General features: G+C 41.7%; 2 protein-coding genes across 6 annotated transcripts; one reads left to right on the top strand and one right to left on the bottom strand.

Annotated features, from left to right (window-relative positions):
* The first annotated feature begins 19,709 nt into the window (after positions 1-19,709).
* tmem201 (transmembrane protein 201) lies at positions 19,710-31,371 on the top strand. Its single transcript, XM_085922831.1, has 11 exons — positions 19,710-19,962; positions 20,945-21,065; positions 21,145-21,339; positions 21,418-21,597; positions 22,024-22,364; positions 22,434-22,631; positions 26,211-26,428; positions 26,782-26,844; positions 27,656-27,946; positions 28,132-28,251; positions 29,043-31,371. Exons 1-11 carry the CDS (start codon positions 19,862-19,864, stop codon positions 29,213-29,215), a joined length of 2,001 nt encoding a protein of 666 aa, XP_085778957.1. The 5' UTR covers positions 19,710-19,861; the 3' UTR covers positions 29,216-31,371.
* A 673-nt stretch (positions 31,372-32,044) lies between these two features.
* On the bottom strand, positions 32,045-51,092 carry LOC147061930 (carbohydrate sulfotransferase 11-like). Of its 5 annotated transcripts, none has more exons than XM_085915520.1 (5): positions 50,523-50,664; positions 49,687-49,777; positions 36,102-36,178; positions 35,359-35,523; positions 32,045-34,815 (listed from the first exon to the last, which is right to left on the bottom strand). In XM_085915520.1, exons 2-5 carry the CDS (start codon positions 49,769-49,771, stop codon positions 34,135-34,137), a joined length of 1,008 nt encoding a protein of 335 aa, XP_085771646.1. In that variant the 5' UTR covers positions 49,772-49,777; positions 50,523-50,664; the 3' UTR covers positions 32,045-34,134. The 5 variants fall into 5 exon arrangements, with proteins under 5 accessions (XP_085771646.1, XP_085771648.1, XP_085771644.1 ...); XM_085915522.1 differs by having other exon boundaries at positions 35,359-35,520; XM_085915518.1 differs by lacking the exon at positions 49,687-49,777 and having other exon boundaries at positions 50,523-51,092.
* Positions 51,093-72,089: the final 20,997 nt, after the last annotated feature.

Raw genomic sequence — 72,089 nt, 5'->3', positions numbered from 1 at the left:
CAATACATGGGAAAAGCCTTTAAAGTTGTGCAGTGACGCATTTGGACATTTCCACTGGTTGTCTGTGTGAATGCCGGAGATTAGGTCAACACAAAGCGCTGGAACTCACAAAATCAAATTCGGCAAATTGCTGGAACCCTTAACTCGATTCTCAGATAGACGTCGGCGATTTGTTTAATAAAGCTCAAAGCTAATGCAATCTGCATCGTTGTTAGTGCGCTTGTTTGGGAGCCAGGGCAACTTGTTAAGTTGTTTTTAATTGCTGTTAGCATACGCATTTGCATGTCGGTTTGATCTTTAAACACCCATTCAAGTTGTCATTTCAATTTAGGCGACTTTTTGTCACACTGACCAAAGCAGTCTTTGCTCTCAGATCTTAATTGTAAAGTAATTGTCACCTATTCTATTATTATATTTCTATTAAATTAATAATGATAGTAATAATAATAATAATAAAGTGCTATTTACATGCACTCCATATCTCGATATATATAGATTTTTTTACCAGTAGGTGTGTTTTACATTCGTACATTCTATGATAAAAATAAAATGTGATTAGTAAGTTTGCTCAGGCTGTGCAGCATACTATGCTCATCAATTAAAAGTAACTCAATCTCTATTTTTTACCTCTATTTTAATTGATTGTACAACTCAAAGAATACAACATCAAATGGGTAACACTGTTTTGCAACTTTCAGGAGAGAGAGAGAGACAGAGAAAGAGAGAGAGAGTTATATGTACACGGTGTTTGCATGTTCTCCCTGTTAATTGGGCACTCTAAATTGTCCTAAGGTGTGATTGTTGAGTGGGAATGGTTGTTGGCCTGTGTGCCCTTTGAATGGCTTGCGACTTAGTTCAGTGTGTAAGACCTCAGGATAGACTTTAGAATACCCGCGACCCTCGAGAAGATGAATGAATGAATGAATGAAGAAATACATATATTGAAATGAGTTGTGAAGTTTAGTGAAAGTAATGAACTTAATAGGATGTTTTGGAAAGTAAAAGTTATGACTTCCGCCTCAAAATTAAGCTAATTCATACGCACAGATGTCTGGTGGAGAATGCCATATCAACCAAATGTCCATGCCACATGTAACCGTAAAGTCTGTGAGGTTAGTGTGCCGTAACGTGATGCCCCCTCTAATAACAGGCTTACAAAGACAATGAGCACAATGAGTAGAAGGCCTTTTCAGATGACTTCAGAGCCCCCCCTGAGAAAAGACACGGCAGTCCCACTGGCTGAATGGGGGCTGCAGGACCAATTGAAGCAAATGGACATGAGAGAATGTCCACATAATTACATTAGAGCATTTCAGCAACCCTTTGAGCTCCACGCTTGCAGCTTGGGCTCACCACTTTGCTTAATTCATTCATATTCTAGCTGCACAGTGCAATGTGCTGTGACAGATATGGCCCTCTTGGCCACTTTGGAACAAGGTTGCTCTCCATGGGACGGGGCAACCCCACTGCCCTTGCCCCACCCTCAGACCTTTGCTCATAAGCGCCTGGATTTAAGCCACAGGGTGGGCACTCACGAGACAAAGGATCAAACGTGCTAGACTAAAACAATAGATCTGAAAATTGTCTTGAGGCCAGTATACTATATGCATGTGCTTCTATGCTGTTTTGTTCAGTTTGCAATACTTATGTGGATGTAAAAAGTCTACACACCCTTATTTAAATGCCTGGTCTTCATCATAATAATAAAACAAAAATCAAGAGAAATCATAATAGAACTTTCCCACCATTACGCTGACCTGTGCAACTCAATTGATTTTTAAAAAATCTACAAATCTGAAAATATAGTCGTGCTCACCTTGTTATAACTGGCTTTATGGTTTGTGTTCAGAATTGACCAATCACTTTCAAATTCATGTTACATGAGAGTCAACACATACCTGCACCATTTAAAGTTTTGATTAAACCCAAGTAATGCTCTTGTATGCCTACTGACTTTTCCCCCCGTTGCTCTCTGGAAGACGTCTGAAGGTTTTGTGGTAACGTTGACTCCTGTTTGAAACTGATCACAAGTCCTTCCACCTTGAGTAAGGCCAAAGTTCCAGATGAAGAAAATCAGACCCAAACCATGATTCATGGATTTTTTATATCAACAGTACATTACTGTGGCCTCCAAAAATAAATAAAGCAATTTCCATTTTGGCAAGCATGAGGATAAGGGGTTAGGAAGATGGATGGATTCACAGGATAAATTATTCACATTTACGATCATGATTAGTTTTGTCATACGGGCAAAAAAAAAATCACAAAAAATAGCATTGACCCTAACGCTGAGGGAGAAATCCTCTAACTTGATTTACGAAAGCCGCAAAGTTCATAATTTCCCTCTTAGATGGCCCTTTTAAATGGTACCATTGTTGGTTTTATTCTTTTTTTTGGAGGGAGGGGATGATATGCCTTTATTTTTTTGGGACATAAAAGATAGTCTTTGTTGTTGATCTAAAAAATCAATGCAAATTAATCCTTTATTCCTTTTTCTGAACAATTCAAAGCTTTGCACTTTTGTTTGCGGGAGCTAAACAAAATCATAAGAGGAGACATTCATTGGCCAGTGGAGAAGAGAAATGACCTCACTCACGGGTGACAAAAAGGTCTTAATGGCATTGCCTTGAACCCACGAGGCAGGGCAATCCACTCCGAGTGACCAGCACCACAGGAGACCCAGCACATGCAGAGCTCGCCAGCATATAAATAACAAACCAAAAGCTTCAAATATCTTAAGATCTTTCTTAAACGTTAAAAATTGTATTCCATGCTTTTATTCTTTCGTGCCATGATTATTTTGGTTTTACCACGTCAAATCATTGATCATATAATTTAAAATTCGACAAAACGTGAATGGGACTCTTCTGGAGATGCATGTAAGGAGTGTTGAACTTTTTCTTTGAATCCAATTTAAATTTGAATCAATGACTTTATAAACCAAGCAAGATTGACGAATTAAAATTGTGGAGCAGCATGGACAATAGTTGAAACGAGGACTGTGTTTACGGTCCCAGCAAACACCATCCCATCATCAAAGTTCCTCCTTTTACCCAAAACGGGCCAGCTTTCCACTCCCCTCTAAAGGGGAGATTCATTGCATTCCCTTCCTCTAACTCGTATTTTGGGCCAAACATTACAGAGGAGAAGATTTGTGCATGTGCATCAATCCCTTCAAAAGCCCAGGAAATAACACTGGCAGCATCAGACAAACAATCCCATTAGTCACTGGCGTTCTCTTTCACGTGGATCTATTTACTTTCGAATATGTGCCACTGTAAAAGCAGAGCAGGAAAAGGAGGACCTACCGCCTGGCTCATTCAACAAGCAAGGAAACAAGTACAAGCTATAGTACTATAAGCTTACTTCCAAACAAGACAACAGAAAGGACAGAAAACAGACTTGTGTCTTAGAATGTGCCATGTGGCAACCTTTTTTTAATCACATTCGCTCTTCCCACACTCGTTCAGCAACTCACCATTAATAAGGTCTGAACAGTGCATGTGTCCCAACTACCCTTCCCCGCTCTTGTCCCATCCATAGCCCCCTGCCTGGTACTGACCCAGCCTTAGACTCCCCCCCCCCCAACACCCCTTCTGTGGCCCCCTCCGATCCTGGGAAGAAGAGGCCCACGCCAAAGCGACGATCAGAGCTCATTAGTAGTGCCCACCTGGAGGTAGGCTGGGGGCTAACAGGGATTCGCTGGGCCTTGATTTGTTGAGGGGTAGACTGCAACGGCAGTTGATAAAGTTCTGTCGGAGGGCTCGGGCTTCATGCCCAGCGTAAATCCTAGGCTTGAGGTGTTATCTGTTGGGAGGCAGTTTAGAGCTGATGCAGACAAGCACCGGGTGATGGATCAACAAGAGGGAGGGCTGCGCCGCCGTGCGAGTGATCACAGCTGACTTTAATCATGTGACACCTTTTAAATTCATTTACATGTGATGTGCTAGTTGCACACTAAAGTCTTGAAATGGCGGAAGCACATCTGTGCTGTAAAGTAAACGATTGAAGCCTGAACCAGGGTAGGGGAGGATGCAATTCATGAGTCAGAGTGCGCCTCTGTGAGAGTCTCTGTCACGCCAAAGATGGTCTGGAGCCCCAGGTGGTCAAAAAACGAAACATGCCAACCAAGCATGATGGATGGATGGACTGCACTTACTATATAGCGCTTGATCTACACCATATGGTGCCCAAAGCGCTTTACAATGATAATTGCAATACATCCATAATGATCATAAACTATGAAAAATATTGTAAGTCTAATGGGACCCAACATAAATCTGTTCAAGAATTTGTTCACAAACCAAGATGAAGAATGTCATCATGTGATGGAACATTTTTGCTAATCGATGACTTCATTTGAAGAGCAGCCTTTCAATTTTCAGATTCTTTTTGCAGATATCACAATAAAAAGGTGACAACAAGACGAATGTTGCTCCACTTTAAAGTGCATGTATCCAGCCCAGCAACTCTAAAACATTTTTAAGTAAACTGCGATACACAACCTCTTCTTTTGAGTCTTGAGGTAAAAATAAAAGCTGAAGGCAAAAATAAATAAATGCAGCTTTGTTGCGTTGAATGAGGACAATGGATAGGTCATGATGACTGGTAAAACTCGGTCACAGAGCAGAACATCACATCAAGGACAATTAGCATGAGCTTGGCTCTCCAGGCTCATCCTTTTAAGCATGTGCGTAAAAGTGACCTGCTGACTCAGCACATTCCACCTGCATCCCACGGTTCAAAGAGGATTTCTCACCGCACCTCACTGCCCCACGGCTTACCAGGCACCACATGCCCTGAGGCAAAGCTTAGCCGTCACCTCCCTGATCTGTCTGCACACCGCGGGATGTTGGTGCTCCATCACCAACATCGCAGCCATTTTGCAACGCATGGAACTGCTAGCTGAGGCGCTACCTGCCGGCAAAGTGCCTCAAGTGATGTTTGAATAGACTTCACATGAGTCACCCCCAGCCCCCCTAAGAGCGGGAGGCAGCATATGGCTGCCTCAGATGAATCCCCCTACTGTTCGAGGAGGCTGCCAGGAGCCTTCAGGGTGATTGGAACGCTACGCTACTTGACTAGATTAAGTCTAATAATTTGCCAGTAACGAGACTTTAAATCCGGAGCGGTAAAACGCCAGAACCCGGGGGCTAAGAGGCCGCAATACATGCCGTTATCCTTTTTTTACACTTTATTTTAGGACCGCAAGTGAAAGTTAAATTCTCCCATTAACTTTCTCCTCATCTCAGAGCATAGAGAAACTGAAGGAGACCTCAATGGATTGAATCGCAGCAACTCGCATGTGAGGGGAATCGCCCGGAAATGTGCTTTATCTGTTCAGAATATGCAAAGACCAAATCATATAAGGCACATCTGGATAAAACAATAGAGAAGATGCATCCAATGGCAAATAGAAATATGGTGAATTATTCACCATGCTAATCCTACTATTTTTGTCTCTCTAACCATAGATAAATTGCATAACCACATTTTTAAAATGCCTCTCATCATGATTGAACTCCACCTTTGTGCCCTATGAAATCCCAAATGTCAGTCTGTTGTTTAGAAACTGTTTAGTTATTTAGATGTCGGTTGCTCCTCCTCTCAAGACAATAGCATTCCAGCGTGGAGACAAGCTCGCCATGGAACGAAATCACAACAAGGTGTCTCTGTGTTTGATGCCGTCTCTTGCGACCTTACGGCAGACAGCCGACTGGAAATGTCAGGAATGCTAGACTGCTGCTCGATAGGAGATCATGTCCCACTTATTGGCAACTGGTGGGCAGAGTTACGGGGACAATGTCCAAGATGAGTTCCCACACAATAGGAACAAGACATTTATGACTCTTCTGGCCTTGGAAAAAAAAAATAGAGAGGGTTCACGCTGAGGATGCTCATGGGCCTCATAGCCCCGGCGACATGCTGGGAGAGAGAGATGCCGCCCCGGGATCTTACATTTTCGGGCAGTGCCTGAAAGGCAAAAGAAAAGGTCTCCCCTACGTCCAAGCATGTGTCCCATTTGGGGTGATTTAAATGGGGCGTTATTACCTTTCCCACCCATTGTCCCTTGACTGGTTTTCCAGTCTCGTGATGCTTTTAATTAAGAGCAGGACCAGTGCTCATCAGACATGAGCCACTGGAAGTAAAGCGTAGTGTTTCGATGGCATGTTAAACATTTACGGCCATAACCCGGGTAACCAGTATGAGAACTTTGTGCTTTCATTGTTTCTTATCAGAAAAAAATTAAATTCTAAATTCATTTACATATGATGATTGTATGTAACAAAAATATTTTTGAATTTCAGTCCTTGTGTTCTATCAAATGACTCGTTCGACTATGTGAGAGTGAGAGCACGACTTTGTTTTGTTTCCCTTGTTAATACAATTAAAATGCTTGTGGGGATGAAGTGGATGGATGGATGGATGGGTTTCAAATCTGTTAATTATGCTTCAATCAATTTGACACTTTCAACGATGCAATAGCTTGAAAAACCCAAATAATATTGAATACAAGTTTCTTTTTAATGTGCTTTCTGCATCCTAATTTCATGTACTGGCAATCATTGTAAGTTTTCTCTGGTTTCCTCTTGATGTTCTAGAAACTCGATAGTGTGTTAATTGACTCTGATGCTCAGCTTTAGCTTTGCATCAAAGTGACATTCAGACAACAAAACAGTAACATATCTCGTGCCAACAATGAGCCCGCTTACAAGATAAATTTGATTTTAGATAGTGGGTCAACATGCGCTCATAAGTGTATCAATGGTTCATACATTATTCGCAAACAAAGAAATCGTTTTACTCCGACATGTGTTTTCCTCTAGATAGTTGTGTCTGATTTTATTTGATATTTAATTCATTTTGGTGAAAGACAGAACTAATGATCAATATCATCAGATATGAAGTGCAGCACTAACTCCATGATTCAATTAAAAAAAGCAAATATCGTGTTTGGTGGAACTAAGTATCCCTCAATCAGTGTCCCTCAATGAATGACTCAAATGTTTTTTGGATTGAGTGAGTTGAGTTATGTGTGTATGCCATTCCCACACTGCCTTCAGGCCTGGACTGCCACCTACTGGTGCTACACGGACTTCGTCAGCATTGAACATTTTAACCACAAGGAAACCCGACCCCGGATAAGCGGAAGAAGATGGATGGACGGATGGATAGATGGAAATGCCTGCTTTGTATTCTGTTTGGCTGTGTACAAAAGCGTGGACGAGCATGCAGCAATTAGCGACACAAGCCGAATGCAGCATCCCAATTAGACCCACCTTCATCCACTTTGAGCTTCATTTTCACCCACATGAAGGAGAAAACAGAGTACTTTGACAAGAGGGCCTCATTCTGTTGTTCATGGGGGAAGTTGAGCCACATCTGTTTCTCCACCTAACCCCTGGAAGAAAGTGGGGTCAGTACCACGGCTCAAAGGTCACCACGTGTTTCATTGTGAGCTAGAACCAACATGAACCCCAATCTAAGGCTGCGGTCAGCAGGAAAGAGTTTGTTTTAAAGGCCACCAACTCGTGAATTGAGCCCGAGAAAAGAAGAACAAATAGTTGTTCAGTGTTTTGTGAATCATCAATAGCGCAGACATTACCAAGTGAGCACTGTAGGTTTAAGACTTTGCAGGTGCGTGAAGAGGGATGAAAAAAGTTCCCGACGGAGCTTTGCACCAGATAGTGGCAATAACCTTTCAACTGAAATGAAAGGAGTCAGTAATTCTCTCCTGATTGGTATGTAGTTATCAACTAATACTTCTTTTTGGACAATCATCAAGTAAATAATCAGACAAAGTTTTTTTTACAAGTGCTTTGAAGCAATTATTGTCATCCCAAGAACAGGGGATGCTTTGAGAATAATTGTCAATTGATTGTCTATGTGAAGCATAGCCTTTGAGACTGCTTGTGATTTAGGGCTATACAAATAAACCCGACTTGAAATAAACTTGACTATTGTGCACAATTCTTGATGTTGATGAGCCTCTTTCGGAAAGCTCATCAAATTTCACAATGCAAGAATGACATTTACTATGGTATTTTTTTTTTATTGCTGTCAAGCAAACAGTGCGAACAACAGAGTGACAGGCAGGTGTGTTTCCAATAACCTACTGTAAATATGCTCCTAGTCTGTAGGCATGGGGTGTCGGCATTTGGTTGTGAGGGGCTTTCATAATGGCGTAGCTGTATGCTGGGGTTGTGGGAAGTTGGTCTGGAAGAACAGCGAGGACCATAGATGCGTGGATGCATGGCTAGCAGAGTTCTGTAATAACAGCACCTTTGCTCCCCTTTCCCTTATCAGCATGCCGTCATCCTTAATTGACCCGATTCCCAGATATCCGTCCCTCTGGGCACGAAAATGGGCAGCACAGGAGGTAGAAGATTGTCCGGCTGAGAAGAAAGGAGCGTTGAAGAAAGTATTCTTTCAGTGTCTTGTGGCGAGAGAGAAAAAAGGAAATCAACATAATGACTTAGCACACATTCAATTTCTCATATGTGCACCCCCGCACCCCCGTCCACATCCAGATCTTGATTAACCTCCGCTTTCCCACCCACTTACATTCACACGTCCACGAAGGACACAAAAAGTGCCTCGGAGGCCTCCTGACAGATGGGGAGAGAAGGGGGTTTCCATGTGGGGTGGGTTAGGGGTGGTGGTCCCTAACAAATGGCACCCCGGTTCAGTGTGGTGTTGTCAGGCCCTCAATTGATCGCGACACTACAGAGGCTTCACTCTGCCGGCGTGTCACAATGACAACAAGTGTATGGAGCTGGGAGCAAGCTTGTACGGGCATGGGAGCCTTAGCGCAATGAATGATAGCTTAGCAAATGGCCGTCCTTTCACCAGCTTCCATTGAAGGACCATCTCTCCTTTTTCTTTCATAAATGCGCTCAGCTTTGTTGCGTTTATTGGCTTTGATTGGTTTGAGATTCCGCAACGTGTCGCGTTTTGTGCGCGGGAGCATAGAGAGGCGGTTATTTTTGCGTGTTTGTGCTCATTGTCTTGATTGGCTCTCACGGTACGTTTTTTGGAATGCTGTAATGCTAGCCGGCTTTGGCTAAAAGGAGGGAATGTGATTCACTTTTGTAGACAATCTGGGGGGTGAGTGTGCTTTCACTGAGTGACATCAACACCTTGTGTCACAAACATCTTCTGTATTTCATAAGGCTTGTTCAAACTGGATCGTCACGCTGCTTCAAACTATATGTAGGCCCGAAGCCATAAAGTTTGCTAGAGTAACACGTGCTTGTATATCAGCATAATGAGCTTCTGTCTCATCAAAACTGGCTGAAAAGCCAACGTGACCCCTCAGCTGACCCCTCGGTAACAGTTTACAGGCCCAAGAACAATCGTGCTATTGGTAGATAAAAACAGCATCATCCCCGCAGGCCCTTTTCATCCCTGTCACCTCACCTTTTTCTGGTTAATGTTTCGCCAAGCAGCAATCCTCGCTTTTATGCCCGCAGGAGTTAGGCAAGAAAGAGTAAGACGCACGAGGAGGCTTGGTTAATGACAAAAAGCAAACATAGGGTGATCAATTGATTGCTAAACAAACAGGCAGTCGTAGAACAGAACAACAGCCAGGGAGCCGCGCAGCCTTATCTCCAACTTGTGACTTGTCCAACATCATTATTATAGCTGCATCGCACGCTAGCGACCTGATAAAAAAAAAAAAAAAAAAAAAAAAAAGGGAACTTGTATTTTACCCTTGAGAGACACGGATGAGAAATCGCCCACCACCACCACCACCTATATATATTGTTAGTCATGAGATTATTAAGGAAATTCCAACTAACAGTTGGACTGGAATTGTGTAGCTCAAGAATCCCTGAGGATAATGATATGCAGATAAGACATCAAGATAATGTCGAAAACAAGAAGAAGAAGAAGCATAGACAGTGGAAGTGTCAGGGTAAAAGCTTGTTGAATTCAGCAACAAGTATGGAGGCTACAATTCTTCAACCTCTGAAGTTGTCTTTAGAAGACATTTAGTAGAACATGCCTCTGGCTTTGGCCAGTGTTAGTGAGCAAAGATACACGTTTCATAAATAGCTACGTTGCAGGACGCTTTCTCCTGTGCTCGCTTTTGAGTCATCCACTCTGCATAGCAATGGTCACCACATTGCATTAGTTTTGAGAAGTTAAGGTTCAGTGAGAGCATGTATTGTTGTGGGGACACGGTCTGCATATTAAGAAAACACAGAGGGAGAACAGGCAAATGAAAAGACCTTTGAATGAGAATCAATTAATTTTCATTTACCTCTATTAGCACAGGGCTGGCATTTGCATCTGTGAACCTACTGGCAAACTGGCAGTGGCCTTTTTAGTAGCGGGAGAGGGCCACATTAGACTAATGATGGGGGGGGGGGGGGCAGCACCAGAGACAAAGGGCTGTGTGTGCGAGAGGAGGAGGCTCGTCCGTCCTCTTCTCTCATTAACACCACAGAGCTTGCCTCTGCTGTCACACAGCCAGGCCGCACAGGCAGATCATTAACCACAAGCTGAGATGTGGAAAACTGGGTGTTCTCGGCTGGATCGCACACACCATGCTCAATGTGTGTGTGTGTGTGTGTGTGTGTGTGTGTGTGTGTGTGTGTGTGTGTGTGTGTGTGTGTGTGCGTGCGTGTGTGTGTGTGTGTGTGTGTGTGCGTGTGTGTGTGTGTGTGTGTGTGTGTGTGTGTGTGTGTGTGTGTGTGCGTGCGTGCGTGCGTGTGTGTGTGTGTGTGTGTGTGTGTGTGTGTGTGTGTGTGCGAGCGCGATAACTTTTGAGATGACTTGGAAATCAACGGTACCAAAGTAGTCAAGAAGGGTAAAAGCCAAAAATAAAACATGAACGCATCCTGAGCCCCACACAACGGAATTGTGCGAGACTTTCGATGACATTCCGTGTCATTCATTTGTGGGAAGCAGCCTCGCGTGTCCAGCGAGGAGTGTCAAATTAAAACAGGATTAGACACAAGGAGGATAGCGGCTTATTTCAACACTAAGACGCTGGGCTTTCACTCTCACGCGCAGTGAGGGAGCCAGACAGGATGTAATGTAGCGGAAGGTATGAGCGGAGAAGAGGATGAACAACTTTAATGACAGCGGGAACAGACAGGGTCACAGATGTGACATTATGCTAACAATGGGGGCGGCAGGGGGAAAAATGTGCAGACATCTTGGGAAAAGCAGTCTTCCAGCTGTTTAGGTCACCTGTCTATTAAGAGGGGACATATTTCTTGAGGCCTAAATGGGCACAGACACATTTATTGGGCTGACAAGGGGGAGGCCTTTAAGAAGTTTCATTATTTAACTAGGCCTAATAAATCACTTTTCCTTTTGTTTTGGCTAACTATTAACTGGAAAATGCTTGCTAGCCATGAGTTGAGGTGATTTCCCAGAAAGTTTGATTAAGGACGTTTGGGTACAGATTCCCATTTATTTCAATGGACTCTTATCAAATCATGCATATTCCTGTTGATTCCCACACAGTACTGCACTTTTTTTACCGTTTGTATATTGAAATCTATTTTAGTTTTTTTCACTAAAGACTCCCAGAATTGTTTAAAGTTGCCATTTCTATAAATGAATTTCTGGGAATTAATTCCAATTTTGACCTTAGCAGCCCTACTTCTTTTTGTTTCATATGGAGATTAACATAGATTAAAAAAACAAAAACAGTACTGTCCATAAAACCAAAACCAAAAAAACAAAACAAATCACAACCACTACTAAACAATCAATCTTAACTAAAGAAACCCATGCAGGAACACACATACACAAAATAGAAACATGTCATTGCAACAAAAATTGTTTACAAATGTCTCATTAAGAAAAATCCAAGTGCAGGCTATCCATAGTCATCTTAATCCAGACCTAAACATTTATTTAAAAACTCCCATCCTCTTATATGATTTTTCATTTCATCATGTGTTTCAGCCATGTTCTCCTCCAGTGTTTTATGTCGCCTCATATAGCTTTTAAAATGTATGTTGGGTGCACCATTGAAAATGCTGCGTTAAAAACAACCCAATTAGGCTTAAAAAATTGGACTGTTAAATTGACCCATTTTCCTGGGTTGTTTTGCAAAACAACCCATTTTTTTGTAGCTAACACATCTTCCTGGGTTTGTCCAATTTTGAACCTGGCAGTTTTAAGGGTTTAAAAATGTATTGTTTTCTTAATAGTAAAATGAAGTTTACAATATCAATGCAGCTCTACTTATGTGAACACATTTGAAAGTGACACATCAGACTTAGCCCTCAACCAATTTTTAGGGTCTGCATGCTGAGAGCTTCACAGATCCAGATACCAAAATGACCTCCAGGCCTTCTCCTGCATTTTGACAGCCCCGTTTTAAAACAAAGCACACATGACAACAGAGTATTGGAGAAATCAGATGGCTTAATTGTTCTCAGACAATGATCACTCAGGAGAACAAGTGAGCAAAAGTAGCAAAGGGAGAAGGTGGCTTGAGAAAGAGATGAAAGAAGAGGACACTAAAACACCCACTGGGAATGAGAGGCAAGAAGGGAGCGGGCCACTATTGAGTGGCTGACGGCACCACAGAAGCAGAGCGCAGTTGACAATACTGTACACTGCTGTTGTGCAACATTAAGTGGTATGGAGGATAGGCTCGGGACAAAAGCCTTCTGTCCCTGAGGAAAAAGGCAGGCAGCTCTAGGGGAGCTGTCCTTTCTCCGCCCATATGTTTGTGGCCACCTCACAGGATGCTCCACGTACTGCGGGTGCATGCTCAGCATCTGGCCGGCCGCACCACGTGGATGGGCAGTCGCCGTGACAACAGCGCAATGATACACAAAGATTCAGGGCAGCACTTGAGAGATTAAGGAAAGGAAGTCGTTTTAAATGTAGTGGGCTCCCAATTAGATGGGATTTAGAGTCACAGAAATGCCACAACAACCGGATTGTGAAAACAGATGCTTAACATACCAGACTGGAATGAGACAATGATAAGATCAAATCACTCGGAATGTCCTGCCAAAATAAGAATGTGTAAGTACATTATAAATACGAACCATGGTGGTGCATCTGTTTAATTTTCCTACCTCACTGTCAGTGTTGGTCTTTTTGAATCTTGACTTGCAGTTTTTGTTTTTGTTTACAGTCCCAATCCAAAAACATGCAAGTCCGTTTAACTGAAGACCAAAATTGTACTTCACAGGGCAAAGTTTGCGTAGACAAGGAGCTCCCTTGTCTACAAAAACAAGGCGCCCCCTTGTCGACAAAAACTATGCCCTGTGATAATCTCTGGACCAAACTGCATTTTGGTTAAAAATATCGAGTAAGAAACATCTTATGGCATAGTGAGCTTCTCCTGGAACACGTGATGTTTGCAACATCTTCCAAACAAAGCATGTGCATGTTCAATACATTGATGACTTTAGCCGACCTGTTTGAGCAACTGGGCTCCCCATTGGAGCATTGACAAAGAGACGTCAGAGTGATGGATGATAAAGCTGCCGCTGGAAGTACTCAAACAGACCCCCGAACAAGAGACAAATCTCGAAGTGGTGCGCCCGTGAGAGACAAGTTGTGGGGGAGTCTAAAGTGAAGTAAAGAAGTGTTTACACTGACTCCGTTGCCAAGCTGCGCAGCAATAACCCAGCGTGGCGAAAGGCAGCCCCTGATCCAGGAAGAAAGGCCCGGGACGGTCAGGTCAGGGGTCACTAACTCTACCATTGTGTCCAACAGGGCAAGCACACTTCAGCTTTTCTCTGACTTTCAAAGGCTTGCGATGGGGGTGGAAAAACAGGCCTGAAAACACTCGGTCGGGACCGCGGGCTTTATGGTAGCATCGGAAGAAAGCTCTGGAACCCCAAAGGTTAAATGAAGAGCGAAAGGGCCCTTCTGTCCAATTATCGAGGGACAAATGCTCTCTGTGACCCGTGCGGGTCAAAGTTCAGCGGAGCCATTGCAAGCGGCACACTCTGGCTTTTTGTGTGCCCGATGAGATGAACTTCTGCGCTGTTTATCTAAGTGACACCGTTGCCTATAGTAAAAATATAAATACTATGGAGGCTTGGGTGTCCACTTAGCAGAATTGCTAAAGTCGGACAGCGTTTCTCAATACAAGGAGATTTTATGATGCCCCTCACTTGAAAATGAATTAAATGGTGAGAAACTTAGAGTTCATTTTTGATTAATTCAAGAAAAAAAACTATTTAATGGCATAGTTCTATTTCTGCATGCCAGGCAATGCGGAACTTTTGCCAGTGCCCTAATTTCTGGCCAATGATTTTCAAAAGTGTAAACAAATCTTGAAATCATATTCCCACAATTCTTCACTTTAGTTAATTTGCCTGATGGCGAATAAACATTTTGGATGAAATATATTCTTGAACCCAAATTCAGACAAAACATGACATGTTTTTAAATTTCTTTTAAACATTTGTTTTTGATTAACAGACTCCAATTAACTAAATTTGTATCGTGTCACATAAAAAAAAAACCATGAATATATAAATTTTTTAAAGAAATACTCGACAGAAATTATACAAAGTGTTTGGAGCGGTTACAGCCAATTGTGAACAGCTAAAAGAAAACCTAATCACGAGTCAGTCTGAGGCTCAGACGACACTTGTGGCGTTAATACCAAATAGCACAAAGGCCCGGCAGAGCAACATGGTGAGAGTGCTCCATATCCGGGGATGTTTGGATTAGACTGTTCCTGGACTTCGTCCTCCTGAGCCGGTGGTTCGCCAGGGATTAAATCAGAGAAAGCGTTCGTCTGAATTTGAATCAAATTATGTTTATGTGAGGTTTGAAACTGATATATTTATGTTAGTATTTATTTATACAGTACTGTTTAAAAAATGAAAGAAAGCCTGTGAGCATCCATCAAAGACCCGAGATGCACTCGAGTGAAACAAAGTGAAGCCAATGAAAAGCTTTAAATCTCTTCCTCTGCAAAATCCATTTAGCATGGCTTTGCCACACTCCACCTAGGGGGTCCCATGCTGGATAGCGGGTGTGCTAGGGCCTGGATAAATCATGCATCCACCATTTGTGTGCGTACATTCACTTGTGAGTGTTGGATGCGGAAGATTTGCCTCTCTGTGGGCTCTCTGGCAGGCACATAAGCCTGTTGGACACAGTTTGGGGCATTAAAGGCGAGTCAGTAGGACTGAGTCAGACTCCCCGGGTCTTACAGGCCCTTAGAAAACACAGGATGACCTTTAATCTCAGGATCAGGAGCGCAGGTTCCAGCTGGAGGCCTGCAGCATCACTTGAGCACATACAGTACTGTATTTAAGTCCACTTATTATTATTATTATTATGAATCAATTAGTATTATCATGTCTCCTTGGTCTACTGACAGATGTTAACAAAGTCACATACTAACTCTTAGGGTTAGGATTCAAATATTTACTGCTGCTATTAATAATGCCAGAAGACTCTTGACAGGTAGCTCTTGAATATGAATAAAAATAATGAAACATGTCCTGATGTTCCTTTTCTTGTAGCCAGCTGTCCTTGTAGACATCTCATGTGTCCCAAAATGTGACCACCCTGAACTCTGCACAGCACACGCATGTATAAAATGCCCAATGAAGAAAATGCTCTCATTTGATTTCTCTCAGCTTCGGTGCTTTTGAGTAACTCTCGGTCATTAAACAAATTCACACAGCAACCACCCCGCCACTTCCTTAGACTCCCCCTGACATGCAAGCCCACACGCTCCTGCCATCTAGGGGAAATGCAGCATCGCCCTGAGAATTAGCCCCCTGCCCCAAGATCTGTACGCACTACCATCCCCTATTGCCCCCATTATCATATTTCATCCCCCCCTCACACACACGCACAACACCACCTCCATCTCCTTCATCACTCTCCCACAAGCACCACCAGCAAGGCATGCCCCCATTTTCTTTGGGCCACTCTCAGGGAGAAGAAGAGGGGGATGAAGAGGCGAGGGCATTCACGGGGGAACAATCTACCAGGGAGACCAAGAATGAGCGGGCACTCAATTAAGGGCTACCCATTGAGCCTGCAGAGTGAGCCTGAATGCCGACCCCTCCAAAGGAATGGAGTCCCATGAATAGATTGTGAGCCTTCATGAAATATTAAAGAGCAGACGGATTCCCACAATATTTGTACACCTCCCTTTGTGAGGATTTCTCCCTCCATTGAGCCTGAAACTGTTAACACATCCGCTCTGAAGCGCGGCCTGCAGTCTCAACTGAAAGAGCGCCGCCGTCCCAGCATCCAAAAACGGAGCCCACGGGAGGGAGCTCTATCTGCCCCCTTTTTGTCTTTCCTTTTCCATCCCTCCCTCATTCCACTTTTTCTTTGACCGTCCTCCTGGCCATGAGCTATTCATTGAGAGCGGGGAGCAGGGGATTACGGCCCTTTTAATGACCACCTGTCCTCGGACCGGCACTGTATTGTGGCATACCAGGCCAAGCAGTAAGGCTGCTACCTTTCAGGTATTAAAAGGTCATAATGATAACTGGTGACCCCTGTCTCCGACGGGACAACTCTGGCTGCCAAAACCACCCAGACAGGTGGCTTTGGCACCTCCCAACTCCAACCCCCACCTCAACCCTGCAAGCACCTTGAACAATGCAATATGATCCAAAACATATTCTGCTGTGATTGATCATGTGTTACTCCGCCAGACTTTCCATTGTTGCTTTCATTGTTTTTTGGGGTTTTCTTTTCAGCATTTTCCTTATTTTCTAAGTGAATAATGCTCATATCTCTCCACATTCAGGGCATACGTAAAGACCACACTTTTGTGCTTATCCAAAATTGTCTTGGTCTACCTTGGTCGTGGTGCATGTTCTGGTTGTCATTAGCAAACAAAAGACTTTTGAGTTTTATTTTGAACTGCAAGACAGAAAAAGTTTTTCAAAAGAGGTTCCTTGCTTCTCACCTTCTCTTTGTTTCTTTCTTCCACTCTCACAAATGATGTGGTTGAGTGAATATGTATAGAGATGAAAGCCGATGTGGTTAAGTAGATGGTTAAATCTCTCATTAGCATCAGAATGGCAAAATATTCTGGTCGTGAGTCAACATTGGTTCAGTAGTCAGTAGTGAAGGGTGGATTGACCCAACACTGAGCTCACTTAATTAATTACACTATGGAAGTAATTTATACCCAACAAGATTTGACTGTGAAGTGCATAAAATGTGTCTTGATTAGTTTGACGTGAAGACTGTAAGATGTCGGTAGATTCCCTGCCCAATTGCCATTTTGAAGCCGTCCCATGTGCTCGAAGCGTGCTTCCAGCAGGCAGCATGTGTTGGTGTGAAGGCCGTGTGCCCTTTCCAGCAGGGTCCCAGCTGTGGAGCACATTGGAGAGTAGCCCTCCATATGCTGAGGTTCGGGCCGCAGCCTGTCAGCGCAAAGCTCCAGCATGTGGAGGGCAGTTGGGGGGCGCATTTGGGGAAGGGTGCGTAGCATTGTGGCAGGAGGACAAGAGCCGAGTAAGGCCCAGCAGGAGAGTTGAGGGGCCTTTGACAAAGAGCGACCAACTGGAGCTCTCTTTTCTCACAGCCTGTTCATGTTGTGTATTTCGCCTTCTCACACGCCTTCTCTCCACAAAACCTCGCTTTCCTTTTCCTCAGCAGATTGATACGCCAGTCTAAATGTTCTTGTGTCTTACCAATACATACTCCACACACATGCACGTGCGCACACACACACTCATCCCTCCAGTCCATTTATGCTGGAATCAACGCTGCTTTGTTTTTCAGTCATTTTGTGCACATCCAAGTCACTCAGGAGAGGCCAGCAAAAAGATGGAAAGGGGCCGTGGATAAAACAAAGTTCTTTGGTTTGCCCCTCACACAATACTTCTCATTTGAATATATTGCAGATCACCATTCTTGAATGGCGTCTCTGATGAAGTGTTGTTTTTATAGCTCCTCACACAAATTCTATAGACCCCCAGGATACATTTTGCTCTTTTTGTTTTGGACTTCAAAGTTAGTAATGGGATGTGTCAGAATGAACAGTGGAGTCACAGGGGCCAGTGTTTAGAAGTTGTTTACCAACCTTAACTATAAAGCCACCACAGGGAATATGTTATTTTTCCCATGACTCAAAGGGAATGACTCCAAAAAAAAAAAAAAAAAAAAACACCTGAGAATGAATCAGTGAAAGATTAACTGGAATACAGTGGAGCCTCGATTTTCTAACGTCCCGGTTCTCGAACAAATCGGTATTCGAACAAAAGATTCGAGATTTTTTTGCTTTGGATGTCGGACAAAATTCGGTTGTCGAACCTCACGAGATGAGCCGAGAGGACCCGCATGCCAACTGACTCCGTTCGTTATTACCTTCTCGTTACTCTGAGGATTGCATCAATTCCAATCATGCCTCCAAAGGAAGCAAGTGGGAGCAGTAAAGCCATCCTAAAACACAAAGGCGCTCCTCAAGCAATGTGACAGTGAGCGCCCGGCCGGCGCGCTGCGGTTGCGCGATCGGACCAAATTAAGCTCCCTGCGCACTGAGGTCCACTTCAATTTTGGAAAGTACATAAGGACTTTAAGAATATTTTATAAATTTCAGCGACGGCTCTGTCACAATAATGCGGCCAGCGCGGTGCAGTTGCGCGGTCGGTGACGCGCTACGGTTGCGCGTTCGGCAGTGCGCTGCAGTTGCGCGATCGGACAAAAATGCGCAAATGAAAAAATGCTTAAAAAATATGTTTTTTGTTTTTTTTTGCTTGGAACGGATTCATTTTCTTTCCATCATTAGTAATGGGAAAACATGATTCGGAATTCTAACGATTCACTTCTCGAACAGCCTTCTGGAACGGATTGTGGTAGAAAACCGAGGCTCCACTGTAGTTTCCTATAACGCATGCCTTGAATTAATCAGGGAACTGCCCAAAACATTGCACTAACCTACTACATTTGTGTTTTATAAATAAACTAAAGAGAGCTTTGCGTCTAAAACGAGCTAACTTCATCTCTGTTGATTTTTAGTTCTAAAGATCAATGTGGCCCTGCACTTTTATGTATTGAGACCAGTGAAAGCCTGATCATTGTCAGTCTGCTGCCCTCTGCTGGTCAGTAATAAATAATAATAACAACAACTACAATAATAATAATAATAATAATAATAATAATAATAATAATAATAATAAATGTCCTCAAGTCCTCGATAGCTGGACAGAAAGGGCGAACGGACAGACGAACAGACAGACAGACAGACAGAATGAATGATTGAATTTTATTTGTCTTAAACATGTAAACAATACATCAATAAATAAATAAACCAAAGTGAAAGTCAGGAAAATTATGACTGTATGAGTGCTACATACAAAAAGAATACAATATACAGCAAATAATGAGCAGAGTTTACATGTCTGAAAAGGAGTGGTAATAAGTAGGTTTTATTTAATCCCACCCCCTGTTCAATTTAAAACTAAACATTTTTAGTTTAGAGAGAGAGAGAGAGAGAGAAAGAGAGAGAGAGAGAGAGAGAGAGAGAGAGAGAGAGAGAGAGAGAGAGAGAGAGAGAGAGAGAGAGAGAGAGAGAGAGAGAGAGAGAGAGAGATTTGCTCATCTATCTTTTTATGGATATAAAACTTTCTTAGCAAAAGATAGACATTTTGCTGTCTTTGAATTAAAAATGAATGACTTTTTTTCTCCAATTCAATGTAATCCTGTAATTTGTTTTCCACAATATACTGTATAATTCTCCAAATCTTTCCAAAAATGCAGCACTAACGGGGCAGCCGGTGTTGACGTAGTTTCCGTTTCCGACGCATGGGCCTGGAAAAAGGACAGGCTCCTTTGCTAGTTCCAACTCGGCGTGCAACATGGACAAGCAGAAGCTTTAAAAAAAAAAGACGCATTTCCAATTTATTCTACCATTGGCTTTTCGGTTCATGCAATGGAGACGTTCAATGACCTTCTGCGACTCTATCCTCAGTTGTTGTACAGCACTACAGCGTTTGTGGCAGGCGGTGCGCTCATCTACAAGCTTGCTAACAGGTAACAAAATGGCATGGATGTGGCTCTCCATTCGTACTAAGAACCGGCAAATCAAAGATTTAAGGGTGCAGGAAGTATCATTATTGGGACTCAATAATGAGTCTTAAACTGCTGTCTATATTGCGCGGCAACCCCAAACATCCAGAAGGATTCTCGCTCCCAAAACGCACACCCACAATAAAACAAAAACCTCCACGAATCGGCGCGGTTCGTCAGGGTAGTCACAGACAACGGTGCGAGCTGATGGACTGGAAGTGTCGAGCCTCACTTAAACAGGCGTAGGGGTCGACAGCGTCCAGGGTACTCAGGCGGGGTAGAAGCAGATGGTGCGCGGCATAGGTCGGTCACAACCAGGGTCAGACGAGAAAGAGGGCATGGGCGCGGAGCTCTGACCGAGGGCGCAGCTTTTAGGAAGAGGGTGCAGCACACCGGTGGTCGGCCCGGTGGTCGCTTAAGTCCAACACAGGTAGCAAAGCTGGCTGGATAACCCGATGAAGCACTGCATACATCGGCTACCTGCATCTAATATAGGTAGCTGGCCGGAAGCACACATTCAGGGACAGGCAATAGGATCTAGACCGGCTGGGTAGGCAGGACAGCTGGGTCGAGTCGGTCCTGACTAAGGCGTGCAGCTTATCCTGGCAGCAGGCAGTAGGTCGCGGATGGTGCTGAGTGGATGAGCAGGATGGCTGGTCCTTACCGGTCCTGACTGAGGTGTGCAGCTAGGGCCAGGCTCAGGAAGCCCACACTAAGCTGCAGGTGGTAGGTTCTGGTCGCACTTTCTTTTCATTGTTATCTGTCCCTGTATAAAATAACAATTGCATTAGCACTATGCCAAGTGGGTCAATTCTACATCTATTGAAAATTCCCCACATTATTAGGATAGCGTTAGCTGTTTAATTATTGACAATGAAATATTGCCGCTAAATGTGCAGTCATGATGCAAGTATAGTGATTTAAAACCACTTTGATCAATTGACAGGAAAAAGCCCCTGAATGCGACTGTAAACTGCTGGTTCTGCAATCAGGACACAGTCGTTCCGTATGGCAACAGGAACTGTTGGGACTGTCCCAGCTGTGACCAGTACAATGGATTTCAGGATGTAAGTTTCCCCTCACTCTTCATAACTCATGGTGCAAGACTTTGTCGTGTGATAAAGCATTTGTTTGTCCTGATATCAGAACGGGGACTACAACAAGCCAATTCCGGCCCAGTACACAGAAGACCTGAACCATGGCGTGTTTGGCAGCATTCCCACTCAAGTCACTCTTGGTACCATGCAGTGGGTGAACTCGAAGATGCTGCTTTGCAGGAAGTGCAATCACAACCAGTCAACTAAGATCAAGCTGCTGGCCTCTTTTATACCAAAGGATGATGTGTGTATTAATTAAAATGCTTGCTTTGGCATTGTCAAGCCTGAAGAGGGAAATAATCGTTTCTTTTTCATTCTCTAGGGGAACTACGATGATGAGATTGACGCTTACAAGTGTCACTTGGAGGAGCACTACAAACTGTGCAGACCGTGTCAGGCAGCTGTCGACTATTACATCAAGTATCAGAACCGCCAGCTTCGGACTGTGCTGCTCAGCAATAACCTCAGACGCACAAAAGAGTCGCTGAGGGGCTTCATAAAGGTACACTGTGTGCAGAATCGCCATTAAATGTCATTTGAAAAAATTAATGCTGGATTAACACGCCATATCCAAGTGTCCACTGCCTATGCGGTACACAATTCCTTTGGCTCTATTTCAACACATTTCAAGTGATCCAAGTCATAACACCGGTGTTCATAGAGGCCACTTATTAGTGTAGAGCCCCTTTTAGGACGTGTCAAATTAAAGATCTGTCAGTCATATTCGGCCCATGTGGCCTACAAAAGCTTGGTATGCTCTTGTCATTTTAAAATTGTCTTTAAATTTTAGTTCAAAGTAATTAAAATTTTCACTTATCGTGGAAAATAGGGGCAAGTTCCAAATGCTTTTGTCACTTTCGTCCCTTTATGTTTGACTACTTTCCTAAAGCCTTAAATGCTTCTAATCCATTGTTCTATTTCTCCACAGGGCTCCCTCTCTGCATCGCTTCCTGTGGCGGTCGTACTGCTCAGATGCCTCTCCTTCGTCATTTGCGCTGTCCTGCTCCCCATGTCTTTCTCGGTCGATCTGCAAGCGTCAAACGAAGAGCTGAATCGTCTCCAATCTGACGCCCGCAATGTGTCGACCACCAACAATGGCAGCAGCGATGGCGGCGCACAGTCATGGCAGAGCCTGCTGGAGCTCCTCCCAGTTACACTTGTAGACTACGCCAAGTTCTTGTGGCTCTTTGGACAAGCTAATCAAATAACGGTCGTTTGTGTCGGCCTGTCATCGTGTCTCGTTGGTCTCTTATTAGCAGGAGCTGCTAGGTAAGTCACGCTTCTCTGGATGTCTGGTTGAAGAGGTGTAGGCAATAAGTCATCTGGTCTGATTATCAGGTTGAGGAGAATCGACGTAGTGTCTTCAGTGCTGTGGTTCGTGGTTTTGTGTTGGCACCTGCTGGCAGTCTATGTTGAGGATGACACGTCCAGCTGGACCGCCGCACACGTCACCACGGTGCTCTGTTGCATCGTCAGCTTTGCCGCCGCCGTAGCGACGCACAACCCTCTGAGCCAACGAAGAGGCAGATATCGAAGGTCAGAATCTCAGCACTGATGTACTTGAGCTGTTGTTGCTGCTTCCCATTCATTGTTCATTTTTAAGAAAACCAGAATCATGCAAAATATGTGTAGTTTTCAGACACTTTTGGTGTCTTGTATTGCCGCTCAAACAAGACATTTCAACAGCAGCATCGGTTTGATAATATTACAACAATAAATCACTAGTCAAGATAACATAGAGAAGTTACGCAATTTCGGTTCATCAAAATTGTGTGAAACACTCTAAATGTGCTCCCACACGTCATTAACCGTCCTCAATATTTGTAAAGTGATCAAAATGATTGTCGTTATAGTAAAAGCTTTTTTTTCTTCTTCAAACCCTTAACTTTCCAGTGTCCCAGTCAGTCGCCCCAAAATCTGGGCGATTTTATTGTTAGTATAATGAAAAAAAAAAAGATTGTCGTTATAAGAGCTTTTTTTTTTTTTTTTTTTTTTTTTTTTTTTTTTTTTTTTTTCTTTCTTCTTCTCCTTCAACCCCTTAACGTTCCAGCATCCCAGTCAGTTGCTATCTGGGAGATTTGCGTCACCGCCTGGCCACTTGCCCGCTCGTGATACACTGTTAAAAAACTGAATTCCTGCAGATTTGAATAATGCCTACGTTTTTAAAGATGTCCAAAACTATTTCATACTCTGTCAAAAATGGTCTTACGACTATTATGGCATTCATGGACTAGCCACGCAAAATACCAAAGGTTCTCTGTGTTGGATTGACACACCTCACTTGATCCAACAATCAAAGGTTTACCCTGTAACTGGGTCCACAACAGCCAATGCACAACTTGAGCATAAAAACACACACTTTCCTTTTGTGATTTTAGCCAGCAGGCTAAACTGTCGTGACGGGAAAATTAAGCTTAAAAGCAGACTGACTTCCCATTTCTTAAACCCCTTTATTCAACCCAACAGTGCCATCTAGAGGAGCCAAAAAAAAACTACAACTGGTTCATGAAGCAAATTTGAAGCTTTATTTTGCCATCTCTAACGGCAGTTTCTTTTTCTTTTCTTTGTTCCTCCTCTCTGTACTGTATAATGTTTTAATGTAACCATTACTGTCTTGTTCATTTTGTCCTCCACATACCAGCCAATGTGTTGTCGCCACGTTTCTTTCCATATCTGTTCATACAGTAGATGTAAAAATGAATACACTTAAGGTACATCTGCTCAACTCATCATACACGTGTAGTAGCTCGCCACATTCAGGTTTGCCGCCAAGGTTGGAATTGGGTGCTAGCTGTACTGACAGCTGTACTGCTGCCCCATTGCGCAACAACGTAGCGAATCAGGATGAACCAGCATCTCTTGAATGTTCCATCAATGTGGCTGAGAAAATGGAACAGAAAGTGCTGTAACCCCAAACCAATATTGCGAGCGTTCCTAATCAAGTGTTCTGTAGAAGTGTCAATTTCAACCAACTCTTACAACTTGCAGTGTACACAATTTCATTTTACAACAGTGGCTCACTTGGCTGGTATGTGTGCCTTTACTTCAGCCCTTTGTCACTGTCCTCTTGCTTGATTTGATCCTGTCAAGTGTCCAACTCTTCCCGGATCATACAATGAGGCAATGATTCCCAACCAGGGCTGTCGCAGAAAATGACAAAATGAATTACACTATATGTTAGCTGTGCCAGTGACATGGTGAAAGACAGAACAATGTAATGCCATTCCATTGAATGGCACGAGGTACAATAAGCCTGTGTATCCTCCTAGTCATTTCTATCTCAGCTTTGTGTTCAGTTAAACTGACCCAGATTTTACCGAGTCGATCAGTTTGGGAGTAGGGAGATGAGATCATCATTTTAGTGGTTTTCTAGGGGGTGTTGTGAGGTTTTTCTTTTTTTAATGGGTGCCTTGAAGGTTGTGAACCAGTGATCCGAGGTATAACGCCGCTTTTAGTTGTGATGCTGTATGTGATAAGCAAAGCGCTACTTTTTTAATGTTTCAACTTATTTCGAATGTAGCCACAGTTTCATATGCTAAACGTATGTATTTAACTTATGTAGTGAAAGTTTTTTTAATAGCACTAATAATCCTGAACATTATGTGAAGTCTTTTAGACATGCTGAAAATGAAGTCATCATTATGTGTCAAGCTCCCACATAGAAAAGGAAGTACGATAATACTGCGGCTGCCGTCTCCCGTGGCCTACATTATATTCATTGATAATTTTGACTTTATTTGCTGAACATATAAGATATTCTTCACTTTATAAACCTTATTCTGGTTTTATCCTTTGTAATATTACAATTGAATCCACAAATAGTAATATTTATTTGTGCACATTTACAACTTTTGCAGAATATTTATTTTTTTCTGTGTTGCCTTTATACTAGTATTAAAGTAGCAATGACGTAGGATTGTTGATTGACAAGCTCAAACGGGAGTCAAATAGACAGCATAGCAGTGGAAGGTGTCCACAAAGTCTAAACCAGGAGTCATCAATATAGTGCCTGCATCAGATGCCATCAAGGATCACATGAGTAAATTGTTATGAATTCAAGTTCACATTGATGAATATCATTCATTATTAAAAATAACATAATGAAAGGTAGCTAATCCAGAAACTAGCCCTTTGCAGAAGTCACTCTTGGTTGGTGATCCCTGGTCTCAACATCTTGCTTGAATGTGGTGCAACCTTTTGCCATGGCTTTTATTTTTCATCTGTTTGAAAGCTGTCTGCATGCTGAACTCTAACTTTTACTACCCACCAATCTGCTGTTATTTAAGACTGTCATAGTTTTGCTCTGTATATATATATAATAAACAGCTTAAATAAGCATTTGTCCTTTTTTATGTACGGTAAATGCAAAGTTGCTCTGTTCACCGAAAACGCCAATTGGCATTTTTTACTTGACCTCGAGCTTAACTGCCACTGTATAACCGTCAAACGTGGTTTAAAAGGCCTCAATGTCTCCCAGCTGTTTTGAAGTGCATGCACGGCAGCTGTCGCATGCTGGATGACAGCTGTCACGGCATCTCTGGCACCGTTCGCAAAGCGCTGACACTCGGCCCAAACATTTGTGCTACTATGCAGTGCACCATGTGTCGACTATTAGTTTTACATTGGTCACTACGCCGCTGTCGTCCCACTAATAGTCGCACATTATGAACTAATCTCATACTTGTAGAGTACGAAAAGCCTTTATTTAAGTTCATTTATTCAGTATATTTGATATCCAACTTAATGTTCATATCCTGGTACAGTCTGATCCTCGGGAGTATGCCAAAGTTGTCTTAGAACCTGGTGTGCAGCAATTACACAACAAAAAACATGACTACTAAGACGTACGGTTCTACTAATAATTTTTTGGTAGTGAAGACTGAGTGTATGAGTACATGGACTTTATGTGGACTATTACGGGTAGTGAATAAATACTTAAACGGCTTTCCACGCAAGGGTTATGCATGCTGCACATTCAAAATAAAACCAATGACGTTCCAACACTATTCTTTCTACGTTATTTACTCGGCTCGATTCTTGCAGTTGCTGTCCTCTCCTTTTTCGTTTACCCTTTCAGTTGCAGGTTAGTAGACTGTCACTGCTCTTGTTTTGCAGAAACCTCACGGACTCCTCCATGCGCCCCCTAAGCAACCAGCCCGCTTTGCTTACTCCCGAAATGATCCGCTCCTTCATCCCCACACCTCCTCCCAACATCTTCAAGCTTATAAACCACCATAAGACTGCCCCAAAACCCAAGGGCTCGCTCTCTTCTCTGCCGTGCCGACTCAAGAACGTCCTCTGCCTTGGCACCATCTCCACCTTCACAACGACAGGTAGCACTCATGACTCCTTTTGGTTTGATTCCCACAGCAGATTTGTATCAGGTGGGATGCAAAAACTGAAACTGGTTCACCGCCTCGTCATTCTGTACCAGGAAATCAGAGTCTTGAATATTAACATGCATCAGAATCATAACTCACTGAAATTTGCTTTGTTCAGAGGGTTTATGGCTCCTAAAGCTGTATTCATATTTTTATGCCACTAGGGGGCGTAAACGATTACATTTTGCTTGACCAACATGTCTTGTCAATGGAAAAAAATTGTTATAGTAACAGAAAGGGAAAATCACCAAGAACCGCTGAAAGTGAATGGTGGGATTACAAATGTATCACTCTTGTTTTTCCAGATTCAGGCTACTTATTCAGTGGAAGCAGACCGGCCTCAGTCTACAAAGACTCCCCTCCTTCAGGTATTTAAATGCAAAAACCTTAAAGGTCGACTACAGTTTGCTTTTAAAACAAATATTCTCCTAGAAATAATGCAAAATTTAGTTATGCCAATCAAACAAGCCTTGATTACTTTTTTAAAGCAATGTAGACTGTCTGATGATAATAATACAGGCCTGTCTTGAATTTGATTTGCCATGCAACTCCTTCAAAGCAGTCTGTAATCCTTAAATCTGTCATTTTATAAATGCCAGTGACAAACACCTTATCTTTATTTTCTTGAGGGCTGTGCTTCATCTTTTTTTTTTCAGAGCACTTTAAAAAGATCACTTTGAAAACACAGAATAAAGATAATACACGAAAGCACATTTAAAGCAATGAATGAATAACATAAAAACACTGAAACCATGCCAAGAACCAAATCAATCAATCAATCAATCAACAACAATCAAGACTTCAAATGCTGCTCACTTTCCCACATAGATGTGTTTATATATATATATATATATATATATATAGAGTTATCAACTTGTTTTTATATATTTTTTTCTGTAGTATTTTACAGCCCAAAAACATTATTTTCCAATTTGAACAGCAGGGGGCATTCTATTTCAGTGAAGCGATAGGTGTGTGTCTTAATCGCCAGGTGTGCGAGTTAGGTTACCAACCTTTTGGCGATTATCCAGTTCAGTCGCGTTGGGCCACGTCACTTGTTGTGCAATTGGCTTCACACTACATTAACTCCACTTATTAGTCAATTTGACAGAAAGAAACATTAAGTAGGTGTTAGCATAAGCATTCATTTGGGCTATTTGTCACCTCTGTTTTCCATAGACTACTTTTCAATGAAGTCATGGAGTCGCCCATCATCGCCTGAGCTCTCGCCGACTCCCTCGGTGGACGGCTCCGCGACGTCCAGCTCGGGTTCGGACCGACAGAGTCGTCCTCTCATCAGTCCGGCGCGTCTCAACCTGGGCAGCCCCAAACTCAAGATGTACTCCAACAAGACTCAGTCCACTTGCAGGTCTCCGCCAGTGTCCTCGACAAATATGCTCCACTCCGACCAGGCCTCCTTTTACAGCGGTCGCAACTCACCAGACATGCCACTTTTCTCGAGCCAGAGTGGTGAGTCGTGAGTGCAGTAGCAACGCAGCTAAATGTCTTCATTGTGTGTGCCTTCACTGGCACAATGGCAATGAGGGTATGTTCATTGCACTTTTCCGCAATTTCTTCTTCTGGGATTTACCTCATGACAATGACTTTGCCTGTTAACAAATTCACATTTAAAGACAAGTGATTTTCTGTGACAGATTTGACTTCAATACACGAAGACGACAGTGTGAAGGAGAAAGCGAGCAGCTCGTCTGAGTCTTTAACTTCACTGGTTGGCATGACGACAGGGTTAGCAGAAAACAGCCCCTCCTCACAAAGTAAGTTTTTAAGCATCTTTATTTTACTGTATAGGGATATTGATTCATTTGAATTGATCACCTTTTCCACCTTTTGGTTTTATCAAAGTTTGAAATTGAGGCTTTTACTTGAGCCCTCAATTAACTTTTTATTTCATAGTGGAACCTTCTAAAGGTCAAACAGGGTCTCTTCAGGTAAACCAGGTTTCCAAGTAGAAATAAACCATTTTAGGATGAAATAAAAACAAGTGAGTTAAGTGAATCTTGTTTAAAATTGAAAAGCACACAAACCTTTATCTTAACTATACATAGAGAAAAATAATAAATACATTTTTGTAAGCTATTTTCATTTGTCGAAAAAGAAAAAAAATCTTTCATGCTCTTCAATTGTGATGTTTTTTATTGAGTAATTCTAATGTGTAAGTAGTGCACAGGATGCAGTCATTCTGCATTTTCAGTTGTCATAAATCATGGTAAAGCTGTTGGCAAGATCTCCTGGAGTACCGTCCAACTTAATCACAATGTCATCTATTCTGTAAGCCTCTTTTATGTACAGAATAAATTGGGCCCTTTGAATGTTGATTTGTCCCCCCCCCAACCCCCCGGAGGTCGATCAGTGTTTTTGAGATTTATTCAGATTCCAACCACTGGTCATTTTCCCCTTAGCTAAAAATGTCAATTGAGATGGATGCATTTGCAGGAAACAAATTTAAATGGCTCCTGTTCTTGTTAAAGAGTTTGAATGTCTTGCGACCTGATAAAAGTGTCAATGCTTGACAATGGCAAAGATTGATTTTCTTGGTTTTGCACAGATAAGACACGACGCCTCTGGATGGTGCTTTTATTCTTCAGCCTGAGCACCAACCTGCTGTTTGCTGCTCTCTGGATGTCCTACAACTGGACGCGAATGATGGATGATGGCTCTCCCATTCCCCTGTTCCATGAGGTTGTCTCTACTTTGTTCGAAAGACTCAAGAATATCTAATACCATAGACGACTCCTGTTTTAGGAATTGGGATGTAAATCGTCTATTGCGTCTGAGTGTTTGCTTGAAATGTATGGTCGCCGGTGTTAAGATGTGCAATAATATGCTGTTCACTGGACCTTCTCATGTGTGACAGTCATGATTATTTTTCTTTGACACCATTGCTCCCTTATGGACCGTCACCTTTGTATTAGAGTTTACAGTGTCAGGTTGCAATGTCGAGGTCGCCTCTTGTGCAGGCCTCCACTACTCTGGTTTATTTTTAATGTAGACAAGCAAAGAAAGGGGTTGGGCACAAGAAATGGAAATGGAATATTGTGCTTTAGTTCAAATCTGTCTGTGTTCTTTTGCACACTATAAGAATAGGTCAGAACAGCCTCAATTTTGCAGTCAAGTCCGACGCCAGCCATTTCGGTTATTTTTCCGAGGGCCAACTTCAAATCTGGGTAAGGCATTGATATTCACATGCAGCATTACTTGGTTCGATTTTCTCGCGGTGCGTTACAAAGTGGCCTATGAATGTCCGCTGTGGCAGCTGGCTTGACTCGGCCGGCCGGTCACCCGCTAATGACTACGTTCACCGTGAGACTGACTATGGCTGAACACATGCAGGAGAGTTTTTGGAACGGGCCGGGCAACTCAATTGTGTTCAAGTCAAGTTTATTTGTATAGCCCTAAATCACAAGCAGTCTCAAAGGGCTTCACATAGACAATCAATTGACAATTATTCTCAAAGCAACCCCTGATTTTGGGCTCCCAAAAGGGCAAGGAAAAACTCAAAAACCCCTACCAGGGGAAAAATGAGAAACCTTGAGAAGGGACCACAGATGGAAGGATCCCCCTTCCATCATTCATTTCATCGTTCATTATTAATTCAATGCCCTTTTATAAAACGGTAAGCCCTGGTATATTTGTTTTCAGTAATTAGTCATTAATAAGTAATGTAATTAGGAATTTGGGGTGGGGGTGATTCAGTTATATTAAAATGACATACCTACACCAATCATCCCATATGTGCTGTAAGTCTAAGTTCATGAGCAAGGTCATTGGGTTTGACCCCTGGTTGTAGTGCATACTTCATGTACAAATTGCAGCTCAAAGGTGTTTTCCTGCCTTTCTGCAATACAATTCTCACAGATTCACCTATTTGCTGATATTTTTATGGACTCTGTAATCCATAATTCACTTTAAAAATGTAACTTCACTGTTTTTATGCCCACGACAAAGCCCTGTCTAATACAAATGAAGTGTACAGGATTTTTTTTTTGTGCGTTCTTGTAGTATTTTGGTGCTATGAAACTTGAAGTGAGAGGTGTTTCATATAGACAGCAATGCTTTGCCACTGTTTTATATTATTTTTAAATGTAGAAACACTATCAGTATGTCTTTGCTCTGTGTTTTCCCTGTAGTGTCTGTCAAGTATTGCCAAGCTCTAACATAAATTGAGTGCAAGGAACTCTTTTTGTATTCTCTCAGCACCCATTTTGTCACGAGTTGTCTCCCTTTGAAGCGATTAAAACACAAAAGCTGAGATACCTTAAAATCATCATGATTGGAATTTCCTGTTGTGAATGTTGTTGCACTTAATTATTGTGTTTTATGTGTTTCATTGAACAAGAATGATGGCCCGAACAGAAATTATAGAAATGCAATACTGCACACAAAAAAATGATGATTCAACTCTGTGTCAACCTTGTCCCTGTGTGCGTTTATTCCCATGAGGTTATTAGTTTTTTATTTTTTTTTTTATATTTGGTGCAATTTACATACTGTTCAAATGTAGTGGCAACCATGTCTTGGAAGGAGTCTAATCATGTTACAATGATTAATGATGATCTTAATTTATTTGGACATTTTTGCTGTAAAAAAAAAAAAGACTTTTTAAACTTTTGAAGGCTCTGGGATATTTGTATGTACTGAGTGCTGTGTGAATATCTTTGATCACAGAGTAAAGTGAACTGTACATTTAGCAGGTGAATAAAATCTATTTTTCTAACTGTACCAGTAATAATTCTGTATCTGCTTAATACAGAAATTTATAAGGAAAACATTCTTTTATTTGATTTCATCACTCCCCTCTGGAAATAATTAAACCTGGACGCTGGCGCCAAACAGTCAAGCTTAAAGTGTGGTTATTGTGTGTCAATGCGAGGCCAACGGTGGACCTTCTTGATGGAGCCTGTAACTCTGCAAAGTTTTTGTAAAAAAAAGTGCTTTGATACAGTAGTAGGGCACCCAGAAGAGGGTTGTTGCTGCAAAACTCATGTCAGGGCTCCTTTAAATTCTTTCAATCCAGACACCTAGCTTGTTTTGATTTGATTCATTAAATAAGATATATTCAACCATATTTACCATTTTTTTGGTTTACTTACTGCTGGCCTAGTACTGCCAATCAGAGAGAACACAAGAGGAAAAGTTTGGAATACTGGCTGGTGCCAACTTTATCGATACTTGTATCAATCTGCATATATGAATACGAATTGGTAATCTTATCCTGAAAAGCTGTACCCAAGCACTACCCCTTTTATAAAACATCATTTTTTTGCTGTTCATGACTGCAAGCCTATGCAATGTTGATGTTGGTGGATTCCACCACTTCATGTCCCTGGTGGGCCCTAACAAGGGAAGCTCTGACCCGAGCTGGGCTTCACTCAAGTTTCGACCACAGTCATGCCGTTGTTTATACAGTATTGCTGCCCAGTGCGAAACAGGCGGCAATAGTGGAGGGATGGCAAGCTTACTGGAATTGGGCAGTGACTGTAAGCTGAAAAGAAAACCATTCAGATTGGTAAAACACTGTGAACTGAAAGAGACAAGTAAGTCGGTTCGTAACAAATAAAGTTTGGATTTTTATTTGGCATCGCTTTATGTGCAAAAAAACAAGTAACAGACTCTTTGTATCTAATCCCTAGTCACTCAAACTCAGCATACAAAGTCTATTAATAGTAGGGGTGGGAGCAAATATAGACATTGTTAACCCTTGCAGTACACTAGAATTGCGTAATACACAAACATGGACGTTGCAACGATTTTATCTCTAATAGATGATAATAATAGATGAAATGTAAATGTAATTTCTTTATTTACAATTTTTCTTTGATGCAAAAGGACAGCTTTTGCCTCTTTCAGTTACATAGATATTGTCATAGTTGGTTTTCATCCATTGATATTGCATAATCCATGTAATGTTACTCTTGGTGGCAAAATATCTCAACGATATCAACTTGCATATTTCTCCCCCCTAGCTACTAAGACGACATACATCACTGTACAACAATAAATACCTAATGCATCGATAGTTATAATTTAACATTTTTCCAGATACCAGAGGAGCTTTGGACTGAATTTTCATGTTCACAGTCAGTACCTGCAAAAGGAGAACCAGCTCCACAACAATAAGGCTTCACTCATTGGTCCCAGGCTCAAAGAGCCATGATCGTTTCATGTAAGATACGGCTCCTTGCTGTTCGTTTAATCGATTATATCGATGCGTCATTCTTTTCAGGGGTTACACCCACCCCAAACTCCATGTGGCATTTTTCAGAAACACAGTGGAGGCTAGTTTACTCATGAGACATTGTTTCGTCAGTACTTTGGAAATGCGGAGTCAGACAACGAGCAACAAACATTCTGCTGCAAAGTATATTTAAAGGCTAAAAGAAAGTTAGAATGACTGCTAAGAAACAGACAACATTAGCACAATTATTTCACATGGAGCCTGGCCAGTAGTCACTCATCACACTGAACATTGTCAAAGACATAGTGCACCTTTATATGTTGCAGAAGAAGCAGTCATGTAGCCACACACTGATCCACTTCAACGGTGAAGTGGCTTTTGTGGTCAACTTCAGACAATATGCACGACAGCTCATGTAAAAGCATTACAAACTTCATCCGGGTTAAGTCCAATCAAGTCAGTGTTTCACTTTTTACCCGACTACTTCTGGTGGTGTGTCTTCACTATAAGAGCGTCTGGAAGTTCACCAAACTTTACAGCAGCATGGAGTATGGAGCATGGACCTTTCCACAGTTGAATAATTACACGAAGGCCAGAAATACCTCTCCATTGCGATTATTTGTGACATTGTAAATTGTAACAGGTCATGTCTATAGCCTCATTTTGTAGACAGGCTTGTTTTCCTTGCCTAAGAATGGACTGTATGTGGGATCTTGTGAACATTTTCATGAAAAAAGGTTCATTGTTAAGCTGCACCATTAATTCATAGTATTTAGTGACAGTTTTGTTGTTGCATACCATATTAATCCACAGGGTAATATTTTTGTTAATCTATTGATGTTCAAACATTTAAAATTATTTATGAAAATGAATGAATGAATGAATGAATGAATGAATGAATGAATGAATGTACTAAGGGTTATATATTTTTGATAGCAAAATGAAGCTTCAAATTTGCTTTATGAACAGGTTGTATTTTGACTCCTCTAGATGGCACTGTTGGTTTCTATAAAGGGGAATAAGAAATGACAAGTCAGTGTGCTTTCAGCCAAATGTCAAACTGAGTGTCCCATTTGGAAAAGTCAAAAAGTACAACTGATTCATGAAGCAAATTTAAGCGTCATTTTCCCATCACAGTATGTTTAAAAATCCATTTTCTCCAACTTTTTCATGATGTCATTGTACTTTACTTTGAATTAACCTGACCAGGGTAATAAAAAATCTATTATCAGAAATCTGACTTTTTTTTCCCCCTTGCGTATAAACGATCAGGATTTTATTTTAAGGCTATATCGTGCAGCTCTTGATCAAGTAAATCTCACCAGAAAATAAAAAAAAATCTCTGCGTATGAGGCTCATCACACAGCAAGGAGGAGGAGGAATCAGTCCACAGTGATGAAAAAGTGCAAATTCCCCATCCCAAAGAAAACTACATCTAAATTACAAGATCAAGCCCCTCTCATCAAGTTCTCAGATACTCCGGGGTGGAGTAGTTGAAGAGCAAGAAGTCCATATGATAAAGGTTGAACAGTCTCTTCTGGTAAAAAGGACTAATGTGTTTAAAGAAGCGTGCCGCCATGTTGCCATCCGTCCTGGTGCTTTTACTGGACGTTGGGAACTCAACTGTGTCCTCCACCCCCGCCAACGAAAGCACGGCACGGGCGTCTCGCTCCAGCGTCTCATACTTGCCCACCACGTCGTAGTGGATCATACACGGATGGCAGAGGGAGTGCACCCTCTCCCAATGCTCATTGAAAAGCTCCTCTCGTTGGGTCCGAGGGTCTACCAGATACTGGACAAACTCGTGGAAAGACACGTCATTCCCAGTCTCCAGAGCCTCCGGGTCTGGGTTTTTCCGGTGCCGTCGGATGATCTTCGTCCCGTAGCGCTTGTGGAAAGCTGTGTTGTAGCTACGCGTGAACTTGTTGCGGTAAGCTGACACCAGGCGCTCAAAAGGCTCCCTCACGAAGATGAACTTGAGGTAACTGCGGAGGCGGCGGTTGATCTCAGGGGCCGAGAACTCGGACAGTGTGCGCAGGTTGCCTGCTACGTGGGCCTCATTGGCGGGGATAGCAAGGGGTTCGGTGTAACGGCCGTCGCTGGTGAGGACCATGAGGATGCGCTTCCAGTTGGTGCAGGCCACCTGGAAGGGAGACCGCATTACATGACCCAGACATACCAACATAAAATGAATGCCATTTTAACCTCATTTTAGAACATTACGATAAAAAAAATATGGATTACAGATTATTTGAATATGATAAAATATTCCTTTTCTGTACCACTGCAAGTGCAAAAGTTGATGCCCAATTACCCTAAATTCTCCGTAAATTCCACTTACACCTCAGGCTAAACTGATCTACTCCCTCAAATAAAAAGCTTGCTTGTGTTGAGATATGTGACTTCAACATGAAGCTTACCATTGCAAAACTCTTATTCATGTGTGTCTCTACATCTGTATCTTACTGTGCCCAGGTGATCAAAGTGTATACACCAAAGGAGTGGCACAATGTCCAGTGAAATGAAGCAAAAAATGTGGCAAAACGTTCATTCTTCACAGTTTTCATTTCTGTATGTATTTATTATGTTACAATATTAGAAGGTTGTATTTTCATACAAGTGTTCTGCGTTATAACCGTGGCCATGGAACAAATTAACTGTGTTCGGAAAGGTCATATTTACCAACCTTGGGTACATAGCAGTAAATGAGGCTGTGTTTGTCATCCACAATGAGGTGTTTAAGATCTTCTGGGGAAAGGACTTGCCGCTTCTTCGTATGACTCAGACAAGCCTGCTCCAGCAGCTCCCTGCGACCTTGAAGTGACTTCTGATCAGCCAACAGCTGCCGCTGCTTGAAGGACAAGGGTTAAAATAACATAAACAGGGACGACTTTTAAAAGTGCCGACTAGTTGCAGGGTGACATGAACAGCTGTAGAATACAATTTTGCAGGAAAGCCATGATCTCCAAGCTGTAGTTTTTTTAAGATTTTCTTTTCCACAATTGTAAACATTCATTCATTCATTCATTTTCTGAACCGCTTAGTCCCCACGGGGGTCGCGGGCGTGCTGGAGCTTATCCCAGCCGTCATCGGGCAGTAGGCGGGGGACACCCTGAACTGGTTGCCAACCAATCGCAGGGCACACAGAGACGAACAACCATTCGCACTCGCACTCACACCTAGGGACAATTTGGAGTGCTCAATCGGCCTATCAAGCATGTTTTTGGGATGTGGGAGGAAACCAGAGTGCCCGGAGAAAACCCACGCGGACACGGGGAGAACATGCAAACTCCACACAGGGAGCAATAGTAAACAACTTACAGCAAAGTTATCAGTTGTGTTATGTCGTTATTTTAATACTGCAGCAGAAGGATGACAAAAATTTTTAATGTATCAAACAGAAGCAAACTATTTGACGTGTGTTCTTACCTGGTCTCCACTATAGAGGGTCTGCAGTGGACTTCTCCTGCTTTTCTTTGGCGTGCTACTGGTCCCAACACTGGGTTCTGCAATCAGACATTTTTGGGTCATATTCTCAAGCTTGGTTTATGCCTGATGCGTGAACGCTGCCCGTGGATGTAAGACGTGGGGAATCTGGCCGGCACGTGTTTTATGGCATTTTATATACTCTGTATGGCTTGCTCCTGCAGTTAGGCGATATTCTCCCATATTCTAGGGGGAAGTGAAAAACGTCTACAGCATACGAACAACAACCTTATAACATAAGTAAGGAATTATACTTTTAATGACATGGCGACACTTGCAGGTTAAACAATGATAACACTTTTGTGTGTTTTTTAGTGTTGGAGGTGATAAGCTAAACTCTTTCAGAATTGTTGGTCTAATCTTTGTTCCACTTTGATCTCCAGTCTTCCCACTGGCATCCTTTCTTGCTTTTATAAAAACAATATCTTAAGTTCGTCCAATTTTTTTAATCACTGTGAAAATGGCAGGAAAGTCACAGGTATTGAAATTTTACTCTAGATGTGGGGTGGCCCAAGGGTGACCAGAATAGCTCATTGCTCCGCCCCCAGGGTTGGCTCCTGCTCTGGTTTCTCCTTCTCCATCATTTATTTGATAGGAACTTCATGTCCTATCCAATGCCTATGTAGACTTATTTAACCTTTTAAGGGGGTCTTTTCTTTAACATTCCCTAAAAAAAATTGCCAGTAGGACCAGTCCTAACATAACTGATAGAAAAGTTGCATTCTTCTTTTCACTGTGCCTTTTCCCACTCCCATCCCCCATCCATCCAAGACTGACTGCGGTATTGAGGTCTGGGTAAAAAAGCCGAGTTGATTAGTTTTGCACATGTGGCTGAAACAATGTATAGGTCTGCTTCACAACTTTACACAAAGCCTTCCTACATGGAGGAGAATGGACTTCATGATTGATGACACGAGGAAAGTTCTTTAAAAAGCTCTTGTAGGTATTACAGATCAAATCTACATTGGATGGCAGTCTTTACAGTATACGAGAAACTGGAATTTACTTCAGTATACAGAATATCTCCACAATTCATTTCCCAAAGGGGAATTAGTATCAGAAAAAGCTCCCCTATGGTCTGGAGCCTTGAGCAGGAACAGACAACGCCTGGACTGAGGGCTTGAGTTGGAAGAAGAAAAAAAAAAAAAAAAAGGATTTTACCAGTTTGACTAAAGCCTAAATGAATATGTGATTTAGAGCCTTAATAGCATGTCGTGGCAGCACAGAATGCAGCCTACTAGTGGAAAGTAAATACACATGACACGGTGTCTGTGAGACTTGGGAATTTCAACTTACAGTTTAGCGGTATGTCTTTATTTCTTTATCTTTAACAAGTGACATCTTGATCTCATACACAAGGGTGTTGATAAAAAAAAAAAAAAAACTTATTTGATATCATTTAGGCTGTCACTATTGAATCTTCATTAGAATCATTTATTCTATCGATTATTCCATTCAAATAACTGGACACAATTTTGTTTGTGTTAAGGTGTATTTAAAAAATATTTTCTACGATTACTGTTTATACATCAATTATTTTAGTTTATTTGGTATTATTTAGTGATGAAAAGAAACAAAGAAAGATCAGTTAAGCAATATCACACAAGTAGGATCGATGGTCATTGCATTTCCAAAGTAAAATCACATCATTGCAAATGTCTTAATTTAGTTATGCACAAAAGATAAATCAAATGATTGTTTTTCAAATCTGCCTATTCCTTGATCACAATATATTTGGAGTGGAACAACATCGCTCATCGCTGATTCAGAATTCACCACTTCCACCACATTCTTTGGGATTGCTTGAGAAAATGATACAAATTAAATTGCTTGTCCAATAAAACAAACTACAGGCACACTCAAAATAAATGTATTACACCTTAAAGTTACAGCTCACATTTTGGCCGTTTCAAACCTTTCCTGTCACTATGTGACAGTATTCAGGATATGACTATGAGACAGTAAATTCAATGAATACACTAAGATATATATACATATATATATATATATATATATATATATATATATATATATATATATATATATATATATATATATATATATATATATATATATATATATATATATATATATATATATGTATATATATATATATATATATATATATATATATGTATATATATATATATATACATGGACCATCCCTTTGCTAGTCACATGAGATGGTGGTCCAATTAAAAAAAAGAATAAAAAATAAATAAATAAAAAATAAAAAAAAAAATATATATATATATATATATATATATATATATATATATATATATATATATATATATATATATATCGTTTTGTTTATCTCATGTGACTAGCAAAGGGATGGTCCATGTGTATTGGCTTGTATACTGCTTCTTGAACGATGATGCTGTGATTAAAAATTGCAATGAATTATTGCATCAAACGTATCATGAATTCATAGTAACTCAGCAATTCATATTTAAATCATGATTGAGTTCTCAGATTTACGGCTTTCTTAACTCACTGCTTTTCAAGTGCACAGGATGCATTTAATAGCTAGAGAACAAGGTAGGTCACCAGCGGTTGATGGAAAGTATGAAAGCCAAACAGGCCTGTAAATAAGAGTGAAAGAAGCCTGTGTCCACCAGATGTGTCTTTTCCTAAGCTGGCAGTGCTTGCAAGCTCATTTGCAATGCACTTCCTTCAGCAATAATCACATTAGAAATGCCTACTTGCACCTCAGCTCGCCTTTGTGTGAACACGGTTACTGAATTTGCTCCATAGTTAAAATGATTAACTCCGTGGTTTAAGATGACTTAATCTTCCTTCACACTGCTGATAATTACCAGAGGCCGCTTGTTGATGGTGAGAATGTGAAGTATTGATAGATGGACTTGTATGTTCAATAAATGACCTGGCTTTGTCACTTGTGCAAGTTGCCGGAATGTGGGGCAGATAAGTGTCTTGTTAAAAAAGAAAAATCATTGATCCAACTCAATTATGGTGAATTTGATCAGGGCACAGGTCAGATTCTAAGCCACACCGACGTGTGTGTGAATGTCATCCTATTTCACTCATCAATATGACAACAGCGAGCATCCTAAAATTTTTTGAAATCAATTTATTGAGCACATTATTGTCATCATCATTTTACTTTTGAAATCATCCCACTGGCACAAACGCAGCTATGGAGGGGGGCATCGGAACAATCAGACAATCAGTGGTGGGGATAGACACATGAGGTCCAAGGACAGTTTCAAGTGGTCAGTAATAATCACCAGCTCATTTTGGATGACTGGCACCTATTTATGTTGTCTGTGGTTTTCCCCTTCCAATTCCAGTTCTTTGAGACTTTTGTGATTAAGGGCTATCACAACAAACTTGACTTGCTGTAATGTGACTTCTGCCTAGACTGAAGTGCATCTGAATCTCACTTTGTTTAGCCTTGCCCTCCCTCTTCAATTAAATTCTTCCACTGATCGTGCACCACATTCCATTGGCAGCATGACATTCCTGTGTCTGTCTGATTTCCTCTACCGGTGCCCTGTTCAGCTTGATACTGTCTGAGAGGGAAGTTTGGTGTCGAGTCTAATAAATTGATAGTCTTGGCATTCTTTTATGCATCTGTCTTTTGTTTTATTTAAGCAACATCATGTTTGTTTTGGTCACTACAATGTAGATTTGAAAATTCCATACCATAATCTCTTGTCTGCAACCTATTCATGTAAAAGGTTAATATTTTGTTTTTGTATAACCATCTTTTTCTGTGTCATACGCTCTGACACACTAGAAAGCCACAGCTTCCTCTCAAACCCAGGAAGTGAAGCAATACAGACGGTTGATGCTGAGCCCTTACAAAAACAGGCCAGTGTTCAGGGTCAGGGTTCAGTGTCTGTTAAGTGCTTAAAGTATACGCAGTGGTATTAATATTTCATTCCCGAATAAACATGAGTCCACTCAGTCAACGTGAAATTATAAACAGGACAGCATGAGTTTAAAACAATTGGTGGGAGAAGGATGTTCGTTAATGTGTGTGCCAGTTCTTTAATCTTCAATCAGCACATAATCAGGGTCCTGCTTCGTGAGCAAATTAGATTCCCTGTTTAAAAAAACTCTTCCTCTCAGTGATCATGATAAAGAGCTGAGAACATTATGTGACATTGACTGAGTAAATATTTACTTTGTGAAGTAAAAAGCTTTCACCCACTAAATCCTCTTTTTAGCAAGGCCATGTACAGCAGAAAAGTAATAGCCCACATAATACAAGTGTAAGTAGAAGAGCATATGATGTCAGTGCTAGCTTGACATTTCTATTCGCGTAACAACCTGAAAGTATTTGTTAGATTTGTGATTTAGTGCAGTATACTGGGACACAATGACGCTAGATTAGAAAGGTCCCGACAAATTTGGACACATTGATTGTCTAAAACGTCTTGGTATGATGAAGCATTAATGTTCTTGAGAAACCAAAGAGACCAGTCAAACTGTGGTTGATTATTTCATCCACGTCAAGTATACATGGAAAGTACATTTTGGTCCTGAAAAGGAAACTAAAGCCAAACAAGAACAACAAGAAGCTTCCTTTACACTGGGCAGACACATGAGCAGGCTTAAGTGCGACACATGGTTGCAATTACACCGGCAAGATGATGTGAGTTTACAAAAGGTGATATCCTTTGTAAGGTTGTGCAGACACTTGCTTTTAAATGTTCCTTTTAATGATAGGGTATAAACTGGGGTAGTTGTCCAGTTCCAGGATGAAATATTTATGTTGTGCCACTTATCCCCAGTCAGCACAGCACAGGTGTGGCTCATCCCAATCAACCAAGCTGTTCCACATCATCTCGTCGGAGGCGGTCTACAAAACCCCCTGAGAGACAGTGCTCGACGCTTCGACGTTAACCTTCCGTGGTCAGCGCTCAACTACACGTCAAACCAGCGTCTCCTCCCTCCTATCCACTTTGGATCACCCCTTTTTTGTGAGAGAAGTAAATATATTGTTTTTTGCCCTAAAACCTCAGTTTTTGTGTCTTGTCTCCTGGGTTCTCTGCATTTTTGGCTCACCACCCCAGCTGAGCGTAACAGAACGTCGAAGCCATCATGAGCCAAGCCGGGACCCCGGGGGCCGGGCAGCCAAGATCATCCGAATTACTTGGTTCTGTGGCAACACTTTCCAACCAAGTGCAGTCTATTGCAGGAGCGCTATCTGGCATTCAACGGTCCCTGGATGCACTTACTGTCCGTGCCTCGGCCGAAGGAAATCCCGCTCCCGTTCATGGCCCTGCCTCTGCTTCCAACCAACAACCAACAACCCAGCCCTGTCCTTCCCAACCCACAGCAGTCTCAGTCCGAGCCTGGCCTAGTCAGCCCTAGGCCTTTCAACGGTGACTTCAATCTGAGCAGAGGTTTTTTGGCACAATGTGAGTTACTTTTTACCCATCAGCCCTCTAAATATTCCTCTGACGGGTCTAAAATTGCTTTTGTCATGTCCCTTCTGGTCGAGGACGCCCTCCGCTGGGCCATTGCGGCAGTTGAGAACAACCCAGTTTTTTTTACCGACTACTCTCAGTTCAAGAGTGAGTTTCGGGCTGTGTTTGATCACCCTGCAGATGGTCAAGATGCTTCTAGCCGCCTGCTGGTTATCCGCCAGGGGTCGCGTTCAGTGGCTCAATATACGCTGGAATTTCGGATCCTTGCTGCAGAGAGCCGTTGGAATGACCAAGCCCTCCTCAGTGTCTTTCGCAAGGGGCTGAGGGATTCTATTAAGGACCTCATTGTCCGTGACAGCCCGGAGACCCTTAACGGGCTAATATCCCTGGCTCTCAAGATGGACGCACGACTTCAGGAGCGGCGTACAGACCGAGCCCAACGTAGCCCCCTACAGTCTGTCCCCCGTCGTTTTGCTTCTGTGTTCCCCACCTCACCTTCCAGGCCAACTCCTCATACTCAGGACCCTATGCTTCCCCCGTTCCTATCTACTTCAGGGTCTGGGGAGCCCATGGAGGTTGGCCGATCACGGATCTCGCCAGCAGAAAAGCAGCTGAGGCTGAGCAATGAACAATGTTTCTACTGTGGAGAATCAGGACATTTTCATCCGGTCCTGCCCAAAAGGCCCAGCTCGCCAGTAGGGGCTATACAGGTGAGCAACACCACCATTCCCCAGCCCAAGGTTTGTTCCAACCGTCTTTTCCCCGCAACCCTGGCCTGGGGCAAAGAAACATTGTCTGTTAGTGCATTTATTGATTCTGGTGCGGACGAGAGCCTTATGGACATTTCCTTCGCACGCCAGGCCGGAATTCCTTTGGTTCCCTTAGATCAATCCCTGTCTCCCAGAGCCATCGATGGTCACTCGTTAGGAACCATTTCCTTCTCCACTGAACCTCTTATGCTCACGCTCTCAGGGAATCATACTGAGCCCATCCGTTTTTTTTGTCCTTCATGCCCCTACTGCTCCCTTGATATTGGGGAGACCTTGGTTGGAGAGGCATGAACCTCACATCTCCTGGGCCTCTGGTCGGATTTTGGGATGGAGCACAGCCTGTCATGCGACCTGTCTACGCTCTGCCCTTTCACCTCCAAGTAGTCCCAGACCCATGCCCGTAACCCCTGATATCTCTGGAGTTCCGAGTATTTACCATGACCTTGCCTCAGTATTTAGTAAGGATAAAGCCCTTTTACTTCCCCCTCACCGGCCATACGATTGTGCGATCGACCTCCTTCCCGGGGCCCCCTATCCTAAGGGGCGACTCTACAACCTCTCCCTTCCAGAGAAGGAGGCGATGCGCAATTATGTTGCAGAGTCCCTGCTCTCAGGTTTCATAAGACCATCATCATCTCCCTTAGGGGCAGGTTTTTTTTTTGTGGACAGGAAGGATGGCGGCCTGAGACCTTGCATTGACTACCGTGGTCTTAATGACATCACAGTAAAAAACAAGTACCCTTTGCCCCTTATTAGTTCCACTTTTGAGCCTCTTGCTCATGCCCGGGTGTTCACCAAGCTAGATCTCCGCAACGCCTACCACTTAGTCCGGATCAGAGAGGGCGACGAATGGAAGACAGCTTTCAACACCCATCTCGGCCATTTTGAGTACCTTGTGATGCCTTTTGGCTTGTCCAACGCACCAGCGGTTTTCCAATGCCTGGTAAATGATGTGTTAAGAGACATGTTGAACATCTTTGTGGTGGTGTACCTGGACGACATCCTCATCTTCTCCAGGTCATTGAAGGAACACCACCAGCATGTGCGTTTGGTTCTCCAACGGCTGTTGGAGAATCGCCTGTTCGTTAAAGCCGAGAAGTGTGTCTTCCACTCTGACTCTGTTACGTACCTGGGAAACATAGTGGAGGCTGGACGGATGAGTGTCGATCCCTCCAAAGTCAAGGCTGTGGAGGAGTGGCCGCGTCCTACCAACCGGACTCAGCTCAGACGATTCCTGGGTTTCGCAGGCTTCATACGCCGCTTCATCAAGGGATATAGTCAAATCGCTGCCCCTCTCAATGCCCTGACCTCCATCACACGCCCCTTTTCCTGGACGCCCGAAGCCGAGACGGCCTTCACCAGACTCAAGGGTCTGTTCTCTTCAGCTCCAGTGCTTGTCCACCCTGACCCTGAGAGACAATTCATTGTGGAAGTGGATGCTTCTGATACGGGCGTTGGGGCAGTCCTCTCCCAGCGGTCGGAGGAGGATCAGAAGGTGCATCCGTGCGCTTATTTCTCTAGAAGTTACGACCCAGCGGAGAGGAACTATGATGTGGGAAACAAGGAGCTGCTGGCGGTCCATGATGCCCTGAGGGAGTGGAGACACTGGTTGGAGGGAGCAAAACTGCCTTTTGTCGTGTGGTCAGATCACAAGAACCTGACCTACTTAAGAACAGCAAAAAGGATCAACTCCAGGCAGGCCCGCTGGGCTCTGTTCTTAAGCCGGTTTGATTTCACTCTCACATACCGCCCAGGGTCAAAGAACGTCAGAGCTGACGCCCTTTCCCGTCAGTTCTCTGAGGGCCCTGCTGTCCCGGAGATATCCGACACCATCCTTCTTCCTGCCCGTGTGGTTGGGGCAGTCTCCTGGCCCATAGATTCTGTTGTAATGGAGGCCCTGCAGACCCAACCTGACCCTGGCAATGGACCCCCGAACAGGCAGTTTGTTCCAGATGCTGCCCGTCCTCGAGTGTTAGAGTGGGGTCACTCCAGCCGTGTTTCATGTCACCCCGGAGAGCGCCGGACAGCGGAGTTCGTCGGCCGGAGATTCTGGTGGCCCACCCTTAAGAAGGATGTGAAGGAGTATGTTGCTGCCTGCACAGTCTGTGCCCGTAGTAAGGCTTCCCATCGCCCTCCAGCAGGCCTCCTACAACCCCTTCCAATTCCGAGTCGGCCGTGGTCTCACATTGGCATGGACTTTGTCACTGGACTTCCCTTGTCCCAGGGTTATGACACCATCCTGACTGTGGTCGACCGGTTCTCTAAGGCCGTCCACTTCATTCCCCTCCCCAAGCTTCCTTCTGCTGCTGAAACGGCTGACCTCCTCACCCTCCATGTCGTACGCCTCCATGGTATTCCCTCAGACATTGTGTCGGATCGTGGTCCCCAATTCATCTCCAAGGTGTGGCAGGCTTTTTGCAAGGGAATTGGAGCCACGGCCAGCCTTTCCTCCGGGTACCATCCTCAGTCCAATGGGCAGACTGAACGCGCCAACCAGGCAGTGGAAGAGACCCTTCGCTGCGTTGCCTCCAGCAACCCCTCTTCCTGGGCTAAGTACCTACCCTGGGTTGAGTATTCCCTCAACACATTGGAGAGCTCTGCCACCGGAATGTCTCCATTTCAATGCTCTCTGGGTTACCAGCCTCCCTTGTTTCCTCAGCAGGAACTGGAGGTGGCAGTTCCATCCACCAGGGCCCACCTCCGCCGGTGTCGACACATCTGGAGGACTGCTCGGGCTGCGCTACTCCGTGCCTCAGTACGATCTCAGCGTGATGCTAACCGGCGGAGGAGGCATGCCCCGGTTTACCAGCCTGGCCAGAAAGTTTGGCTATTGGCCCGGGACTTGCCCCTCCAAACCTCTCAGACGTCTACCCGCAAGTTGAACCCTCGGTTTGTCGGTCCCTACACCGTGGACCGCATCATCGGCCCTTCCGCAGTGCGTCTGAATCTCCCTCCTGCTCTCAAAGTGCACCCAGTTTTCCATGTGTCCCAGCTGAAGCCAGTCGCCACCAGTCCCCTGGCACCGGCGGTTTCTGCTCCCCCGCCACCTCGACTACTGGCTGATGGTGATCCTGTTTGGTCGGTTCGTAAACTGCTGGCCGTCCGTCGCCGGGGAAGAGGCCTCCAGTTCTTGGTGGACTGGGAGGGCTTCGGCCCTGAAGATCGTAGCTGGGTGCCCAGGTCCTACCTTGCTGACCCTTCGTTGTTGGATGACTTCTACCGGGACAATCCGGGTGCCCAGGGACGGTCGTCCGGTGCCTCCCCTCAGGGGGGGGGTACTGTTGTGCCACTTATCCCCAGTCAGCACAGCACAGGTGTGGCTCATCCCAATCAACCAAGCTGTTCCACATCATCTCGTCGGAGGCGGTCTACAAAACCCCCTGAGAGACAGTGCTCGACGCTTCGACGTTAACCTTCCGTGGTCAGCGCTCAACTACACGTCAAACCAGCGTCTCCTCCCTCCTATCCACTTTGGATCACCCCTTTTTTGTGAGAGAAGTAAATATATTGTTTTTTGCCCTAAAACCTCAGTTTTTGTGTCTTGTCTCCTGGGTTCTCTGCATTTTTGGCTCACCACCCCAGCTGAGCGTAACAATTTATATAATAAAGTTCCCTGCTGGTTTGTACTCAGGCAGCTTGAGGCAGGCTGACCGCATTTACACAGGATATCACGTTGAGACAGGACACTTGACTTTGTCACTTATTTCCGGTCATTCTGCTTTTTGTTTTTTATCATGTAACGTGGCAGTAACTGGGCAGTGGAACGATTGCAACCATTATCCGAAATGCTTTGATACTAAGCACCTGTCTATCTCTTTCACCTGTGTTGGGGGCCAAAGAAAATCAGAAGGCTTGAACAAAGCTTGTGGAATTCACACTGGTTATATAAACCACTTTTTAGTCAAGTGTCAAAGCAATTTTATGTGTTGTCCAGTGTCAGTTTGCCCTTAGCCATTTGATTATACAAGTACATACTGGACTTTCATATGGCTCAAAACTGCAATGCACTAGGGCGGAAGAAAATAGAAGAAAAATCATTGTGACATTTCCACATGCAATATGTGTATCACAAAGATGTGCAATAAATTGAAATGGTGTGGAATTGTATTTATGTTTAGCTTCAGAGAGCATTTGGAGGAATAGTGTTGTCACGATACCGAAATGTTGGCTTCGATACTAAACTTGCATAGAGTACCTCGATACTGGCACCAAAACGGTACTTTGACAAATCTGAAAATATTGCAAGAATAAAACCGACAAAAGAGCTTTATTTTCTTTGATTATTATTTCTAACTTGAAATATAAGAATATGCTACATCAGAAAATAACATTTTAAAGCAATACTTGTTAACACATAAGCAAAGATAATATTGTTAAAGGAAACTAAATCCTGACCTATTTAAGTGATGTCTATCTACCCTAGTGCAGTATTGAGCAAGGTGAATGATAAAAGGTCGAGGACAGGTCTTACAGACTTACACATTTCTGGTTACGTGTCTAGTTTCAAATAAGTGTGTGTCTCTTTCACGCTGACAGTAAGTGTGAGCTAAAATTATCTGTGGTGGACTGACTCACTCAAAAGGCCTTAATGTCTTCAGCTTAAAGCTGTGAGGAGGAATCCATCACTGTAACGACTCAGGAGAACCAACTTTACCTCTTTGAGTCAACTGTGGCACATTGGTGAGAAACTTGTCTGGTCCTGACTTTTTGTAAACGGGATGCACTGTAGACTTATGGTGATTCCGATGGAGCTGTTAGCAAATTAGCACATGAAAATGGGTTTGACTTTAGTAAACACTCACGACATTGCTTTGTTTTCCACAAGTGCACACATAGCAAATTGCAGTGCTTCACACTGTGATGATACTTGGCAGGGTCGCAAACTCAATTGACACACTGCACAACTATGTGACAAGTGAGTTGCTGACTCCGTTGAGTCAAATAAAAAAACTCGAGTGGTACACCTTTTCTTCTGCACCTTTTGATTTATTGTTTTCGCATTCTATAAAGATATTAAACTAGTTTTGATCAGTGAAGCACAAAGAGTTTAATACTGGACTGTTGATTTGTCAAGCCTTTTAAGTTTGCAATCTACTTTGATTCATAGAGGATGACAAAGATAAGGGTGGTGCCATTATGCTTCTCAAAAGTTTCATTGATTCTATATTGAATGAAAATGAATAAACATCTATACTTGCACCCATATCCAGATCCTGAACATATGCACCAGGACATATGCTCAAAAGGTTCTGTGAAAATCCGTTGTTTTATAATAATTCAGCAAGGACAGTAATATATTTGTATTATTAATTAATTTTAAATGACTGCTGTGAAAAATGCTCTTACGCCTTTGTTGGTTCATGGTCACAAATGTTTGCAAAATGTTTGCCAGATGTTCGCTAACTTTTTTAGTGATTGTCTTTTCATGCAAGGAAATATTGAACATGAAACATGAAAAAATACGATGACAACACAATTGTGACAAGAAAAATTACAGGCGAACGTCTGCCAACAATTTGGCAAACATTTGCTACCTTTAATTAACCCTGTCAAATCTTGCTGAGATTGTAACATTCGCTGCGTTTGAAAACACTCGCAATAGTTCGCCCCTCAGTGGGATAGGGGCTTTACAAAACATTAACAACAAAAGTCCGAATTGGGCACCATGCATTGCAGTGTGAACGTAGCCTTTGAGTGATCATGTAAGGCGTTACACCCATGACCCCATCTATTACCAGTTTCATTCTCAAGCGCAATTTTTTTTTTTCCTGTTTGACTGTTGCACGGAATTCTTGTTTGAGCGGATCAGCCACCACCCGAGACACGTTGGTAGACTGACATTTATAGATAAAATAACCATTAAAGCAATAACGATGACAAGACAGATGAGTTTAGATTGGTACAATGGATAGAGCTTGTATTTCTTTCCTGAGAGCCACCCTGAGGGTGTTGGCACAGGAATTCAGACAATGGATGCAAAACAATAATATGCAACAAGCTTCCTGTACAGCAATGCAGGATACACAGTATGGCTCAGCCAGATAATTGGCTTTCCTAAGATAAATCATTAGTTGGGAAGGCACTGTTATGATCCAACCACACTCTGAAGTGCAAGTGTATTTCTTTAATGTGTATGTTGTATGTCCATGTTTAAAACCGGAGCGTAACCAAGTCATTTATTACCCCATGAGTTTTTTCTTCATAAAACGTTTGCAACAGTGACTATTACACATCAAACATGCCTGCTTGCAATTTTAGAAAGCAGACAGGTTTTTTCCTTGCACAGTCAGATCCGGACAAGAAAAAAAACGACAGCTCGTGCGTTGACATTCATCATGAACTTCACTGGGCCGAAAGTGGCTACTGGCGAGCCTGTGCAGCAGACAAGCCCAGACAGGACAAGCAGCATGCGTGATGTTGCGTGGGCACTGTAGGCTATTCAGGTGTGGAGCTTCATGTGTGAAATCCTGCTCAAATTCAGAATGCATATTTTGTGACAGTGGTTGACTTAACATGTCGGCTGTGATTAGGGTTAGGGTTAGGGTTATACAATTTTATATTCTGTACTGTAGACTGTCATCTTTTTTAAAAGTATTTTTATAGGATAACCTTTCAGAAAAAAACACTTTGCTACAATGTCAAGTAGTCAGTGTACACCCCAAAGTGAATAGGTCCAAATTGGGCCCAGTTTGTCATTTTCATGTGACATGTTAGTTTTACAAGGTCTCGGGTTACGGGGAGATGGTGTGTTAAATTTGATGTTGTCCTTTTAACACTCTCTCATGCTGCTCACTGGAAGTTCAAAGTAGCACCTTGTGGCAAAACAGAAACGGAAAAAAAAATGAGCAGTTGCTTTAATAGCTATGCCCACACCCTGAAAGTGAGCTGCAACACTGTGGCCCGAGAACATACAGTGGCTTAACAGGACCGCTTCTGCTCAGAACAGGCGTGCTCAGCATCATACAGTATCCAGGTGGTCTTGTCAGCCTCTCTGTGCTCAGACCATACAATGCACAATGTATCAAACTGATCTTGCATGGCTGCCGTCCCACAAGGAAGCCTCTTCTAATGATGATGTACAAGATGGATTAAGAGATGGATTATGGGAACAATGTTTTATGCTCTGTTGAGACCAAGACAGTATTCCAACATTGTAACAAAAAAATGAAGGTAAAGGCCAACTGGCCAACACTCTCACCAAACTTAAACTCTACAGAGCATCTGTGGGGCATCCTCAGATGGAAGCTCGAGGAGTGCAAGGTTTATAAGATCCACAAGCTCTACAGTCAATGGGGGGAAATTTTGTACAGGCTCACATGCTTGTGTAGCACCAATCAATCAGAGCCTACTTACTGAGGCTTTGTCTTTTGGTACTGATTCCTCTCCCAGAGAAATCTGCTGTTCCATAGGGAAGTAATATCTGCTTTCTAAAGTCCATGATGGCCTAAGCCCAGGAAACAAAAGAGGGGAGGGGGACACAGAGGAATGCAGGGGGTCTCAAAAGTTTACACTTTCCACATTGCCCTTATTCGTACTTGATGCACATTCATTTCATTAGACACACACTTCATTTGAACTGCCCTCTGTAGATTGACCACATCCTATTGAAAGGCAACCACAACACTATCTTAAAACCACGTTACAAGATAGTGCCCCCCCCCCCCCATGATTCCCCTAATCTTAATGTTACAATATGAAGTCATATGCAAGATAAAGGAAGTCCAAACTACGATTGCATAATCTTGACAGAAGTCTCCTATCAGATAAGAGTTTAAGTACAATATTTAGACTTGTTTTCTAGCATATGTACAACGTACAAATGCATGCATGCCTTTTGTGCACTGGCTCATCTGTACCTATATTATTGTAACGAATAATATTGTCATACTTCAATATTAGAATGAATAGTTCATGATCCAGCTTTTCTGTCAATCAATTCATATAGCAGACAAAAGATCCGATATTTTCCTAAAAATACAACATCTTACTATGGTAATATAACTTTAATACTTTGGCACGGATTGTAAACTTAAACTTAAATGATTTGTCTCAAAAGCCTTCGTTCGTTCTTTTCTTCTTTTTTTACTTTCCTACTCGATCGCAAGGAGCTGATTCGTTGTAGTTGCATTGAGTGTGAGAATAAGAAAAGAAAGTTCTCTTCCGAATCAAAGTGTATTGGGCTGACTTACCAGGCTTGCCGATACTCTGGAAGTAAAGCACTAGGACCAGGAGAGATCCCAGGCACGTCGCCAGAAACAAGCGTCCTCCTCGGGGCATCCTCATTCTGACGCCCGACCGGCTCAGATGCTGGCGGGTTCCTTGTTGCGACCCCTCGCCGCTGCCCACTGGCATCGGCCCCGTTCATAAAAAGAGGGCGCAACTCGCCGAGGAACCGGCAGCTTTTCGGGGAATGAACTGGTGCGAAGAACGTCTACGATCGGCCATCCGAGACAAGTGTGGGCATCGCTTTTTAACTGTTGAGCCTCCAGTGTGGGACATGAGTGACTCACCCACCCGCTGACGCTGCGCCGATGTCAAAGACGTCAAATTAAACCGCCTTCTCTTAAGACATCGGTAACTAGTATGAGGAACCCGAATGGTTAGAAGCACAATCCTTCTTCGCATACACAATTTCCCACGCCGAATCAGAACTTAGAGTAGTTTGTGCAAGTTTTACGAACTTCTTCTTCGCCAAAGATGGAGGGGCTTTGGGAGTTGACGTCACAGTAAATGTCGCTCGTAACGCCCCTCTTGGAAACTTTCTGTTCTTTGCAAGTCTCTTTGCACTGAATAATATTAACTTACTGCTACACAAGTGTCCAAACAAATCTTATCTCCCCCCCCCCCCCAGTGCCCAGTGTGTGTCTTTATTATACCTAGTTGTGTAATTTCCTTCTTCATAATCATCAGAGAAATTAGGAAGGACCTCCGAGGCTGAATGAACCCAATTTGTTTCCGTTGGCCGCTACTTCATTTGACTTTATGGGGACAAAAAAAAAAAAAAAAAAATTACACCAAATTCCAAGGTCCCACACGGACCATGATAAAATCTCGATCAACTTTGCAAGCAGTTTATTAACTTTTTTGAAGCATCCAACAGATTCAAGATTCAAGAAGTTTATTGGCCATTTTTGGGCATGCAAAACAAGGAATTTGACTCCGGTAGATCTCAGCCTCTGTTCAACATTGAGATGACTAACAACATTCAGATGTTGACAAAATATAACAAAAGTTAAAAAAAGACAAGCTCATAATAATAATAATAATAATAATAATAATAATAACAACAACAACAACAACAACAGCAAGACAAACCTAGAGGTGCTAATTTTGTGACCAGCGTAGCCCTCAGAGGCAGTATAATGTAACTGAGGCGTGAGGTCGGGTAATTTTGCAGACAAGAGCATGCAGGAGGATCTGCAAGAGGAAGGTCTGCACCTCTGTGGGAGTGATTACAGCTGACTTCAAGCAGAGCCAAATATAATGATATAATAATAATAGTACAGTGGAGCCTCAGTTTTCGAACGTCCCGGTTCTCGATTATTCGAACAAAATCTCGAGTTCTTTTTGCTTCAGATGTTGGATGAAATTCGGTTGTCGAACCTTGCGAGATGAGTCGAGAGGACCCGCATGCCAACTGACTCCGTTAGTTATTACATTCTCGTTACACTGAGGATTGCATCAACTCTAATCATGCCTCCAAATGAAGCAAGAGGGAGCAGCCATCCTAAAACACAAAGACGTTCCTAAAGCAATGCCACAGTGAGCGCCCCGCTGGCGCGCTGCGGGCGGTTGGGCAATCGGACCAAATTAAGCTCCCTTTAAGAATTAAGACTTTAAAAATATTTTCTAAATATCAGCGACTGCTCTGTCACAATAATGCGATCAGCGCGGTGCAGTTGCGCGGTCGGCGGAACTACGGTTGCGTGTTCCGCGGTGCGCTGCAGTTGCGCGATCGGACAAAATTAAGCTCCCTGCGCACTGAGGTCCCCTTAAATTTTGGAAAGTATATCAGGACTTTAAAAACATTTTCTAAATTTCAGCGACGGCTCTGTCACAATAATGCGACCAGCGCGGTGCAGTTGAGCGGTTGGTGACGCGCTACGTTTGCGCGTTTGGCGGTGCTCTGCAGTTGCCGATCGGCCAAAAACCGTGCAGTTGAGCGGTTGGTGACGCGCTACGGTTGCGCGTTCGGCGGTGCGCTGCAGTTGCGCGATCGGACAAAATTAAACTTCCTGCGCACTGAGATCCACTTTAATTTTGGAAAGTACATCAGGACTTTAAAAATATTTTCTAAATTTCAGCAACGGCTCTGTCAGAATAATGCGATCAGCGCAGTGCAGTTGCGCGGTCTGCGACGCGCTACGGTTGAGCGTTCGGCGGTGCACTGCAGTTGCGCGATCGGACAAGATTAAACTTCCTGCACACTGAGGTCCAATTAAGTTTTGGAAAGTACATCAGGACTTTATAAACATTTTCTAAAATTCAGCGACGGCTCTGTCACAATAATGCGACCAGCGTGCAGTTGAGCGGTCGGTGACCCGCTACAGTTGCGCGTTCGGCGGTGCGCTGCAGTTGCGCGATCGGACAGAAATGCGCAAATAAAAAAATGCTTAAAAAAAGGCGGGTTTTTTTTCTTGGAACGGATTATTATTTTTCCTTTATTTGTATTTGGAAAACAACGATTCTTTTCTCGAACAGCCTTCTGGAACAGATTGTGTTCGAAAACCGAGGCTCCACTGTATAAGGAATGCATTCAATGAATTCATTGTCCACTGATCATATATTTAGGAATGAATTATATCTAACATCTACCAGACATGTCTGAGGATGCCTTTGCGTGTGACCAGGTTAATTTCACCAGAATCATATTCGACCAACTGTGCCAACATTTAGATGTATTCCGAGTTGGTGTAATTTAATTCGCCAGCTTTCTGCCACCAAATTGTCACTAGATGTCCAAGCACAAATCCTCACTTCACTGGCGTGAATTATACATGGATTTTCACTTTTATTGGTCACCTGTGAATATTATATTGTATGTAGTCTCTCTATGGGCAACTTAAACAACTGAGATTGGCACGATTTTCCAGTGCTTCAGGTAGGCAACATAGACATTGCACTTCTCAGATGTATGATAAAAAGGACGATGCAAATATGGACAAAATACTGTAAGCGCTGGCCCATGAATAGCAAAAAAATCCATGTATAATTAATGTCCATTGAAATGCATGTGTTCCATGGCAAATGGAGGTATCCCCCACCAAAGTAAGCACACCATCCCCTCAGAAAAAAAGTGAAAATATTGGGTGGGGGGGTACATCACTAAAGGTTGGGATGTTGAAGTATATTTTGCCAGTTGTTTTCCAAATAGAGATGAAACGCTGTCAGCCACGCCCAGAGTGTGAGCGTAAACGCACGAGACTGACTGTCCCCTTTGTGTTGAAAGCAAGTGTGGTTCTCCTGACCCACATCTAATTATGTAAATATGGCAACCCGCAACAGCTGTGTGAATGCACACTTCAGACATAGCAATGTCCCGCTTTGGTGAGTTCTGTCTGAAAGGCACAGTTGTACTATTAACTGTGGCACAGGAAAAAAGAAATCTATTTTTATATGGAGTACTGGTGAATCTTTACAACTACAGTAAGCGATGTATATCGACTCCTCCTGTATGCTTTGTTTATTAAACTATCTTATGAATACACATATAATTTGTGGTTTATAAATTTTACAACAGAAATACCATCCTAACCATAACATACACTGTGATGTAATCGTAGTATAGACAGAAAGAGAAAGATGCATGTCAGCCACGTTCTTAAGTTACTTCCCGAAGGAAGGTCACAATCATTTCATATCTCATCACTGAACCCGCATGATGCATACTAAGCACTTCATTAAATAACTGGAAATGCATCCTGAGTAACAATCTAAAAACCTTCAATTGTCCTCAGCAATATTTTGTGACCACACTAAAAATGTTAGACATCATTTGTCCAGTGTTTGCTCTTTGTTTATTTTGATTTGTAATGATAATAAGGAAAATTCCAAGACTATGACAATGTAAAAACAAAACAAAAAAAATTAACATGTAACTGAGACATTAATGACATAGAAATGTGGTTTGAACATGATTGCAGACTCGTAGTATTCCCTGTATGAGTATTAGAATATAATTTGGCATTTCTACAATCAAAAGAATTTTATTTATAATAAGGTCAGTCGTCAAGTAAACATAGGCGGGTCTTAGCAAGCCGATACTAGTGACGTGATTCCATATCAAGACATGTAATGAGGAGCCTTTAAGTCATTTGAGAGTGATGGAATTTTCGGCTGGTAATGTGTAGTTTCTCCTGTGGGATGCACAGGTTGTACGCAGCAGTTAGCGGTTCACTCCAGCACAAGCCTCTGATCTCATATGGTTTTCTATTTGTGGTTCCGGGATGGGCCGAGATGGCCGGCCCAGTGTTTAGACGCGACCGGCAAAGCTGGAGGACAATGATAGGGCCTTCAAACATACTGACTAACATGAAGGGAGTCTTTCCCGTAAATGAAACAAGACTATTTTTAAATCTCAGCGTTTAATCACAAGCCTGTGACTACAGGCTGTAATACACTGACTGCATCATATCAAAAGGTCTCAAATGAGTAAACTGTATTTGTAGATGATTCATTACGTTTTATAATAACTTCTTTAAAAGTCTTCTGAAAAGGCATTGAAAAACAAAAGACAATGGCCCTGCCCAGCTCTGCTCTGACAATGTCAAAGTAAGAGCAAGAAAGCTTCCACAAAGCCCATTACATGAAAAACACTCGTTTCAGTTTACAGTTCACAGTGTAAAAATGACTACGACCCATGAAAATGCCCATAAACCCATTAATCAACTCACCAAAATGCTCTGCCTAGGTAAACTTCTTACTATATGTAGAGGTAACTACTTGTACATGAATCCCCCTTGTTCAAACATGTCCAACCAAACTATGTTTTTCCCCTCATCATTAAACTATATCAGTTGCCTTTGGGCAACAAGGTACACAATATTATCTAGTCCCACCCCCTCATATTTCACATGCAAAAATATTACACTGGCAGGTTGTCTATATACAACACAGATTCCAAAGCAAAGGCAGACAGAACAAAAAGACGCTCCGATTAACGCAAATATAATCGTTGCTTATAACCTAGTCAAAAAAAATCAAAGAAACAAAATCGAAAGCAAACAAGAGTCATATATAAGTAAACTGTTTTTTTTATGTGATTAATAATAAATTAATAAATTATAAATTAAATTAATAAACTCACTCACATAAAATTAAACATGCATATATATATATATATATATATATATATATATATATATATATATATATATATATATATACATACCTATATATAATGCACACACGCACGCACACACACACACATATATATGGTGGCCCGGAGGTGGATTCGAACCAGCACCCTCCTAACTGTGAGGAAGACGTGCTAACCAGTGTGTCACCAATATATATATATATATATATATATATATATATATATATATATATATATATATATATATATATATATATATATATATATATATAGAGATATAGATATAGATATATATATAGATATAGATATAGATATATAGATATAGATATAGATATAGATATAGATATAGATATATATATATATATATATATATAGATATAGATATAGATATAGATATATAGATATAGATATATATATAGATATATAGATATATCTATATATATATAGATATAGATATATATATATATATATATATATATATATATATATAGATATATATATATAGATATATATATATATAGATATATATATATATATAAGGTCTGGTAATATATTTAAGTCCTATATATATATATATATATATATATATATATATATATATATATATATACATACATACACACACACACACACACACACACACACACACACACACACACACACACACACACACACACACACACACACACACACTGGTGACACACTGGTTAGCACGTCTGCCTCACAATTAGGAGGGTGCTGGTTCGAATCCACCTCCGGCCCACCACCTGTGTTCTCTCTGTGCCTATGTAGGTTTTCTCCGAGCACTCCGGTTTCCTTCCACATTCCATAAACATGCTTGTTAGGCCGATTGAGCACTCCAAATTGTCCCTAGGTGTGAATGCGAGTGCGAATGGCTGTTGGTCTCTGTGTGCCCTGCGATTGGCTGACAACCAGTTCAGGGTGTCCCCCGCCTACTGCCCGAAGACTGCTGGGATAGGCTCCAGCATGCTTGTGACCCCTGTGGGGACAAAGCGGTATAGAAGATTAATGGATGGATGGATGGATATTCCATAAATTGACACCTTTAATACAGACACTTTGTCTCATTTGTCTTTTTTATTTTTTTTTATTTAACAAAGTTTACTTGTCAATAGCAATTACTTGTATTATCCAGGAAGAATCACGACGAACGGGTCCCATAAATGTCTGAGTGCACAAGTGCTGTCACTCAAACAGGACAAGTGGTTGAAATTGTATAAGATCATTTTATTGTTTCACTGACTTAAATTATGACTTGACAAATTTGCACAAATTGCAGGATTTCCGTTATATTACAACAACATTTTCTATTGGATTACCACGTGATTACAACATTTATGGCAATATTTTTAAATGTACGGAACTCAACCAAATGCAGCTATCTGTAAAACTTTCCATCTAGTAGTACTTGTATAGTTTGGTACTTTGTTTACTATACCATACATATATATGTAAATTAATCAGAACAAATTAATCAGATTCACACCCACCTCACTAATAATAATCTATACGAACAGTTCCAGTCTGGTTTTCGCCCTCGACACAGTACAGAAACAGTCCTTATTAAAATCACTAATGATCTCCTGATTGCAGCCGACTCTGGTCTCATATCCATACTCATTCTTCTTGATTTAAGTGCAGCTTTTGACACTATCTCCCACTCCATCCTCTTAGGAAGACTAGCCGCTATTGGACTGGTTGACACACCCCTGCACTGGTTTCACTCTTATCTTTCTGGCCGTTCTCAATTTATCCAGTTAAAATCATTCACATCTCACCCCTCCCCCGTGTCCTCTGGTGTTCCCCAGGGGTCTGTCCTTGGTCCCCTTCTATTTATCATTTATCTCCTCCCACTTGGTCAGATTTTCCGTCAACATAACATTAATTTTCACTGTTACGCGGACGACACCCAGCTCTACGTCTCTTCAAAACCCCCTTTCAGCCTCACATCCTCCTCTCTCAGTGCGTGCCTTCAAGAAATAAAATCCTGGTTCACCTCAAACTTCCTTAAACTAAACAGCGACAAAACTGAGGTAATCCTCATAGGTTCCAAAGCTTCTCTCAATAAACAACCCTGTTTTACTCTCACCATTGACAACTCCTCGGTTTCCCCTTCCCCTCAGACAAAGAGTCTGGGTGTCGTCCTTGATTGCAACCTATCGTTCAGCACCCACATAAACAACACTATCCGTTCCGCTTATTTTCACCTCCGTAACATTAATTGCCTCCGCTCATCACACACCCCATCCAGCGCTGCTATCTTAGTCCACTCACTTGTCACCTCTCGGTTAGATTGCTGCAACTCCATCCTTTTTGGTCTCCCTCAAAAACTCCTCCATAAATTGCAACTGGTCCAGAACGCTACTGCTCGCATTGTCACCGGAACCACTGTCTATCATCATATCACTCCCGTTCTACACCAACTTCACTGGCTCCCCATAAAACAGCGCATTGATTATAAAATTCTCCTTCACACATTCAAGGCCATCCATAACCTTGCTCCTCCCTACCTGTCAGACCTCCTTCATGAACACATTCCTACCCGGTCTCTCAGGTCTGCCTCCAGTATCACCCTCACAGTCCCCTCATTTCATCTGTCAGCTATGGGCGCCAGAGCCTTCAATTGCTCTGCCCCTCGCCTCTGGAATTCCCTCCCCCCGGACATCAGAAACATTGACTCCATCGAACTTTTTAAATCTCACCTCAAAACCCACCTGTTTAGGCAGGCATTTGTCTAATTTTTATTGCTCTGCTCAAGAGGTCTCTTTGCTTTTAGACTTCTTTTCTTTTAATTGTGTCTATTTTATGTGTGTTCGGCGACCTTGAGTGCCGTGAAAGGCGCCATACGAATAGAATGTATTATTATTATTATTATTATTATTATTATTATTATTATTATAACCATGTTGGACTCAATTCAGGTTTATATATTAGCCCGACTGAGTGAAAGCTTCAGAGCATGTTTCAAGTAATCCAGGCAGTATTTAGTGCAGCATGTATTGAGGCATGCATCTCTTCTGCGGTCAAGGACTAAATTGTCATGTTTGTTCAAATGCGAAACTCATCATGTTAAAACATGCTAAAATGAGCTTCCACATTCGACATAACACGTAGCAATTACTTGCCATCAAGGTCACTTGTAGAGTCCTTCTTGTCTCCTATAAACCAAGAATACTGTGGAAAAAATGGGACAGTTAAGTGTTTAAAAACTATTAACGATTCAAAAAGAAGAAAAGACACACATAAATATGACTTTTCTATTCTGTTAATACTGTTCTTGTCTGTTAAATTGCTAAAAACTTAATCATATGAATTCATTTAATTCACTGATGTTGCATGACAGTTTACTACATTCTTTTGCACCCCCTGCATTTTATTATACATGGTGTTATATTGCTTAACAAACACAAGCAAACATAGTAATGTAATAAATGACAGAAAATAGTTAGAATAGCGATGACATGCAATGCATTTCGTATTTTATAGCCTGCGTTCTTAATTTGGTAAATCAGTCCAACAGCTGCTAAAAGATTACCTCAACTTTTTTACAGCCATGTTCATGTTGCGATGATGCTAGAGATAAACATTTTCACACGTCTTCATCAAAGAATGCAAGTTACATCAATGAGGTCAGGCGGAAAACGTTTTACCAACACCTTTGGCAACTAAGACTCTTTATAACCACAGCTGGCTATTAAGTGAACGAAACTAGGATATTACGTACACGTGAAACCATACAACTTTTTTAGAAGAATATTGCAACATGGTACAAGATTTTTGTTTTATTGTGGTCGATGATGTACACTGTACATTGTATTGGTAGATGATAATCCGAGACGCAGGTCTCCATGTTTACCGCCTGAGGGCAGCATCGTCCACAATAAACAAAACTGTTTCATGTTGCTCAACGGGGGTAATTTAATAATAATAATAATAATAATAATAATAATAATAATAATAATAATATCCATCCATCCATTTTCTGTACCGCTTTGTCCACGGGGGTTGCGGGCATGCTGGAGCCTATCCCAGCGGTCATCGGACAGTAGGCGGGGGACACCCTGAACCGGTTGCCAGCCAATCGCAGTAATAATAATAATAACAACAATATGTAAATGTTAGTTTTATTGTTATTTGAACAGTGAGGACACATTGTCATACACAACCCATTCTTATACATGTTTACAAGTAGCAAGTAACAAAAACATATCTGATTGGATCTGAGTTAGTTTAAAATGATGACTGGTGAATATATATATATATATATGTATATGTATATAAATATATATATTATAAATAAAACACTTAGGCAGGGACGGAGCCTCGCAGGATGGTTTTACACAAACTCAAGTTACTGACCCACTCAATAAGTCAACTGTGTGAGTAACTTGAGCATATTTATATATGACCATTTATTTGAACTGTTCTGTTTGTCGATGGAAGCGTGTAATTATAATTGCTCCAATTACAAGTCTTATTGTTTAAAATAACAACAAATGCATGGCTTTGTTTTTGCCTGTTTGACTGGCTATCACATGTTTTTTTTTTTTTTTTCCAAATGCTGATAAATTATATTCCTGACCTGCTTTGTACCACTTATGTCCTCATTGTGGCGCCATTTCTTCAGGTGTTGCAAACCACCTGTCGTCCAATAAGTCAAACCTTGGCGCAGAAAAAAAAACAAAAACACTCTCCTGACTTGTGCCTAGTAATATTGGCAGTTAACCTCCAACCAGACTTCAGCATGCATAATCACATGGTGGCATGGACACTAGCTGAGCCGTTTGATGTGCATGAAACAGACTCTAGAAGCGGGTATCATTACTATTTGGGATTTAATAGTGTGCCAGTGAGAGAGAAAACACACCATCAAAGCATGTGTGCACTCCTTTGTAATGGAAACATTGGATGGAGCTGCATGAGAACAGACATATCGCAATTCGCAAATATAATTGAGTTGATGGGCATAGTGTCTCACCAAAACAAATTAAAAGAAAAGAAACTAATGGAATAATGTCAATACATACAGATGCATCTAATTAGAAAATGATGGGACAAATATTTCAAGTTATTTCAAAAAGTGAAATGTAATGACGTAATACCACTTAAAAAGCCAAACCATCTGAAGGAATTCGAATACCACCTTAGAAAAAGTATTAGATTTCTAATACAGAAATTAGTTCCAAATTCTTCTCGATCGTCTACTCAAACATATGCAATGAACAAGACTCACTTTTAAAATTGAATTACTGGATAGAATTAACTTTACAATTCAAATTCAAACGGTGAGATGTGTGTGATGTAATTAAACACTGGATAACAATTTCCAGAATTTAATGGTTCATTTTTTGTTCGTTTATCTTTCTGCTGATCTGAATCATCATTGATTTTCATTCTATGACTACAGTGGAATAGTTGTGTCTCTAATATGGACATAACAGATACAAGAATCATATAAGCTTACAACCGACACAATCAATAAAAACCTGCTGTAGATGTGATAAATGCATCATGTCAAAATTATTTGATGACCTTTTTATCTGGAACCTGGTCAATTTGGGACAATTCATGAATGTCCGATTCATGCTTTCAGATGCAGACATCTTTGGGCAATATGGTGACATCATTTGCCATGAAGGCAGCTCTAATTCAACTTTTCCTTCAGGTTCCATTGTACTTAATTTACAAAGTTTGCCTAGCTTCCTGCGTGGAGCCTACGATGAAGGAATTCACGTTGAAATTCACATTGCTGCAAAGAAAGGATGGACAAGGCTATCTTGTCAGAATGAACAAGATCCAGAAGAGAGAGCATTGAAGATAACATACTGGAAAAAGAAGTGGAACCTTCAGCTTGTTTAAAACTCTCCTCTTATCTGATTGCTTTGCACTGAGTGTGACCTCTTTTGAAACACTCCCCATTCAGCAGCAGAAGGAGCATTGAGGTTTGTATAAATCAACGCTGTGTTGCGTCCCCAGGGAAGATTATGAGAAGCCAGATCGTGTCCTCCATCTTTTAAATCTCAAGTGGACATTCAGAGCTCGCATTGAACGTATTTGGGTAGTGGGCTTAAGGATATTGAAACGATGCAGGGTTCATCCCCTTAATTTAGGTTGTGTCTCAGTTTTGATGAGTACCATGGTGTCTAATGGTTACCATGTCTGCCTGACAATCAAGAGGTCTCAGGTTCGGATATTGACATTTGTCTTCACTACCAAATACACATAGGACACATTAAAAAAAAAAAAAATCTCCCCTTTCTTTTTTCCATTTAGTATCAGGTCGATACATTTCAAAGTGATGCGTTAGCTCAAGGTTGTTCGACACTTCTCATTGTCAATGAATCGGTTGCTATTGAATTCTTGGGTATTCATAAGCCTTAAGGCAAACAAGGAATGAGGTTTCAGTTTGAAAGCTATTCATACTTTGGGGAGCGCCTGTCTGAAGAAACTGCTTCAATTTCTATTCCAAGTGCTGCATTATCCACAAAGATGAATCATGTAAGAAAAAAATTATCTAAAATAAATGTAATAAACATATTAGTAATTACTGGACAGCATGGGGATGTTGTGGTTAGGACGTCACCGCTGGAAAATCAATGAGGTGTTTGCAGTTCAAAACTATATTAGTTTAGGCCTCTCTGGCACACATAATTTGATAGTTGACTTGAGATAGGTCATCGTATTGCAGTGACCTCTCTTGCTATTGCTCTTTAGTGCGCTTATTAGTTGAATCCAGTCAAAAATTTGGAGGCGCAAATTGATGCATGGGCTAGAGGTAAAGTCAGCCCTTATCTTGGGCAAAGCAGACCTTCCGTATCTGGGAGAAAATGATCCACAGCCGTGTGGCAGTCTTCTTGGCATTCGTCCTACTGTGGAACCAAAAGGTATACAACTTTATTTCATTATTTACTGTATGTCAGGTGAGCGGAACCTGCGTATGACGTAATACCTGTAAGTCCGCTCTCGAGTGCGTTTAGCTGGGTGATGTTGAAAAAGTGACAGAAACTTAGAGACAGAGGACGATGCGTTCTGATTGGTGTCCCTTACATTTCTTACACTTTGACGAAGGTCTCTCACGTTCCAGATGACGCATCCAATGTCATGATTGACTTCAGCTGAATCGTGATCCGGTTGAGAAAAGCAATACAGAAAATGAATGGATATGGCTAGGAATGATCGTATTACAGTAATTGTATGACACGTCTACGTATATTGCTTGTGTGTGTGTGCATGACTAACTGTGTTGGGTGAAGCGTGTCTATTGTGAGTAGGAATCAAAGCAACCAAACTGGACAACTACTGAAACTATGTATCATGTTGCCTCAAACACGGATTGCCTTTTGTCACTACGCTCTGAAAGACAAACACGAGAAGCTAATCTGTCAAGGTGCAAAAACAAAGTATTTTCAGTCAGAGTAAAAGACAGCATGCAAGGAGGAAGATGAATATATAAAACACGTAAAAAGGAGGTTGATGTAAGCTAAGTCCACTCGATATAAAATAATTTTGAATCAGTGCCACTGTTTATTCAAGCTGTTATGGTGAAGGAGCTGGGATTCGAGTTCTTGTAGCTTGGCAGGTGGGAATGATGAAGCCACCTGGGAAGCGTGGTGATCCTCCAAAGATTCTCCAGTCTTTCTGCCAGAGAGATGACACTTATATAGTAAAATATTCATTTTTTTTTTATGTCTAGGTTTAATCGAGCAAGACATTGCCATTTGTTGAGCCTCTGTGTTTTATAATGATAAATTTACATAAAAAAATTAAAGCATTTTGGACATGGTACAAAAATAGACAACCAAGTGTCTTTAAGAGGAATGTGTTGGTGGAATACAGTTACTACATGCTCAACTCAGATTCATAAATTGCAAGCTGTAGCTCAAGTTTTTGATGTATACTTAAAGAAAAAGAAAATAAGAATAAAAACCAAATACCTTCGACATTGCTTTTAGTCAACAAGCTTCAATTCCAAGTCTCGGTTGACTAATCCTGTGTACAAAATATTGCATTTGTGTGACGAGCAGTTCAACTCCTGCCATGCCTTGCCAAGCCAATGGGGGCTTGGCTACTGCAGTAACAACATTGCAAAAAATATCCAATGTGTGTTGTATACACACAACTCCTCTGTGATTGCATTCACTAGAGAACAAACAAAGCCGTCATGCAGATATGCACACGCATCCACATCACACGCAGGTCTTCTGAGACACAATTACACGGAAATAAACAAATTAAATAGTCCCCAATGTAAATATAAATGCGACGCATGCTCGATTAGTGCTGTCATGGAGTCTCAGATGATTTTTGAACCTTGCCAGTTGTGCTTATTTGTTTGTTTGTTTGTTTGTTCATTTGTTAGTGGTAGTGACGAAAGCCAGCTCTATGTGGTTACGAAGGTCCAGATCTCTAATTTTTCATGGACACACTTGTATTTGCAGTATGTAGGTGATTGGATACATTAATGTGTGTATCTAAATCAGGGGTTTTCAATTGTTTTTTTTCCAAGGGACCAAGAAGCAACTCAGAGACCACTGCTTTGGTGGAATATTATTTTATTTAGCACTGAAGGAGACTAGACCTATACAGGCTATTTATTTGCATCTGTATATCTATTTTGGGAATCTCAGCTACATTTGACATAATTAGGGTGGGTAAATGATTCACAAAATTAGCTGGAAAATAATACTGATCATGTGATGAAAAACTTTCTCTCAGGAGAGTTTCCAGTCCTTATGTGACGAATCGTATTATCCCACATGCTCACAATGTCCAATTGTACGGTCATGAAAACAAAAAACCTTGATGAGGCATTGCGTCAAACCTGGTTCTGATCTTTTTGCATACGCCCATACATATTCTTAACTATAGACATGTACGGTGAATGAGAGTTCAGGTATGTACTGCAAGTGAATGAACAAGAAATGCATGCAACAGTCCTATGATTTGGTCATTCTGGTCCACAGAATCCACATTTTGCACAAGAAGTAACACTTCTGCTCATCACTATGTGTTGGTAGTTCAAACACTCAAAGCAAGCAGGAGAATTACACTCTGGATCAATATGGTGTTTGATGACTGGTCTCTCCTGGGCAATAATGCTGGATGTAAAGTGCATTGTCAAATTGATCGTTAATGTTGAGTGCTATAACGTGGCAGGAGTGGAAAGAAAAAATAATATCCGCAGGGGTAATGTGAGAGAAAGTAAAGAAAGTTTAGGTGAAGGAATCTTGAAGCAAAAGAGCGTAAGAAAGACTGAGAGGAGCCGTTGGCTCTTGGCTAGTGAGGCGTTCAAATTAGAATCAAATTTAAAAATCGATGAGCCAATCAGAGTAACGGACTGGATATGCCATTAAATTAACAGCCCGAAGTTTTAAAAAAAATATTTATAAAAATTAAATCAAATTCATCAGCAGTCTTTATTCACACATATTTGCCCTTAAAGAACAATCTTTCCAGCAATTTAGAGAAAGCCTATTGACCATAAATTACCCCAGTTGTAGCTTGTCAGTCTGATTCTCAACTGAAACAGTATGTGTTATCGGGAGAAGCCTGTAGAGAATTAGAAAGTTACCAACCATGACAACAAACTGTGACAGCCTTCAACTATGTATGCTTAATTCTGGGTACAATTATTCCACGCTGAGATTTTTCATTTCTCTTTAGGGTCCTATCTTGGTGTGTAGGGCCAAATTGTACAAACCCCAATGACAATGAATTTGGGACTTTGTACAACACGTATATGAAAGAAAATAATTTGCATATCCTTTTCAAACTATATTCAGTTGAATACAAAGAAAATTTATTTATTTATTTATTTATTTATTTATTTATTTAAATATTTAAATATTCAACTATTTGGAATTTGATGCGTGGACAAAAACACTGGTTCAGGCACAGAGTTGTTTACCACTGTTGTATATTACCTTTCCTTTTAAGAATACTCTGTATGTGTTTGGGAAGTGAGAACACTAAATGTTGAAGCTTTGTTTCTTGGTTGCTTGCTTGCTCAAAGTAAAACTTCAGCAGGTTAACATTCTGAGATCTAATGAGCAAAAACATTACAACTATCTGATGTACTGTAGGAGTTTTTTTTTAGTCGTGCAGGTTTTATTTACCTATGCTTGCATGATCGTGCATGCGGCAATGTAAAAGCGAAAAAAAAAAAAAAAAAACGTCATACACACACTGATTTCAAAGAGCCATACCATTTTGCTTTCAGCATCACAAAGTGCACTTAGTGGCCTCTGTCATTTTCTAGCCCTGTCCCCGGCTCTGCAAGGGTTTTATTATGATGAGCAATAGTCCTTCTCGCTCCCATGCCCATTCTACAGTCGGTGGTCTTTCATCTTCAATATGCTTCCCCTCCTCCTCCCTTATCACCATCCTTGCTTTTTCAGCTGCGACATTGAGGAGAAGAAAGAAACATTGATGCGTACGTACAAATTGTGGTACAGGTGTTGCCTTATAATATAAAATGACATATACTGTATTCAAAGCCACAAAAGGTACATTTTCCACGGCAAAACTCCAAATTTCGCAATACGCTCTAAAAACGCCTCTTGGATGTTTTTCAAGGAAGAACAATTGAGAAGTGTGTGCGCATTTCACCAAATATGTCTGACATTATACAACGGGAGCAGATTCCACCCCGTAACTGCATTACCTCATTGATAATTCTTCCAGTCATAATGACCTGTTGGGTATAACTGTAAAATGTGAGGTTGCATGTAAACAAATGCTGATATAACATTTCTGCAGGATTTGGTTCAAAATCTTCTAGGAACTCAAACATCCCTTTCCCCTTGCTCCAGTTGCCTTGAGTGTGATTCTCAGAAAAAGAATCGTTTTTTAATTGTTTATGTAATCACTGACATGGTTGAGGAGGCATGAAAATGTCAATATTTAAAGGTGGTAAACAACAACAGTAAATGTCTGACACATTAATTGTTTAATTGCTTTCAACCAAACATTAACATAAGCAATTCCTTCGAAGGATAATGCGAGCATTGCAGAAAATTGGCCTGGAGGGCTTTGGGGAATTACAAAAGCAGATTGCGTGATGTGCTGGAAGACTAAGCTAGTGGAACCGACATTTGAAGCTTTTTCCCCCACCTAATTACGATCCGTCTGTGTACTTTTTAGTGTCTTTCCTTCAGAAGTGTTCAAAAAAGCTCATTCCGAAGAGAGTTGTCATGCGGAAAATAAGCTTCACTGTTTGATTGTTTTTCATTTATTATAATTATCTTTTCCTTGTGATGGAGACATTTTGGGAACATGACATCATTTTGAGTTATTTTCTTGAAGTGCTATTCAGTACTTTTTTTAACAGCACAAGTTGGTCGTATTAGGTTACAACCTCCACAACAGGAACACCTCAAATGACTTCTGATGCCAGTTTGGGATCTAAATATGATTAAAAAATGTATGTGCTTTGTATTTGTAATTGCTTTTGCTAGTGTTTGTAAATTACTTCCCTTTGGAAGCTGCCATATAAAGAAATACAACATAATGCCGAAGAAACTCATGACTCAAGCTTTTCCTCCCTGCTGCAAATGTGCCTCACTGAAGCATTCAAGCTCACGACAATGACAAAGGTTGGTAACAAAAAAATGTCCTGATCTTTGCACAGTACAAATTATTACCAATTTTATTTTGAAGTAACTGATGATAGGCAGAACAGTGTAAGACTGGTTAGGACGTCCATCTCACAATTCAGAGGTGCGAGTTTGAGTCTGGCTTGGATAGTCTCCCCATGTGGTTTCCTCCCATATTCAAAAAACTTGAATGTTAGGCCGATTGACCACTCTGATTTGTCCATAGGTGTGATTGTGAGTGTGAATGATTGTTTGTCTATTTGTGCCCCGCCTACCGCCCGGAGACTGCTGGGATAGGTTTCGGCGTGCCCGCGACACCCGTGAGGAGAAGGTTCAGATAATGGTTACTGCGTGGTAACACTTGCCTGACTTCCCGGCTGTTGGCATTGGTCAATAGTGTGTGTGTCAATGGCTGGTTGTCACCATACATGTGTGTCCTATAATTGACTACTGACCAGTCCTTGGGTAAACTCCATCTGATAACCTGACTATGTTCTGAAATGCAAACATATAATATTCAGTAATGTCATTCATGTGGCCTTGTGCTCACATTTTTTGCAGTATTTCACATTTTGACAGCCCACAATGTCTTTTTTTTTTCAGAGTGCCACTGGTGCTATATATTTTAACTCTTGCCCTCATATGATTATTTCAACTTTCTTTTTCGTGAGTTTGCGGTCAAAGAAAGAGGGGCTGGGTAAAGCGGAAGTTATTAATTCAAAAAGGCAGAGACCTCAACCACCTCAATTATTAGAGAATTTGTTTGGGTGCCTCAATATTTATACAGTGGCAAATTCAAATTTAATTATGCATGAATTTGATGCATAAATTACAGTTGAGGCATAGCGAAGAAAAACCCAGATGAAAATGGAAATCAAGCTATCAAAGGACAGCGTCAAAAATCCGTCGCTGTGTGCACGAGATGAGAAAATAAATGTTTATTTTCGGGTCACTGGGGATGTTAATTACAATAGTGTTTTTTTTGGTTTTTTTTTGCCTGTATTTTATCTTTCACCCCCGCTGTGCATGTTGGGCTGTGCGCAGAGACGAGAGAGATTGCCACCACAAGGCCAGATCCCGTTTATTATAAATGACAGCTTGTCACCTGAAAGGACATTTTCAATGACAGGTTTTCTGTAACTCTGAAGATCAAATACCATGACCTAAAGCCGACTGACTATAGGAACTAATTACATCAATTATTGTGTACGATACACTATCCTGAGATTGTGTTAATATTTTACTATGTCATTTCATTGAACATTCATGTGGCAAGTAAAAATTGCCTCGAAATCCTTTTTTGCAATGCCATTACAATCATATATAGATGGCCAACAAAAAGAACCTTTGCCAAGGCTTAACTGTTCATAAGAACATTTCAACAACCAGTGAAAACAAGTTCATGGGTTTTGTATTTGACTTTTTTTTTTGTCAGTGAGTAGACTACAATTTGGTTATTGGTGGACAGAGATTGCCAATATGATTCTGGGGTCGCATGGTCTCATATTTTCAAAGTCAGTTTCTGATTTTAGCTTGTCTGAACTTGAAAAGGCTGAGAAGTTTGCTTGAGGATGTATTATTAATGCAATGCCAATTGTTTTATTAAGCTTTAGTTCACACTGCAACTATTTTCCCATATAACTAACTAACGAATGAACGAACAAACAAACGAACGATCGATAATACCTACCTACCTACCTACCTACCTACCTACCTACCTACCTACCTACCTACCTACCTACCTACCTACCTACCTACCTACCTACCTACCTACCGACCGAATGAATGAATAAATAAATTTCTGCGACCCACTTCACCTTTGGATTATTACCAGGTCAAGCACCAATGTTAGCGACACGCACTGATCTGAAGTTGTGATTGTCACATGCTCATATCACACATCTAAGTCCATGACAATAATATTGAGAGTTTTACAGGAGGTATTGGGGTTACAATGGCAATGACAGACAATGTTTCATGGTTACGAATGATTGAACACTGAACTACATAGTTTGTGCAGCAGTGTAAGAATAAGTCATCACACAGCACTAGACCGCACCCTCAATTACTTCCTTACTGTTTGCCAGTGGGTGGGTCAGTAAATTTTGCCGGTCCCTCTTATATCAATCGCCAGTGCCCAGCCAGCCAGCCAGCCAGCCAGCCAGCCAGCCAGCCAGCCAGTCCGTCATCATTAGTTCATTATTTCAGGCCGTGTGTAGATTGTGGTGTGTTCCAATTAACCTATAAATTTGAGGTTACTTTGCAATTTTCTACAAAGACCCCCCTGGTATTTCTTTAACAATTGTTTCTTTCACAATAATTAACATACCTTTGTATGACTTTGTAACAACTGTTAAAAATACTGAAAAGATTTGATCCTGGAGTTGCTTCCAAATTTGAATAAAGAAGGTCAACTGGTGTCCCGAAATGAGATTGCAATTTATCAAAGAACATCCAGGGTGGCCATGTTCCATTTTAAGCTGATGAAATGACACCCAGGAAAGGAATTACACACTTTTCCAGATGCTATCATGGCCAAAAACTGCCTGGATGCATTGTGACCGATCAGAGGTCTAAATGGGTGCTTTATTTCAATTTCCACCAGGAGCTCTGATTGCAGCTATAACCTCTCTATGAGCATCCGAGGAGAACATTTTCTGTATGTTTGTCAGCTCCCTAGTGTGCACTTGCACTGACAAACTGCTCACAGCAGCATTTTCACCGGAAATGTCTGTAGCCAGCGCCATTTTTTTTTACAGGTCCTGCTATTACTTTTGTCCTAGGCTTTTAAAGACTTTTCACCAAACCACCGGCTTCCCCGAAGACGATTGAGTGTTTGTGTTTGCCGTGCGTTCAGTAGGACTATTACCATGATTCACAGCAAGGGGCTGATGATCAAATCTATGCTGCAGCATGCTTGGTGGTGGTGGTGGGGGGGTGAGGTTTCCTTTCAGCTAGCCTGAAAAGAACCGCAAAGCTTGCAGTCTTGCTTCTCACATATTAAGGCCCACATGTTCGAGAATGATTGTAAGAAAGAACATGACATGGTTGGTTAACCTCGCATGTCAGGGAAAAAATGATTTATTGGAGTGCCTAGGATGTCAGTTGGCCTTCTTAACCAATGCAGGCATCCACAGCCCCTCCAGGGTACAAACGTTTCAATGCAGCGGTCCTCCAACAGCAGCCGAAGTCAATTAATGTGGAGCACATCGTGCCTGCAGATTCACCATCTGCTTCATATCTGCTGCTCTGTTGAGATCATTAAGTAGGCTGATTATAGACATTATCTGTGAGTGCCATTCTTTTTGACAACAGATGGGAATTGTCCTGCAGTGCTGGTGGATAAATAGTCCGGTCCATATATTTAGCGCTCCAAACATTAATTTTATTTTATTTTAACCTGTGCAAAATGCCAGAATAAATCACAGCAGTTACAGCCCCCACCCGAGGGCAGAATGAACTTAAAAATGGCCAGATGAGCACGAAACTGACCCATGACTTGCAGATTGCAGAGGCTCTTCTGAGATCCAGTGTTGTTGGAATGTCGTAGACAAGCGCAGGCTCTGCGAGAGGCACAACTGCGCCGCTGTGGGAGTGGTCACGGCCGACTTTAACCATGGCTTATCAAAGTGGCTCCTTCCATTCTCTACCCCCATCCCTGATTATTTGTGTACCAATAAGACTTAACAATAAACGAGAAAAAATAGACTCAAATATTAAATTATTCTGGATGAATCATTAGTTTTAGTTAACACAAGAACTCATTTGTATTTTAGTAACTATTGCCTCATGCCTGATAGAAGAAATGTTTTAGCTATATACCAAGCTAGAAACCTTCTTATACTTCTTTTTAATGAGTACAGAATATTGTTGGAACATAAACTTTACTTTTAAAATAACCCATCAGTGAGTGATAGAGAGGCTTTTGATCACTAGGTTGCTGAGACAAATCAAATGAATTCATATTCACTCACAAAGAGCAGAAAAGAACCAGTGTATGTATGTCGTATATCACCGTACTTTCCATTGGTTAATATTGATCCAACCTCTGATCTCTGTCTAGAAACCGTGGGCTAATTAGGCCTTCAAAATTTAGCACAAGTATCTAACAATTAACTTCAACACTGTGACATTATAGCATTTGGTTTTCAGTGTGCTTCTCTGTTTGGAATTGACTAAATGCCACATGGATATTGATTGCCTTCAACCATTAGCATGCCCCTGATTCCCATCTCATAAAGCTAGTTATTGTAGCATGTATTGTGGGGGTGTTAGGGCACCGTGTTATTGTTCCACTTTAGTACACTAAATGTGTAATTCTTTCAAATAGCCTTGCACAGCAGTATATTTAGATACATCTCTAAAATTCCATTAAGAACCAATTCGTTTTAATACATAAAGCACCAGCTGTAGGTGTAAAACCAGTCAGATTTTTATCATTTTCAGCATGTTTTCAAAATGTAAGGGACACCACACATGAGAAAAAAATGTCACTCGATCTGACTGACCTGTGAGAGACATCATGGTGCCCCAGGGGCGCCCAGATTACTGAAATATCCAAAAACAATAAAACCAAGGAAGACTAACAGGGTGCTTATTTGACAAAAATATTGTTGCAAACACATCTCTTTGCCAAATTTTCAGTATTATTGCACACAACTTGGGTGACAAATTTAACGAACACTCACCCAGTTCCTTCTCTATATGTGTACGGCAGCATCGAAAGCTTGCTTCCTAATTGGCTATTGTTTGTAACCTCTCACAACCACGGTCTGTGCCCTCGCCAAGTTGACCAGTGACCACATAACTAAGCATTTATGATC

Source organism: Syngnathus leptorhynchus, chromosome 1 (genome assembly GCF_054491065.1).
Source record: "Syngnathus leptorhynchus isolate UIUO chromosome 1, UIUO_Slep, whole genome shotgun sequence".
NCBI classification, from domain to species: domain Eukaryota; kingdom Metazoa; phylum Chordata; class Actinopteri; order Syngnathiformes; family Syngnathidae; genus Syngnathus; species Syngnathus leptorhynchus.
The sequence above is the reverse complement of the archived record's forward strand: the minus strand, read 5'-3'. Positions and strand labels throughout refer to the sequence as shown.

Bases quoted from the DNA above. Each gene is read 5' to 3' on its own strand.
- LOC147061930 (XM_085915518.1), bottom strand. From the start codon at position 50,685: ATGCCAGTGGGCAGCGGCGAGGGGTCGCAACAAGGAACCCGCCAGCAT. The intron at 35,524-36,101 runs GTAAGAACACAC...TTGTCCTTCAAG, and splicing joins CCCTCTATAGTGGAGACCAG to CAGCGGCAGCTGTTGGCTGA. The intron at 34,816-35,358 runs GTTGGTAAATAT...TCTCCCTTCCAG, and splicing joins TTTACTGCTATGTACCCAAG to GTGGCCTGCACCAACTGGAA.
- tmem201 (XM_085922831.1), top strand. From the start codon at position 19,862: ATGGAGACGTTCAATGACCTTCTGCGACTCTATCCTCAGTTGTTGTAC. The intron at 19,963-20,944 runs GTAACAAAATGG...ATCAATTGACAG, and splicing joins ATCTACAAGCTTGCTAACAG to GAAAAAGCCCCTGAATGCGA. The intron at 27,947-28,131 runs GTGAGTCGTGAG...TTTCTGTGACAG, and splicing joins ACTTTTCTCGAGCCAGAGTG to ATTTGACTTCAATACACGAA.